The sequence below is a fragment of the Dermacentor variabilis genome, chromosome 7 (assembly GCF_050947875.1).
Source record: "Dermacentor variabilis isolate Ectoservices chromosome 7, ASM5094787v1, whole genome shotgun sequence".
Classification (NCBI taxonomy): Eukaryota; Metazoa; Arthropoda; class Arachnida; order Ixodida; family Ixodidae; genus Dermacentor; species Dermacentor variabilis.
In genome coordinates, this window is record NC_134574.1 from 87,202,956 (window position 1) to 87,275,044 (window position 72,089).

At 49.1% G+C, this 72,089-nt stretch overlaps 1 protein-coding gene across 1 annotated transcript; it reads left to right on the top strand.

Annotated features, from left to right (window-relative positions):
- The first annotated feature begins 9,719 nt into the window (after positions 1–9,719).
- On the top strand, positions 9,720–31,902 carry LOC142588730 (uncharacterized). Its single transcript, XM_075700546.1, has 5 exons — positions 9,720–10,329; positions 10,975–11,124; positions 12,111–12,371; positions 19,887–20,168; positions 31,567–31,902. Exons 1-5 carry the CDS (start codon positions 10,174–10,176, stop codon positions 31,900–31,902), a joined length of 1,185 nt encoding a protein of 394 aa, XP_075556661.1. The 5' UTR covers positions 9,720–10,173.
- The last annotated feature ends 40,187 nt before the right edge of the window (positions 31,903–72,089 follow it).

Consider the following 72,089-nt stretch of genomic DNA (forward strand, 5'->3'; position numbering starts at 1 on the left):
CAGAATTTTTAGATCTGAGCAGCCTCGAAAAAAGTAAGTCCCTCCTCCAGCAACGGTGAGAAGTGAGAGCGATGTCGATAGCCCGCCTCACAGATTGTGAAAGCCACCGATCATTCTGCTTTGACAGTAGTGAGTCAACTGCGGTCAACCACCTATATTTCGACCTTTTCGGCAACTTTCGAAAATAAAAAGCTGGTGCGATAAGTTCGCGTCGTTGTGCAGACATTTCTGACATTTGTACCGCGTTTTCCCGAAGTGCATGCCTACGTCATGGCTAGCTGGCCGCCGTCGTCGTTGTTCTGTCGATAAACGAGCCAAGCCAACTCATCGAAAACGAAGGCGAAGGCAGCGCCACTTTTCTACTCACTAGAAACGAACGCTTATCTGCACATTGTAAGTCAGGAACAACTTATCACAATAAAACGTACCTTGCATGTCAATACTAATATAAATACCGATAACCGCGTACAATAGTAGAAGGTAACCTGGTAGACCTCTTATCCAGTTTCATGTTTTTGCCGCGTGGCGCGCCAAAGATCATTTTTCGCGACTTTTAATTATGAATTAAAAATACAAATCCACGTTTATTGAGAAAAACATGGCTCGTTTTAATCACTACGACAGGGAATCATTCCATCAGTGGGGTTATCTCGATTCATGTTCTGAGCGGTTGTCTGTCCCTTTAATAAAGTAAGTAGAACGACAGTGCATTTTTACCGCAAGTTTTTGCCCCCTCATCGAGTAATTCAAATCAAGGATTAGAAGTGTGCTATGTATGTGCCACAGGCAATTCTTTGAAAAATTGATGCAGCGGAAAAAAAAAAAGACACCCTGTATACGAGCCGGCCGTAGTGACCTCGGCAAAACCGAGTAGCCTTGTTATTTGTGAAAATATCTGTGGCAGGTTATGGTTGATGCACATGCAATGTTCAAAGAGTGTGGTTCAGTTACGGCACGTAATTTAATTTTCTACTCTGTTAGAACTATAACAGCCAGCTCGATGAAATTTGTGGGGTGTGTGGGGGGGGAGGGGGGAGGGGAGGGTTCGGCCGCTTCGCATGCCAACTGTGCGGATGTGCAAATGTGCGGATGAAGCTATGACCATTGCCAGAAATTCCTTAAGCAAGTGCTTGAAATGAATATACGCGGGCAACGTTTTGAACAACCGAGTCCTATGCAAGCAAAGTTCTAAAGTGTGTGACTTCATTACAGGCAACCGACGTTCTTAGGTGCTCGAAATCTTCACTGAAAACTGAGTCATTGATGCTGCAAGGTCGCACACATCTTCTGCCCTCTTTTTCTTCCTCCATGGTGGGAATGTATATAGTAGGGATGGATGGACGATTCCCTTTAATACAGAGGGTGCCGGCGGGTGTCGCCCTGCTGCCACATAATGTGGAATGGTGATCTCTGTCGTGGCAGGTCCGGGTAAAAAGGATGACAGTGAATCGGAGGAGACCCTGAGCAGCAAGGAGCAGCTGTCGCTTGTCGTGGTGGCCGTGCTGGCCGCCTTCTTCTTCTGCTTCCTCGTCGCCCTGCTCTTCTACTACTTCTTCACCGGTCCCAACACACCAGTCGCCGTCGCCTGCGTCTCTGATGGTAGGTCCGCCCGCATTCAGAGAGAGTGCCGGCGGGACTCCAGTTCAGAGAGTGAACGCGTGGAGCGGAAAGTGCGATTTCACCTCCGAATTCTTGCGAGCCCTAAGAAGCGCACTTACCTCCTTTAGAAAAATATTGCTTTTTACTGCCGTACAATGAGCTTCCCCGACCTTCCCTTAAGTTTTCAGGGTGTACGCCACCATCAAATATCACGTGATGTGCACGGCGTCGCTGGCGCCTGGCACTACAGAAACTTAGAAAAGGTGCCCCGGATGTTATTTTGGGTTTCAAAGAGGGGTCGCCTTCTTCACTGCGAATAAGCGAGCGGCACTGGCATCGGGCGTGCTATTTTGCGAACGCGCAGGGACGCTCGTCTCCCCCTCCCCCTCAATAAATATATATATATATATATATATATATATATATATAAATTCGGTAAAGATGGTATGGCGCCCATCAAATCAATGGTTTTCGCCTTGCACTGTATGTGGCCAGGTTTCACCATTCCAATGTTTCGCCGTTCCTTGCCGTAGATATCAGAAGCTAGGCACTACAAATCAGCTCATAGTCTCTACTCATTATAGTACTTGGCATACGTGTTAACAATGAAACGCGTTTGAGCACAGCATTGCCACCATTAAGGGCGAATAAAAAAAACTGCTAGCCAGATTTTGCAGATTTTTGGTACCTAATGATATTTTCACACTGTGGTTGAATTGTGAACGTTTTATGAATTGCGCTTCATTATTTCTAACGCTAAGATGGTCCACTTTATGAAGTACGCCGTGCCTTTGTAGCAGCGAAATCCAATGCAGGCCTTAAAAGATACGTGCTATATTTTGGAACTTATTAAGACAAGAAAGCTTAATCACATTCATTGGTGACACCAACTTGAACAGGTCGTTGTTATAGCTTTCAAAAGTAGCATTTTAATGGAATTTGTTCTTTGTTTGGGAGGGCATTTTACTAATAAAGTGTGTGACGTACGTAAGAACTTGATAGGTAACGGGGAAGGGCTTTGGGGCTGCTTTTCCAAGCGCACGCGGTTATGATACAGCGGACTCCACTTGAACAGAACTCGAATCTGCAGAAAGTAAAGTTCCGTTTTCAAAAGTTTCGTTTATCCAAAGAACGCAAAAATCACGCTAAAGTCGCTTTATTTCAAAAGCGTCGAATGTTTTAATTTCACTGCGGTGGACAAACGGCGGTATCTTATATTTTGTCTGGAATATCACAGCTTCTTTCGCTGAAGCTCAAGCTGATGCGCACTACGTTTTAGAGCGCAGCTTTTAGGCGCCCGTGCCTGCGTTGAGCGTCGACGTGCCTCGGCGTCGTACCTCGGCGTAACCGAGCGAACGAGCACAGCGAAGGATGAAAGAGCGAACGCGGAGTGCAGCGGCGGATGATGGAGATGAGTGAGAATGAAGAGAATCCGAAGAGGAAAGTGGAGAAAGAGGGAGCAGCGGAAGCAGCAGGAGGAAAGCGGGGGAAGCCACCTTCAAGAACCGCCAGATGGTGCTCACGTCCGCTTATCCGCAATGTCCGCAATAGGCATTAGTAAAAGGCGATTGGAGGATTGGTGGAAGAAAAGTAGGGAAACGACAAAAGATGGAGACGTACAAAAGCACAGTTCGCAATAGGGGATCAGAAAATTTGGGCGTGGTAGTCCACAGTGTTTTTTTTTCATTCTTTAACCTAGGTAGGACATTAGGCAGTATATTGGCAAGAGTTTGCTGGCCCAACCCACCGCCCCGTTCCAAAGGGGACGCTCATAACATCCATCCATCAATCCATCCATCCATCCATACATCCATCCATCTATTTATCCGCAGCAGCGGCGGCGCGGCCGTGCGCGGAGAAGAAAAAAAAGAACCAGAAAGCTTGCTTTCGCGCATAGCGTTCGCCGCAAGCATTTCCCGGTAAAGCTTACGCTTGCATAAGCTGTAGTTGCCGGGAAGCGGCGTGTGTGTGGCCGGTCTACTTGTAGTGCCGCGCGTCGCGGCTCTGCCAGTCGGTGCGGTGATCGGAGCGATGCATCAATATACCGTGAAATGAAAACACGTATGCAGCTGCGCTCAAATTTAGCATTAGGGAGTATCGTAATCGTCGGTGAATTTTTGCATTGTCGTCATCACGATGCACAAAGGAACGCGAAAACTATAGGCAACGTAAGCGCCGCAGAGCATCCGCTAAGGCTACGACAGCGCAGCTAGCTGGTGGGTTGAATTTCCTTGAACATTTGGAATCGCCGTTTGAGGTAGGTGCACTTTCGGCCAGAGTTACGTTTAAACGGAGCTCACACACAAAAAAAGCGTTCCGGTTGGACGAAGTTTCTTAGCCTTGAATTCCTATGGGTGGTCAACCAAAGTGGGCAGCCTCGTCCCATTTATCCGGACTTGCCGTTAAAGCAAGTTTTCGTTTGTCTGGAGTCTACATATATAATAATTCACAAAGGTGAAGACGTCCTATAACCCGCTGGATGCAGGCGTATGAGGGTAAATCATTCAGCACTTGGTTCACTGATGGTTGAAAGATTCCACATAATGGTGGCCTCTCTTGCGATGACCGTCGATTTCGTGCATTATGTCCTGTTTCGTGATTAGCTCGGTGACATATTTCTGACAGAAGTTTCTGACTTATCATGAAATGGGGCCCTTCTCTGGCCTTCGAGTGGACGTTGCACTATATTTACTTCGTGCCTTATTTGGTTTGCGAAAGGAATATACACCATTTTTGTCATTTTGTTTTTACCCACTTAGTAATCTGCAATAAAATCGTGTATAAATGTCCTCTCTATTTACCAGTGACACCATGAAGCATCTAAATCGTTTTCTTTTATCTTTCTAAGGTTACTGTAATATTGTTGCATTCCCCATTTTCGCTTTCGCAAATCTCACTATGGCATTAAACTTTCGGGCACATATATTCTTTCTGTGTACTGAGCCATTGGTCATAGGCGCTGTTCAAATCCACGCCCCAGCGACGGCTCTCCTGTGTAAGAGAGTCCAATCTCGAAGGCTATGCTTTTGGTGACTACATGCGCCTGAAAGGGTTGCACAGGGGAAAATACTTCATAAATCCCGTGTTTGAGACATCACATATTGCAGGCCCTAAAATAGCACGCACGAAAGCCTTATCTTCATGCGCATTTTTCTTTTTCTTTCTTTCTCTCTCTTCCCTTTTTCGCAACTCTCAATATATACAGACGTCCGCAGTATTTTTACGCTTCAGAAGAACCTCGCTTCGAACTGGAAGGCTTTAGTCTCTCGGCTCACGCATGCGTATAATCACCGCATGAATTTGAGAGCACGTTTTATCCGCCAACCACAGGCAGCCACGTGCGGGCTTGCATTCCCTGTTCCCCGGTTGGTATAATGTTGGATGAGTAACACTAACAGTTTTCGCGGAGGAGTTAGTCTAGGGGTCTAGATTTCCTGGCCATTATTGTTGATACACGGACGAGCACTAAATTACACAAGCACCAGTGCTCGTATTTAATATTCGCCCATGCGTCAACAAGTGCGTCGAAGGGTTCAAAGTTTTTAATTAAGATTAAGTAAATTAACTTCTGCGGTTTCGAGTGCTAGAACCACGAGCTTATTGTGAGACACGCCGTAGGGAATTTCGACGGCCTGGGTTTTTTTTAACGTGCGCCTAAATATAAGCACACGAACGTCTTTGCATTTCGCTCCCACCGAAATGCTGCCGCCGCAGCCGGGATCGAAGCCACGACCATCACGTTCAGCAGCACAACTTCGTAGCCACTAAGCTACCACGGCAGGTCTAACAGCTGGTTCTCTCTTGGGGCCACAGCATGGCGAGCACCACGTGCCACATCCTTGTACCACCGCGATCTAGCTTTCGCGTTCTGCATGCTGAACGTTCTGAAGTGTTTCGGTGTCAAAACGCCAGCAGAATTTACGTCAATCCATGTATAACAGAAAAAAAAAAGAGAACGGTCGCGAGAGACAGGTTATAATGCGTCGAAAAAACAAAACAAAATGTGGATCCCTCTTTCAAAGGAATCGATCATTACGCAAAACTGAAACGTGTATACAAGTTCCTATAGGTGTACGATCTTTTACTAATAAGTTTCGCTCGAAACGCGAACCAATGACAGCAAGCGAGGCTCGTGTTGCAGCGCAGCGTAAAGAATACTATGGGGGGGCGGGGGCTATGCACCAGGCGTCATATAAGTATATCCATTGCGCGAAGTATGCGGCATCAGGGCGAGCCCCGGCGGCATATATATTGTCACGTGGTAGTGACGGTTAAGAAGCCAGCAAAACTGTGATTAACGACACGAGCGCTTTTTTGGGCGAACTTGTGCCCTCAAAAACAGGCTACACCCGAAGAACAACGGTAGCGGCGAACACACTCGGCGATCGTCGAAAATCTGATCAGCGGGTCAAGCGCGTCGGCTTTTATACAGCAGTCGTCGAACGTATTCGCGTCAGGCGATGAAATCAGATAACACAAGGTTCGGGGACAACAGACAGCCGGGTAGAAGCTTCGATAACTTACCAGAAACTTCGGATACATGCAGGCGCGTCCCGCGCTGCGCGATTACATTTGTTAGGCGGCGAAACGTGGTCGCCCGATAAAGATAAGCACACGTGTCTATATACACGCAGACCCACATGCACGCGATTGCCCAGCGACGGCGACGAGCGAGAGGTTTCACGTCGCTGAGTATACGACCGGTCGCTTGTCGCGTCGCCGGCTTTTGGCCAGCCAGAAAATTTTGTTTGCCACCCGGAAGTCTATCGCCGCGTCTTCCGCCGGGGACAGCGCGATTGCGCAGCGTGGCAGCGACCAGTCCGCCCTGGTTCGCCCGCTTCGACACGAATTCGCTCTCGCACCTTCCTGTCTACCGAGTCAGCGAAACATAAAACAGCAAATTCGGCCGTCGCTACTCAAGCTATCGGCGTTGTCTTGTCGTGATTATTGGTATCTGTTTTGATGCGGTTGGGCCTGAGACGCCACCGAGAGTGGTGTTGAGTTTTGCGCCGCGTCATTTCACGCTGGCTGCATTGAACGCATTTCCACTGGCGATGACAGCATATTAAAATTAAATCTAGTGCACCTTGGTTAAAACACTATAGCCTCGTGGCACGTTCGCGATCTTTCTTTATGGGCACAAGATTGTATTCATTCGGACAACAATCGATCTCAACAATAACGACAAGAGAGCGCCGATACTTTGTGCTCAGCTTGACATGAGAGTATAAACTATGACATAAGCTATGGCTGATTTTACTATTGATTTTTTAGCTGTCACGGCAGAGAAGCGACGCGACAGGCGGACTCTGTTGTGTCGCGGCGCAAAGCAACCGTATGGAGGGACATCGCAAAAAAAAAAAAAAAAGTCGCGACAAATTTGCGTTCTCGTTACCAGTAAACATAGAAGAGTGGTGGCACATATGCGCATACCCAGTTACCGAAGTTGGCGTCAAGCAGGCTCACTGAAGAGCGCCACATCACCAGTAGTACATACCCATAACACAAATTGTCATGAAACGGATTAACTGACGAGTGGGGGCACATACTCGGCGTAACACATGCGCGGTGGGCCAAGTAATCCGGCGGTTGCTTTTCGAACTTCGTTCTTGCAGCACAGCGGCCCCATGCTCTACTCATCAGACTACGAACAACCCCCCCCTCCCTCCAGTGGCCCAATTTGACGGGAAAACGGTTAGAGAGACAGATAGACATATAGTTAGGTAGACAGACAGCCCTTGAAAAGTGGGTCAAGTAAGCTAAGAGTGCTATAACTGCATTAAAACAAACCATTCTCATTTTGTTAGGCAGGTACAAAACGGCTGTTTCGCCCCCTTGCAAATTTCCGTGATCGTGATTGCGTGACTTACGTACATCGGACAGGTTTTCGGTGGGGCCCGGCATCAAACACTTTTCTGCTGACACCTCCCACAATCAAACACTATGGCTCAGACCACCGCGTGAAATTGCTGCGTGGCTGGTGGTGCTTGCATTTTTCGAAGCCGTGCTCTATGCCTAGGTTGTTTGACGGCGTGGAGTTATGGGAAATATTTTGCCATGATGACGGCTCGCGCAAGGCATGTGTAAATGGTTCAGAAATCAGCGAGCACGTTTTGTAGCAATGTCGAAGGATCCGCTCGGATTCAGGAGAACTGAGTATTTTAACCAACAGTAGGAGGAAAGTGATCAAAATGGGGATTGCTAACTGTTGCGTGATGACTAGAAGTATCTCGAGACGAAGGCATGCATGCATGCATGCATGCATACATACATACATACATACATACATACATACATACATACATACATACATACATACATACATACATACATACATACATACATACATACATACATACATACATACATGCATGCATGCATGCATGCATGCATATACGTTTATCTCTATCACGGAAGTGCGCGTGCAGAGTGCCAGGAGGCCATGGAATTCCTGAACGGGCACTTGAACGACGCGAAGAAGCCGTGCGTCGACTTCTACGGGCACGTGTGCGACTCCTGGCATGACAAGGACTCCAGCTTCCATGACGACGTGGCCCGCACCGCGCTGATCCTTTTCAACAGGTCGCTGTTCAGCACGCTCAAAGTGAAGCACAAGGACGACATTCGCCACGGCATCCACGTCGTGCGACCCGTTTACAGGCGAGCACCGCTGCCACTGTCAGGTGGCGCCAAGAGTAATTGCACGAAACGCCAACTGCTAGCAGTGTGACCAGGTCCGGTAGTTGTACGCTGATTTGCGCTAGTCGTATTTGCCGAGTCGCGTGTGCCGGCCGTCGCTTGTAGCGGTTCTCCTTTCATTTTCTTTTTATTCCTTATTTCACGTGAGTCTTATCGCTTGCTCAAATTTCTATGTGGCGCTTAATGGCACATGCATTAACTTCCACTCGAAACAATAAAATGTACGCCCGAAGCTGTAACATAATTTTTAGCGCAATATGATATTCTCGTCAACAACGTTGTCATTTATTTTATCAACACTTCTTAGCAATGTTCTGCGAGAAATTTGTCATCTCGTAAGTGCGTGTTTTATATATGAATACAAAATACGTATTTTGGGAACTACAACGGAATGCATTCCTGTTTCTATGAAGCTAGAGGTTAAACCAGTACTATATAATAAGAATGGGTCTCAGTGGCTTAGACGTTAAGATATAGTTGTCAAAAGAAAAGCACGAATGTAAGGCAATATATGACGTCACATATATGACGTAACCGCGTGCCATCGTGAAATGGATCGGTTTGTCTCGTAGAAAAAACGTGCGGCCTTCGGGATGGACTCCACACCTCGTTGCCTCTCCCTCCGTTTCGCCAGCACATTTCCCCAACGGTCAACAGAGGACGTTGGGTTCCGCTGTATTACGTGTTTGATGCGTGCTGGATTTGATTTTGCATGCCTATACGCTCCCTTTTTACGGCTGGTTGTCTGTGGAAGAATAAACCGAGTATCGGAAACCTATACACACCTTTTCAATTATGTACAATTGGTATACCTCTCATTGTGTCGCTGAAAAATTTTCAATTTCATACACCTAAATTTGGTGCCAGAGTGGAGAGGGGCGCCGTAAGTTCACGTTGCCACAATACATTGGCAAAGTGCACTGGCGAAGGGGCTCCACAGTTTGGCCTGGCAAATAGGTTGAAACACTGCTGACGCGATGATGATGAAGATCAAGAGTAACGCAATACTGCATTCGGAATTGCATCATGCATCTCGTGCTTGAAGGGGACACGAAAGGCAAACATTAAGTGAACGCGGACTGTTAGAATGCCGTTCCAGCAACCTCGTAGGGCCTCCTCCGAGCCTAGAAAGGACTTAGTAAAGAGAAAATCGTGTCTCAAGGGTCCGTATACCCTTAGCTCAATTCAAGTCGCCCGCCCCAAGCCAGGGGGGAGGGGGGGGGGTTGAGTGGTCACGTTGCATACGTCATCGGTGAGTCAAACGGCACCCGACAGATGGCGCTGCAGTCTCTCTCTTTTTTTTGCGCAAAATGCAAACGCGCGGCCATGGAGAAACCGAGCCAATACAGAGCGTTGGATTCGCCGCTGCAGCTCCTTTCGGTCAAGTGGAGTGTACTGCTCGGGAATCACGCGACACCACATGGATGTGGCATTCCCTGCTGCTTGCAGTTTGTGTGAGGTTCGCGAGCCAGCAAAAGCAGCGCACCACTGCGCGATAACGAAACTACTGAAACGCGAAAGCGCGGGCGGCGCAAAGTCGATCGGAAATGAAACCTTTCGACAACCTGCATCCTTGTCAAGGGTAACATCGATGAGTTCGTTTTCTAACCATCGAAGAGAACTAGGCAAGTAGCATTTTCTTTCGTCGTATAATGGAATGCAATGATCTTTTTTATTATGAGAGGTTGAGTACTAGTGATGTGAATAAAAATGAGAAGCGCCTATGTCATCGGGCCTTGACCTCAATTTCTCGATTACTGAAACTTTCTTAGCGATAATATTGACGCCTTACGCGTTCTCAAGCATTATTTTGTTACTTTAGCCTGACTTACAATATTTGGCGTTAGTGTCCCTTTGAAGAACCACGCTTTACGCATGCGACCGCGCAGGTCCTGCTATCGTTACATGTCGGTGCCGGTGAACCTGAAGGATGCGATGAAGGAAACTCACGAGCTGCTCGACCTCAGCAACCTGGTCAAGGCCCCCTCCTTCTTCGATGTGGTGCGCTACCTGATGCGGCAGTCGATGCAGGTGAGTATCGCTCGAAAGCGACTGCTGCCACGCACTTCAAAACGAGCCTGCATATTGGCCTTAACATTCCCCATATTTCCTTAAAATATAATCTTCGTGGGCGATCGAGTTATTTCTTTTTTTCAGTGAACCGCGAAAACTGGCATATAACGCCTGCGGGCGTTTCAGGTCTCACTATATAAGCTTCGCTGGGAAAAGCACATAAGGAAGGGGGGGGGGGAATGGGCGTTTTGGGCCAGTACATTTGGGGTGAAATGGCCCACTGGCTAGCGAATATTTATACCTCTTTATACCAAAGCTTCACCGAGGAGGCAATTAACCAACACTTCTAAGCTGTGACAGCGATAAACAGAGCAATATATCGAAAGCTGTGAGAAATGGGTTCATCGCTCCTATACGCTGTAAAATAATTTACACCCTAAAAAGGGAAAAAGGGTGTAAATGTGTCTATAACTTGCACCCTTGGGGTGTTATCTATATAATCGACACCCTTGAGGTGGGAGTTATAGGCACATTTACACCCATTTCACTTTTTGGGTGTAAATTATTTTACAGTGATATATATACGAGGGAGGGCTGCAGCATTCGCAATCTCTGGGACTCCGTACGTGCAGAGCTTCGAAAACATCTTTCGTCGTTGCGCAGATTGGAATGAACACCCTGTTCCGCAGCATATTCGTGTACGAGCTGGGACGCAACATGCTTTTCTGGGCACGAGGATCCTCACTGCGCAATAAGCTCAAGACGCCGTTCAATAGCGGTGAAGGACGTCACTACTTCGAGGTTACGCTCCAGGTACGTGGAATAAGAGCCACTTAGTTTATGCTTTAAGTGCTTTAGAAAAGTATATCGGTATTAGTACCGGCGCCTTTCGCAATATACGTTAAAACGTTTGCGCTACTAACAAACCAGAGAAAAAGAACAAAAAGAATGGTGTTTTATAGAATGGACGCAGCTATGTTAGAGTAGCCTAGAATACTAGATACGTGCAGGACATTCACCCTTAGCTTCAACAATGAACGGGCAGGCACTTTCATCGGTGTGAGGTAAGATCGCAATAATTGTCGTTGCATCCCTTGCAAGAGGAAGAAAGAAAAATATGTTTGTCGTACTACTGCGCTGTTACTGTGCTTTTCTTGTTTTATGTCGTATATTAAGGCTCATCTACGCGCTTAGGCGCTTAACGGTACTATATAAAGAAGTGATCAACAGTCGGTGAACATGGAAAGGAGGCTCAGGCTTGTTAAACATTATTGTTGCCCTCAAAACGAGACATATTTCGCATGTCTCGTTTTGCACTCATAATTTAGGTTTAGCAGACCCTGCCACCTTGCTCAAGAAGTCTCTTTGAACCTTAATCTGAAGCCAACGTTTCGACCCGGGTACTTCTTCGCTCACAACGAAGACAGTTCCTCTTATGGAAACTTTGGCTCTGGCGAAAACAAGTCCGCTTGTCTAAACGTTGCTTCCAGCTTAATGCCTCCGATGTAAGCCTACAAGTGTCGATCACTTCAATACTTCACCGTCCAGCGAACGCTGCAGTATTGTCTTGCACGTTATGAGGTAGAATTCGTCTTCGACCACGTAATCCGGTCTAAGCTTACAAATTCGCACGCACACACACACACACACACACACACACACACACACACACACACACACGCACACACACACACACACACACACACACACACACACGCAAAACAAGATGCCGCGACAGGTTTGATCGTTCGAGCCAATCTGAAGCGTTCTGCGAATCGCTCTGTTCCCTCACTACGAAGGCGTGGCTGGGCCTGGACAACGTGAACAGGCAGCTGAGCCTTCTGGTAAACGCGGACGCCGAGGTGCACAGACTGCTGACGGGACGCGTGCCGCCCGAAGAGCGGGTTTCGCTGCGAGATTTCGTCCTCGACCTGCTGCCCAACGTGTCCGCCGAGCAGTGGGTGCAGGCTGTGAAGGAATCTCAGCGCCAGGACGTCTTGCTCGAGGCGACGGACGACATACTCGTCCAGGGAGGCCGCAAGTTCAAGGCGGCCTTTCAGGTGAAGTGTGCCCGTGTCGTGCTTCATTCGGGGTGGCAGGCGCGGATACAGGCTTTTTTTTTTCTTTTCACGCGAAGCTTGTATTGTCTCGCTCGTGTCGGCGTCGGTGTTGCCGTACGAAAAAAAAAATAGAAATTGCCTGTCGGGCTGCGGATTCGGGTTGCCGACCTCCGGCTTGCGGGACCGCCACGCTAACCGATTCGGCCACTGTCGGTTCACCATACGCGCCTTTTAAAGTGGGGTTTCATATGCGTGACGGAGTAGACTCAGCGTAAGGCGCGAGCCAATCACAGGCGTGCTCTCCCTCAGGAGGAGGAGAGAAATGGTGTGATCGCGCAGCTCGCGCCCGCCGTCTCCCGCCAGTTCAGGCCCGGCAGACAGATGCGGATGCTGCGTTTGGTTCGCTCTGTCGAAGAGTAGACTGCGTTGAAGGAACGGCAGCGGGAATGGGCCACGCGTCGTGCGTTCGGCCGAAGGAGAGGCGGCACTTGATGAACGCCGCTGGGAACTCGTTCGAGAAAGGGCTCGTCGTCGACGTGCCCACCTCGCCGTGAGGGAGCGCGAAGCCGAGACGTTACGACAAAACAGCGGCGGATCCCGAGCTTCGCTTGCACCCCTCTTCACAGTATATAGTGGGATAATGTGTCTCATATGCACAAAAAAAAAATTGGAGGACGCTTAAGCTTCGCCTTCAAGAGTGGAACGCGACAGCGTTCCCGTCGACCCGCCAAGGGGTGTAAGACAATGGGCTACGGCGCAGCGACTACGCGCCCCGCATCGGACGCGGTGAGCGTCGAGCAACGCAGCGTTCGGCGCGACAACGAAATGTGCGCCTGAGCAAGCGACGCACGCCTGAGCCTTAGAAACAGCTCGTTTCTAAGGGAACACCGCGTTCACTAGAGGCGCTTTTGTACCGCCATCTCTATGGTACCGCTTTGAAGCATCGAACTCGTGGCTCAGTGATTCCACTTCCGGCCACCGTAGTGTACGGTCGTGTAATGTCGAGCTCCCTTGGAGCGGCGAATGCGGCCCAGCAGGGCCGCGGTAACAGGACAGATGCACAGGATTCTACGGAATATGACGTTATTTTGCCACAACTGCCATCAGGTTCGTCTGTTTTAAATACTGTTTTTCTTCACGGCAGCGTTAAAGCCAGGCCGTTTCGAGCTGAGGACTTCCGAGATACATTGGATCGTCTGGAACTGCTCCCCGTGGTAGTTGCCTTGGGGGCGTTTCAGATGAATCACGTGTGGGCGGTCACCTTCAAGACTGCGTAAGGAATGAAGAAGTTGCTCGCCGTAACTGATGTGACTGTGAAGAATCACCGCTGCCTCGTGATAGATCCGAGCACCCATACTGTCCGCCTAAGGCTCTATTGGCTGCTTTACCACATACAAGATGAAGACGTGCGCGCTGCTCTTGCACCGTACGGAAAAGTGACGGACGTTTGCAGAGAGCAATCGCGTGTACCAGGACTCGGCGATAACGGCTCCTCGACACGGACGGTTAATCTGCAGCTCAAGGGTGGTGTGACTTTGGATGACCTGCCACACCAGCTACGAGTGTGTGGCATTACGGCCCTTGTGGTGGTACCGGGGAGACCGCCGCTTTGCCTGCGGTGTCAGCGAACAGGGCACATTCGCCGAGACTGCCGCGTCCCACGGTGTAAGCTCTGTCGTCGGTTCGGACATGACGATAGCCAGTGCCCTAAAACCTACGCAAGCGTAGCAAGCCAAAGGAGCCGGGAGGACCCCACCGAGCACATCATGGACGAGGCGGACGCGGCGGAGGCTGCGGGAATCAAGGACAGACAACCTACGTCGGCAGCTGTTGAAACGTCCGAGAAGGAACTTGCGAAAAGTGCTGGAAGCGACCACAGTGACGTGGCACCCGAACGACAGGTTACCGCTACGCCAACGTGTTCCGCCAAAGACGTCTCTGACGCCACTCAAGCCTCGCCGAGTAGCGACCAAGAAGACATGGACGTCGCGAGCAGCTCGTCTGCGAAACGCCCACACACGCAAGTTTCCGAAGGCGACGAAGGGGGCAGCGGGAAGGCACAGGAGCCGCCCAGGAAAGATAGTTCGTACCGCCGTCCTTCTTTCAAGCCAAAGCCTCACATTCCGCCGGATTCCATTCCGACGGTACCGAAGGCGCCCCCGTAATAACCAGGGCGTCGCCCAGCAATGCCTGTATGCGAGGTGAGGGACGGGCTGCAGAGTACAATTGTAAAGTTCGGTCGCTTTTGCCTAGGAAAGAATTGTGCGCGTTCTGAGAAATGGCAGGATGTATGGGTTCACTTGAACTAGTATGCTTGTTTTTTCTTCTTCTAAAAAAAAAGGAAATGTCTTCAAAATCTGCAATTGCGCTACGCATTGGTACGCTCAATGTCCGAGGCCTGGGCGCGAAAAGGCGGCAGCACCAGGTCAGCCGGTTACTGCAAGAAAATGATTTAGACATAGTCGCTCAACAGGAAACAAAAATTGAAAGTGAAGAGCGCACCGACCGAATGGTTCAAACATTTAGAGCGCGGTACAGTGCGTGCGTTTCCCATGCTGTCGGCAGTTCCGGTGGGTGTGTTTTGTTGTTGCGGAAATCTTTAGAAATTGTACCGCATTCTGTATTTGTTCGTGATGAAGGTCGAATGATTGTGTGTGACTTTTCGCTCTGGGATTCGGAATGGCGGGTAATTAAATAATGAAAGAGAACGCCGTGACTTTTTTGGAAAACTTGATGTCTATTTAAAATCTGAGCGCTATATTATCTTGCTGGGAGACTTCAATTGTGTTTGTTTTTCTGACGACCGGAATAACAACTTGCTTGTACGCGATCAAAGTGCAGGTTTCTTGCTCCCAGCAACCCGAGAGCGTGAATTAGAAGATGTTGGTAGGGTGTTTTGCAGTGGAAAGCAGACTGTGTTCACGCATTTCCAACGGGGCAGTCACGCGAGATTAGATCGAGCTTATATATCAGCGAGACTGGTTCCGTTGTGTAGAAGCTATGACGTGAGGCACGTATCCTTCAGCGACCACAGTCTTGTAATGTTCTCGCTCGGCAAGAGAAAAGAAAACCGCCCCTTTAATTGGTGCTTATGGAAATTCAACGTCAAACTTCTGGACGACGCAACCTATCTCGCGTTTATAAAAGAAAGTATACGAGAGATGCTTGCTAGTGAATCCGCGGGGTTTATAGCGATCTGGGAAGAGTTTAAACAGGAATTTAAAATAACAGCCATTGAAAGAGCCTCTGTGTTATGCTACAATGAAAAAAGAAAAGAAAATGAATTGCGAAATAAGCTTAACGTATTGTTGTCGATAAAATGCCCACAGCCAGAAGAGTTGTCAACAGAGATAAGGAATATAAAAAATGAGCTTGAAATCATTGATGTCAAGAGATATAGGGGGTCAGTGATACGTGCGCGCTCAGAGCATTTGTGGCTCGGGGAAACGCCCACAAGGCGCGCTTTGGGCGAAGAGAAAAGATACGCATAGCAAAATGAAATAAAAGAAATTGAACACGGCAGCGTGCGTAGTAGCGATAGTAATACAATACAGCGTGCCTTCTTCGAACACTACAGAGAGTTGTTAAGCTGCCAAGGAGCGGTAGAAGCTGGCTTTGATAGTGAATACTTGCCTTTAATGCCGAGGCTAGATGATGACGTCAAGACAGTCCTCGAGGAACCGATTACGTTGAATGAGATCGAAACCGCAATTGATGAACTCAAACCTGGAAAGGCGCCCGGACCTGATGGCCTAGGCGCAGCTTTCTACAAGGCATTTAAGCATGAACTAGCAGTCATTTTTACACCGTATTCTAGCCGAGGCTTATAAAGGAATATACATGCCGCCTTCTTGCCGAAAAACTCATACAGTGCTGATCCCGAAATGCGATGACCCTGTAAAGCTGCTCTCAGTACGGTCGTATCGCCCCATAACTTTATCCAATGTAGATTATAAGATATTCATGAAGGTGTTAGCAAGAAGGTTGCAATCAGTGATGACATCAATAGTAGGCCCACACCAAACTTGTGGCATAAGAGGCCGCTCGATACTTAATAACATACATGTGGCAAGAAATATTCTGGAGTGTTGCGATGCCTGGGAAGGAAGAGTTGCTATGATGCAACTAGACATGGAGGAGGCCTTCGACCGTGTTGTGCACAGTGTGCTCTTTTCTATTCTAGAGCACGTGAATGTTGGAAACATCATATTAGAAGGCTTAAAAGTGTCTTACGAAGGGTGTAGCACTAACTTATTAGTGAATAAACAACTCTCTGGAAATATTAACTTATGTAGAAGCATAAAACAAGGATGCCCAGCTTCGTCACTTCTCTTCGCAATTTACTTGGAGCCTTTTTGCTTAAGTTATACACAATGAGAAAATACGCGGTTTCCGTTTAATGGGCAGTGAAGTCAAAATTCTCTCGTATGCGGATGATGTAGCCGTCTTTTGTGGGGATAAAGAAAGTGTCCGTGAAACTGTTAAACAAGCTCGAACGTATTGCAATATGTCTGGAAGCGCTGTTAACTGGGAGAAGTGCGCCGGTTTTTGGCATGGCAGCTGGGATGAGAAGCCCAATGTCTTTGAAAATTTACAGTGGACAGTCTCTCCTACAAAATATCTAGGAGCACCTTTAAACTGGTATGATGAGCCTACAGAATACTGGAGAGAAGAAGCTGAGAGAATGCGCCAGAAAACTACGAAATGGGGCGGGAAAAATTTATCCATATTTACCAGGTCAACTATTTGCAATACGTTCCTTGTTGCACGAATTTGGTATGTGTTGCAGGTGCTCGCTATGTCACGAACTAGTGCGCAGAAATTCCATAGAATTCTTGCATCGTTTGTATGGAATTAAACATGGGAACGCACAAGTCGTCTAAACTTATTTCACTCACTGAAAGCAGGAGGGCTTGCCTTAGCTCATCTTTTTCTGAGGCAGATTGTCTCAAGGTTTATTTTCTTGCGGGGCCAGCATGACCCATTTTTGCGAGCAGTGCTTCAAGTGAGACTGCAGAATGCTCTCCCCGAGTTTATTGTGTCATCGTGTGGGGTTACTGGAAGCGGCTTGTGCGGGTATCTACGCGAAGTTGTAGGTGCCTTCAAGATTCTTCGAGTACGTTTCTTTTTTGATTATCTCATTATAGTATCAAAGAAACAATTGTACAAAGACCTCCGTGACGTGATGCTTCCAGTACCTTCATATCGAGCCATTTTTTTCTGTCGGTCCGGGTAAGGATGTTTTAAAGAGAGTTAAAAAAATGCCGGTTCGGTCGTCTGTGAAAACTTTCTTTTTTGAACTCCATAGTTGCACGCTCCCAGTCAAACCCTGGCTGCAGGAAAAGGGCTTTTTTCTTTCCGGGTCAGTTGATTGCATTTTATGCCGCAAGCCAGAAACAGTAGCACATATATTCCTAGACTGTTTAGATTCAATTTTTCATTGGGACGTCCTCCAGAGAACGCTGAAAAAAAGATTTGCCCCTCACACCATATGGAATTAACTTTCTTGCGGTTAACAATGACGGGGGTGTGCCCTATGACATGTTCATGGTATTAAGCATGCATAGCATGTGGAAAACAAGAATGGCTGTCAGACATGCAGATCCTATTGTAAGATCGGTAAGAGAAAACTTCATTGAAAGCATTGCCTATATCCGAGATGTGTACCAGTCCCAGGACGAACAGCCAACATGGTATCCTGTACTTAATGACCTAGTGTCATTAAAACGTTTTTAGCAATGTCGCGTCAACAAGCTACTGGTTGGCGCTTTTAACATTTTTGTGTTGGTTTCTCTGTTTTGTGTTGTCACATTGGAAATAAAGAAAAAAAACTCGTGGCTCAGTGGTAACGTCTCCGTCTCACACTCCGGAGACCCTGGTTCGATTCCCACCCATCCCATCTTGCAAGTTGTTTTTTATTCATGAAGTGCCTGCTGGGATTTATCGCTCACGGCCAACGCCACCGACACTGACGCCGACGCCGACGACACCGGCTTTTCTGCGACACGAGCTCCTTAACGCTGTCGCGTTAAAAGACTAACCCTAAGGTTGCACAAGATTCGCGTGCACCCCTTTTCCGGGCAAGTGGGAGGGGGCTATTTTCAAAGGTGGTGGGCTCTGACTTTGACGATGATGATTGTACGGATAATAATAATATTATTATTATTATTATTATTATTATTATTAATAATAATAATAATAATAATGCCTTCCCGCGATGAACGAGTGGGCGACAATGCTTTTCGGCTGAGATTACGTTCATTCGGAGTTATGTGACGCAGCATTGCACAATGTTTTTGATAACAATTCCTCGTAGCAAACGTGACTAGCGTATTAAACTCAACTGTGGCTACTACGCTTATCGCACAAAACATGATTAGAACAGAGGTTTCCGCATGACGGCCTTCTACCTGAATACAACAAAGTGATATAATCGTGCAGCTTCAGTTAAATTTAGTCTTTGTTTCCGAATGTTTCATGGCATGCGCGTTCCTTCCTGTCACTGAGCGAGCTTGTAGCAGCGTTACTCGCGGATGGTCACAGGCATGAGTTCCGAGATCGCGCGCCGCCTGATCTCGGAGGCCATGTTTCAGGCATAAGGTTTCCTCTAAGAATGCTAGGAAAAAGCTCTGGCAGCCTTGCTGCAAGCATTGTGCTTTCATGGGAATGTACTCTTAAAGGGCCCCTCACCAGGTCTGGCCATCTTGAGATGACAGGCGCAGAGCATACAATGCGCGATAACGACCGTGCCTGTGAAGTACTACATCGCTACGCGCCGCGGAAAGATCTGAAATTTCAAACCGAACGCCGTTTTCCCTTCTCCTCGCGGCTGCCGAGCTCCAAGCCGGAGGATGACGTACACGTGCTAGTGCGCCTGCGTACGCACGTTTGTGCTGTGACGTCGCTCTTGGTGACACGTGACTTCGAGAATTATTCAAGGCAACATCTGTAATTTGTGCAATATGTTGCTTGAATAGACGAATTAAAGCTTAGAAAAATAATAAAACACACACACCGAATGTCTACGTGTTTTCGTTTTACTTTGCACCGCAGCAAGAGATGTACTTCCGTTTCGTCTGCTTGATCCCATGTCGTTCAATCGCGTGCGCAGACGCCGACACTATGTCATTTTGTACCGTGTTCCAGCGCGGGATCATGCTCTGTGATCGGCTCGTGTGTACCTCGGTGTTCGTGTAGCACTGACTTATACCGCGAGTCAGGTGTTCTCGCGCACAGCGCAGCAAAATCGCGGGCTGTGCGAAGCGAGACAACCACAACAGCTCGCGCGCGACGCCGCCAGCGGAAGTGCGTCGCGCCGCAATAAAGCAAGGAGAAAAAATTATGCAGATCCCACGCACTGTAGGAATCGATGTGAGCGAAGCTTTCTGTGCTGTTTGCTTTGATCGACGATAACTAGCGGTGATGTTGACGGCGAACGTTTAATTTACTCAACGTTTCGTCAACACGAGAGTTGTCAGTTGACGTTAAACGTCACTCTCCGTTTCTTTTGCGCAGAGGTTGGCGGCGCGCGGCCTGCAGAGCACCTCCTTCTACCTGGCCACCAACCTGGTTGCGAGCGTGGCCGGCATGCTGTCCCAGCGCGACGACATCGCCAAGAGCGAGGTGACCAAGGCGCACTTCTGCCTCCAGTTCACGCACAAGTGCCTGACGCTCACGTGGGCCTACCTGGCGTCGCGGTACGCGTCCACGCCCAGCAGCGTCAGCGTGCTCAACGCCATGCTCGCCAGCATCCAGGGGGTCGTCTCTGAGCAGCCGGACACGTTCACGTGGATGGAGGTGGCGCTGCGTTCGCTCGCTCGGTCTCTGTGGCGTTGTTAGAAGCGTAGCAATGCGCGCCATGGGTCGGCGCTCGCCGAAGTTTGCTCGACGTCACACGTATGCAATATACGCGATGCAGTGTCGAGGGACGCGGACAGAGAATCGAACAGTTGTGTTACATACGTAATAAGCGCAAATAAATACATATTTTTTATTATTTAGCAGAGGCGTTATGAAATTTCTAACGATACAAAACAAGGTGAATGTACAGGATCTTAATGTCGAAACTGCGCGGTATATAACCGGCAGAATGTAATCGCAATACATGTTTACAAGGAATGAATACATGGCAGAAATTTCCCTATAAAGATATATTAGTTTTAAATTTCAAGGACACAGTGAGTTCGTAACCGATGGATGGCACTTGGTTAACAGTACTGCTAGATAGACAATGAGTCAGTGAGGTCGGGACATTCAGCCCCCATCCGTCAAGATGTAAGTATAATAATTCGAAAACTAGCCCAGCGGCGTGAATCTGTGTTCATACCATACTCGTAGGATCGAGGCCCATGTACATGCTTTAGGTGAAGGCGTCGCGCAGGTTCGCGGCCAATTAAATACGGTGAATTTCATTTAGCATTACGCAGGAACGTGCAGCCATTCGTCTTCGCGGTTGCGGCGTCTGGCAAGCGCAATTTAAACATGGTCACATGGCCTTCACTTGTCCTGCTGTGTTGTTTTCAATTTGCCGCCGCAACCAGTATACTGTTTTTTTTTTTTCGGGCAGTTTCACTCCGGGAGAACCAATGATTAACTTTCGCCCTCTGTCTGTCGTCGAACCGGGGATCACCATAGAAGAATCGATTTGTAGTGGGAGGGAAAACGCCTGTTATAGGCGTCATTAGACAAACTGTACATTGGTAAACAAATAAAATTGGCAGACCATAGTGCAGGCATGAGCCGACGAATCTTGTATGTTTCACTGTATTTATTTACTTCGTTCATGTTTAAAAGGTAGCGCGCGAAAAACGTTGACTGATTCCACCCCTTAGTTTAAAATAGGGTGGCTCTGCTTCCTAGTTACTATACACAGGACGAAAGACACGGAACGATCGTACAAAGTGCTGTATGCCTTGAAACATGAATCAGTATCAACTTTGGTGTCCTCCTTTTAGTTGAGTTCTTGCAATTTTGTGGCATTACATGAAGTTATTATGACGTCACGTTTCCTTTGTTACCTTCCATGTGTCCTGCACATACGCTTAGGCGCATTTGTAGAATAAAACAAATTTCAACTTAAGCCAGCGTTGTTCTTGTACTCTTCAATTTGTTTTTATTTGGTTCTCGTTTTTTCTTTCTGTTTTTCGTTACCGCACAATTAGCCGCATGATGTCTCCGTACCAACCTGCCAAGTTTTGCCCTCCTCCTCAGACGCTGCGTTGACACTTGTCTGTTCTTCGCTGCTTTGGTCAATAATTTTTTATAGTTAGCGGCACGTAACTTTTTGAACAAAACTTGGGCTACGTACGTGTGTTTATCTTGCTTTCCTAAAAAAAAAAAAAAACTGTGCCAGCAGAGTTTGGAATTTCAAAATTTGTCTTTGCATTCAGTCAATGAAATGGCAGGTCCGCCCGCGACTTTGCGACGTCACCTCCTGCAGTTTGTCTATAGACCGTTTTCATGGCATCCCATGGGCACCGCCATATTGTTACGGAAGGGTGAGAGGAAGAAGATCGGAGACGCTGGCAGCGGCGTGTTATTGGTGGTCAGCCATCTTAACTATTCTGACTCATCCTGTACATATATTGTAAATATAGTTTTTTATACTCGCAACATCCCTGTAACGTATTGGTGGAGGTGCGGGTACCGCGGGTGGAAAGGGAAGTCCTCAATGGACGTCGCATCATCGTCCGCACCATGAATGACGGTGAGTAAACGGGATCAATGTCGTTGCCGCCTCCAACGTCACCTTCGCCAGCTACGTCGCTGTCACCTTCGGTTGTCTCTGTGCAACCCAAGGATCCTGGGACTTTCGGCGGGACCGATTGCGCCGACGTTGATGAGCGGGTGGCCATGTACGAACGCGTGAGTGGAATCAACAGATGGGACCCTACGCTTATGCTAGATAACCTGTTGTTCTACCTAAGAGGCACCGCAAAGGTGTGGTACGAAAACCACGAAGAGGAGCTAACCAGCTGGGTCCAATGCAAAGAGAAATTGACAGTTTGGCAAACCAGCCGGCCGTAAAATTGCCTCAAAGCAGGAACTGGCCTACCGTGCCCAATCGCCCGCGGAGTCCTATGTCTCATACATCCAGGACGTGCTGGCGCTTTGTCGTAAAGCCGATCACGACATGACAGAAGCTGAGAAGGTTGGGCACGTGCTTAAGGGCATTGCTGATGACGCGTTTAATATGCTCATGTGCAAAAGCTGCTCTACAGTTGATGCAATCATTAAAGAGTGCCGACAATTCGAGCAGGCCAAAAGCCGACGCGTCTTGCAACCATTCGCCAGACTTCCCAATACTGCCGCAACGTCGACGTGTGAAGATCAACCCGCACAGCAGCATGCGTCGCGATCAGAGGACGTGGTGCGAATCGTTAGACGTGAACTGTATGCGATGGAGCCCGCAGCTTTCTGTTCGCGTAGCCCTGATGCTACCACATTTTCAATTCCCCTCGTACAAGCCATCGTTCGCCAGGAACTTGAAAACATTGGTTTAGAGTCTGTGTGTGCTTTCGCCAATCCCAGAGCTAACGAACGCCCTTCTGCTAGTTTTGCTCCACCCCGACGCTTCTCTCCACGTTATCGCAACCCGACTGAGTGGAGAACTGCGGACAACCAGCCGATATGTTTCACCTGTTGCCGCATTGGTCATGTCACCCGATACTATCGCAACTCGTGGCCCTCAACCCCTCGCACGCCGACCAACCTGAGCCGTTTTGATGGAAATACCCGCAATGTTTCGCCCACCGCCGAATCTAACAGCGCCGCCAACTCTTCTCGGAACACGTGGTACAGCCGCTCGCCATCGCCGCGCGGACACCGGTCTCGTTCACCGCAAACACGTGGTGATTATCACGTGGTGATGTGTCCATTGCTTGCCTCAGCTGCCTCCACTGCCTCCGTGTTTACAATGAATGTGCATGACGTTCCGGTGGGGCTCAGCACAACTCTGTTTTGGCGGATGTCGTAGACGGTGATGGGTGGACGACACGAAGCTTTGACCACAGCTTCACAGGACATGTAAGCGCATTCGGAGCTCAATACGCCTTGCCCAAACGGCGCGAGCAGCGTATATGGTGCTTGTTCAACAAGCGGGGCTAGAAATACATTCCAAGCTGTCCAGGCTTCCCACTTATGAATTAAACCAGGATCAGTGTGTTTTGTTCTTCGTTTTTTATTTGGCAAACGCTTTGAAGCAGTGGCTTGTCATGTTTCTGCCTCAGTAAGGTTCCTCAGTGCGGTCAGTATCTGACCGCTTTCTGCCTATAGCGCTCGGAGGGCGTGCTCGGTTGCGACATATTTGTTCTTTCTGCGCAGAAGAGCTTGGGACGCAGATGTTCTGTACTTTGTAATATTGTGTAGCATAAATTAAATCCTGTGGTGTGACGTCCCAAAACCACGATATGATTATGAGACACGCCGTAGTGGCGGGGGAGGGGGTGCGTCCGGATTAATGTTGACCACCTGGGGTTCTTTAACGTGCCCTCAATGCACGGGACGTGGACATTTTTTTTTTTGCGTTTCACCTCCATTGAAATGCGGCCGCCGCGGCAGGGATTTGATTGCGCGACCAATTCATCAATATGCCAGTGACTGTTTTCCAACGACTTCACACGTCTCCCCTCTACCGTTCCACGTTTTGTAGCATGAATGGAGCACAGTGGGTTAGCGACCACCCAGTTGCATTGGTGAATGCGGATTGCACAGCAGCAAGGCAGAAGCGGTAATGGCTTTGTATTCGTGGGCTTTCGCTGAGGCAGCGCGCGGCGCGCCGCCGAAAGCGCCATCTCGTTCCTCTAGAACAAACTGCTCCGCGAAAAGGGTCTATACGGCAGCGATCAGGCTGCGGTCTCTGCTCGGTGCGAACAAGCGTGTTTCCCAGTGTTATTTGGGAACCACAGTTCTCCGAACGTGTTCCATACACTGACTGATGTTGATCGTATAAGATACGTTATTATATCTAAAATCAAACATGTATTTAACTTGCGCTTCCTTTCCTTTCACTTCATTGTCTGTGGCTTCCTATGCTTGTGAGTCACAAGCATAGGAACAAGCACAGCACAAGCATATATATATATATATATATATATATATATATATATATATATATATATATATATATTGACACAACTATATTTGGCACAACCATAATGCAGCGGGTATGCGCCAGCGGGGACGACGCTGAAGTAGCGCGGGTTTTTAGGTGAAGCGGGGAAACGAAGAAGGCGTTGTTGTTTTTCCCTTGGGCGAATGATAAAGTGCATTTCTTGGCGGTGCTGCTCCACATACTCGTCGATCCCACGTCGTTACACTGGTGGAGGTGCTGGGTATTCTTCATGCTTGGCACCCCTTCGCGGAACCGACGATCGAGCCCGGAATAACCATCGAGCATCGAAACACCGGCCCACCGGTTCAGCCGTCGCCTGCTAGGCTTAGCAAGCCCGAGTTCAGTCCCCTGCAAGAAACTTCGAGCTCCATCGCAAGTAACACTACAGAATCCTATGGTCCCGGAGAGCTTTCATAGTGATGCCTTTGAAGACGTCGAAGATTGGCTAGGCCAGTCCGAGTGCGTCACCCAGTACAACCATACGACCAGCTCGGCCGACAAACTCTCGTGTGTCTATTTCTATTTGAAGGACAATGCTCGTACGTGGTACGTAAACCGGGAGAGGAGCTTTGCCACGTGGGACGACTTCCGCGCGCAGCTGCTGGATACCTTTTCAAGCATCGACAGGAGAGAAAACGCTCAGCGTCTCCTTGAAATTCGTGTTCAAAAGCCCAATGAGAGTGTTACTATGTTCTCGGAAGACGTGGCCCGTCTTTTCCCTAGGGCAGACCCAGACATGCCAGAGGAAAGAAAGCTGCGATATCTCTTGCGAGGAGTTAAGGAGCAACCGTTTGCCGGCCTTGTGAGAAATCCACCGACAACAGTGGCACAGTTCACAAAAGAGGCTACAGCCATTGAACGGGCTCTGCAACAACGATGCTGCCAGCATGACATGAGCAACTCGGCGGCGAACACTTCCGTACTGGCTGCGAGTAACGACATGTCTCTGCGTGAAGTTGTCCGAGAGGTGGTGCGAGAAGAGCTTCGGCAGCTCTGCTTTGTGGTTGCGCCTACGGAACCGACGCCAGCGTTATCTTTTGTTGCTGATGTGGCCCGGGAGGAAGTCCGGCAAGCTTTTTCAGCACCAGACTGTGGGAACGTTCCGCGGCGCCTCACGTATGCGTAGGCTGTTCGCCGTCCAATCAACGCAACTTCAACGCCGTTGACACCCATAACTAGAACACCACCTACGCCACAAACAGAGCCGATATCGTCACCCTCGTCGTCTCTACCGACCCCGCCGATCATGCCAGCACAAACAATGCCATATTTTCGACATGCGCACGACACTCCTTGGCTCCATGGAGAGTTACCGCCATCAACATCCAAGCTTTCCTGCCAACTGTGCTTATTCTCCGTACGACGGTCGACGCGCTTACAACGACACTCCTGTGAACAGTCAGCCACAAAATACGACGACACCCCGACCACGTTCTCCTTCTCCATCTCCTGCGCGCTACAATTCGCCGACTCGTCGCAGTTTTGCCGACGTCACAAGGGGCAGATCCCCTAGCCCTCGACGGAGAAACTAGCCGCAGCGACCTCCGGGGGTGAGGTTGCCGATACTCTAACTTCTCCACATCCCCCGTTATCGACGAACGACGACGTGAAGACTACGATGACGAGAAAACGCCCAGTACGACGACGAATACGACGAATACGACGGATACAAGTACGAAAGACGTAACTGACATCGTCAGTGCCGAGCTCATCGTTTGCATTGACGGCCACGAAGTAGCCGCTCTGGTTGACACTGGCTCCCATTTTTCAATCATAAGCTTACAGGTCGCCGACAAACTAAGGAAGGTGAAGACACCATGGCACGGGCCCAACATGAGAACCGCCGGAGGTCAGTTGACGACACCTGTGGGGAAATGCATGGCCCGACTCTTAATCGCCGGTTCAACCTTCGTCGCCACCCTCGTCATCCTTACTGAGTGTTGTAAAGAACTTATATTGGGCATGAATTTACTACGTGAGTACGGTGCCGTGATTAACATCGGTGACAGAAGCGTCACATTTGCCACGAGCTCGGATACTGTCACCCATGAGAAGCAATAACAACCTCTCTTACGTATTGCCGCGGACGACGTCATACTTTTGCCGCGGAGTTGCTCTCTCGTACAGTTGCACTGTGACAGCCTGCAGAATGGGACTGGAGTAGCTGAACACATTAGTGCGCTAGCACTGAACTGCGGTGTCTCCATTGCCAGAGCACTTATCAATGTAATCGACGGAAGCGCCGAACTCTTGCTGACGAATTTTAGTAAGGAGCGCCGACACATCGTTAGAGGCACTGCTGTCGCCTGTTTCGACGAAGTGACACAAATACAAGACTGCCACTTAGCGCAGGAGTCGGCCTCTACAATCCACACAGCTGCGCCTATTGTAGACGTTAATCCGACGTTAACGGCCGTTGAGCGGAACCGTCTTCTTGAGCTCATCAATCAGTACCAGGGCTGTTTCTCCTCTGCGTCAAGAGTTGGTCAAACGCCACTTACCAAACACCGCATCATTACTGATGTCGACGCCAGACCCATCCGACAAAACCCTTATCGTGTGGCCCCAAAGGAACGCGAAGCAATACAAAAACAAGTGAAGACGATGCTGGAAGATGGCGTTATTCGACCATTTAATAGTCCTTGGGCGTCACCTGTAGTTTTGACAATCGGAAGCTCAATCAGGTCACAAAGAAGGACGTTTATCCACTGCCACGTATTGATGATTCCTTGGATAGGTTGCGAAACTCGTGCTACTTTTCCTCAATGGACCTGAAAAGCGGTTATTGGCAGATCGAAGTGGATGAGAGAGACCGTGAGAAAACAGCCTTGGTGACGCCTGACGGACTTTATGAATTTCAGGTACTTCCTTTCGGTTTGTGTTCGGCGCCAGCAACATTTCAGCGTCTAGTGGACACTGTGCTCTCCGGACTCAAATGGCAAACATGCCTGGTGTACTTGGATGACGTGATTGTCTTTTCCGCAACGTTCGACGAACACTTACGAAGGCTGAAAACTGTTTTTGAAGCGATACGCTTTGCCGGTTTCGCTTTGAAGCCTGAGAAGTGCCATTTCGGTTTTCACGAGCTCCAGTTCCTCGGTCACGTCGTCAGTAGCCAAGGAGTCCGACCTGATCCGGGTAAAATTACCGCCGTCGCTAATTTCCCGATTCCATCAGACAAAAAGGCCGTGCGACGTTTTCTGTGACTCTGTGCATATTATCGGCGATTTATTGCGAATTTCTCGCGCATCGCATGGCTGTTAACACAGCTCACCCGAGAAGATATGGCTTTTATTTGGGGCGAAGACCAGCAGCGGGCATTTCACGAGCTCCGGCAACGCATGCAGTCGCCTCCCGTATTAGCACACTTCGATGAGGAAGCCCCGACGATATTGCATACAGACGCTAGTAATGACGGTCTAGGGGCGGTGCTAGTACAATGGCAGGGCGACAGCGAAAAAGTTATTGCTTACGCCAGTAGGACACATCCTGAGCCGAGGCTAACTACTCCACTGCTGAAAAAGAATGCCTCGCAATGGTATGGGCAGTTCTGAAATTTCGTCCGTATTTGTATGGTCGGTCTTTCACCATCGTTAGCGATCACCATTCCCCTGCTGGCTCATTAATTTGAAAGATCCTTCGGCTCGCACGCTGGAGTCTTCGACACCAAGAGTTCGACAATGTGATTGCGTACAAGTCGGGAAAACGGCACGCAGACGCCGACTGCCTTTCTCGGTCTCCTGTTGAGCCGGCAGCACAAGACGATGATGACACGGTCTTTCTGGGACTCGAGGATACTGCCGATCTTTCACGCCAGCAACGGGATGACACTGAATTGCTGCCGCTTATTGATTACCTCGAAGGACGAACCAACAGTGTGCCGAGGCTCTTTGCAAGCGGGCTGGCATTGTACTGCTTGCGTCGCAACGTCCTCTATAAAAAGAACTCGCCTAGCGGCAGCAACTACTTACTTGTTGTTCCATCATCGCTTCGACGTGAAATCTTACACGCCTGCCACAACGAGCCGACTGCTGGGCACTTGGTCTACACTCGCACATTGGCACGGATTCGGCAGAATTACTACCGGCCGATACTTACTGCGGTCGTTAAACGTTACGTTCAGACATGTCTGGATTGCCAACGTCGCAAATCGCCATCCGTCAAACCAGCCGGCTTACTGCACCCTGTTTACGTGCCGGCCACACCATTTGCACAAGTAGGCATGCACTTCCTGGGCCCCTTCCCACCGTCTACTACTGGTAATAGGTGGATAATCGTAGCCACAGATTATCTCACTAGATATGCCGAGACAGGTGCTCTACAACGGGCAATAGCACATAAAGTGGCACGTTTTTTTTCTGGAACCCATCGTTTTTAGGCATGGTGCTCCCGCAGTAGTCGTCACGGACAGAGGTACTGCGTTCATGGCCCAGTTTTTAGATATCGTTCTACGTCTAAGTGGTACCGCACACTGGAAGACAACGGCGTATCACCCTCACATAAACGGACTGACAGAACGACTCAATAGGACACTGGCTGATATGATAAGCATGTACGTAGATGTAGAGCATAAGAACTGGGACGAGGTTTTACCTTATGTCACCTTCGCGGACAATACGACTCGTTAAGAGACCACTCGCAAGGCACCCTTCAGTCTCGCATACGGCCGTGAGGTTACAACATTAGACGCAATGAATTTGACAACGAGACGGGTGCTGAAGAGATAACACACCGAGCAGAGGCAGCTAGGCAGCTTGCGCGTCTGCGAATCCACGAACAACAGGACTGTGACGCCAGACGCTACAATCTTCGGCACAGAGCCGTAACATACAACATCGGCGACAAAGTGTGGGTCTGGACACTTATTCGACAGCGTGGGCTCTTTGAAAAGCTCTTGCGCAAGTACTTCGGGCCCTACATAGTTCTCCGACGCCTCAGTGACGTCAACTACGAAGTCATTCCAGACAGCTCTCACTGTTCAAAGCGCCGACGGTATTCACCCGAGGTCGTTCACGTGCTTCGTATGAAGCCGTACTATGAGGACTGACAAGACTGCGCAGTTCTTTACCCCTGCTTTCCAAGCCTCTATCATCGGGACGATGATCTTTTCTAAAGGGGGAGCAAATCACACAACTATATTTGGCACAACCATAATGCAGCGGGTATGCGCCAGTGGGGACGACGCTGAAGTAGCGCGGGTTTTTAGGTGAAGCGGGGAAACGAAGAAGACGTTGTTGTTTTCCCTTGGACGACTGATAAAGTGCATTTCTTGGCGGTGCTGCTCCGCATACTTGTCGATCCCACGTCGTTACAATATATATATATATATATATATATATATATATATATATATATATATATATATATATATATATATATATATATATATATATATATATATGCACGAGGTGACTCCTGTCACTTATGAGATAACTTCCATGGCATCCACTCCCCCCCATCGACGGCCACACCACGAAATGACAGCGTACATGTCTCCCGCCTCAAGCGTTGCAACTGTGATAACCAGTTTTGACCACAATCAGCACCGCGACGGTGCTTCACCGGCCGGGGATAATGCCACGAACAGTGGCGAAGACAAAGAAGTTGTAGTAGGGCTGGATCAGAGTCTCTCCTGTCGGACTTCAAAGACCTGCTAAAACCTGTGTTGCTCTATGCAGTCTTGACTAGCAAAGTGCTAGCCCTTTACTAGAGTAAATACTCCCCGTAATAATATGTATATCGTTGACAATACGTGATTGTCATGCTGCACACGAAATGCGACATTAACAGCCACCTGACTAAGCGTCCGGCACCACAGTATGCGTTCACCACACAACGGCATTGGAGAAAAAAAAAAGCAATGTAATGCAAGAAGGTTGGCAAACAACTTTTAAGAACAATTTAACGCTCTACACACTGCAGAGAAAAGCGGCCGGAACGTCAGAAAAATATCCTGCAAAAAACAATGTATGTTTTTCCCTTTTGTGTATATATATATATATATATATCACATTTCGCTATGACTGTGTGAGGGAGAATAGAGCTGTGCACGGGGGCTCGCGCCGGCCCGAAAGCCCGGGCTCGGGCCGGGCTCGGGCCATTTGGAGGTTCCCTTACTCGGGCTTGGGCCGGGCCCGGGCCAGGCTTTCTACGTCTCGGACGGTTTGGTCGGGCTCGCCGATCTCGACTGCGTACCTTATGCGAAAGTATGCTTGTCCTCTCGCATGTATAGGTACAGCAGGAAGTGCAATGTATTTATTCATCAAAAATGGAATCTACAGGGACGGGAGAAAAGTACAAACGCTAAGAAAAGGCAAACGAAAGGTAGCGGAGGCTCGGAATGCGTTTTCGGTTCTACCAAGTACCGACGCTGTGGAAAAGCCGCCGCTTGCAGGCGCCTCCCAGTAAAAAGGCTGAGAAGGGAAGCGTTTGGGAAGCGAAAATAAGTCTGTGTACGGCGCACGCGGGGTCGCCTTGCCACACATACAAATTAGCGAAGCGGTGGCGTATAGGGGGCTTTTCGAATGGGCAGTGGTATTGCTTGAAGACTGGTCGTTGACCGAAGTCGACAGGAAGCACACGTTGCTGTGAAGCAATGAAGCAGTGAGCGAAACTTCAGCGCTGCCGGATTCATAATGCAGGAGCGCCGCACTTGCCTTAACCCTTCATCAATGGACAACTTGTTGTTTTTGCGCAATAGCTTAGACTAACAATTCTGTGCGCGCGCTGCATCTGTATACACGATTTTGTCATATGGAATGCAAGAGTTCAACATTATAAAGTCATTTAAATAAACTGATTTTCCGGATAGTCTTTCTTTTTGTGTCGGCGTCGCCTTATTGCAGGTCGGCCCGGGCCCGGGCCTTAACCCGGCCTAATGCCGAGCCGGGCCGGGCCGGGCGAACTCAGGCTTCTTTCGCCTCGGGCCGGACCGGGCCGCCTGTGGTAGTGCAGGGCCCGGGCCGGGCGCGGGTTCAGAATTGCGGCCCGTGCACAGCTCTTAGGGAGAATATGAGTGTCACTGCGGTGCATGGATCATCCCGCTGTAGTGCTGAGCGTGCCTCTCGCGGCGGGGTCGTGCAGAAAGTCGCCCGAAACAAGACCGCGGACATGCTCTACCGGACGACGCTGCGCGTGGTCGCTGGCAGCGGCTTCAACGTGTCGCGCATCAAGTACCCGGAGGACCTGCCGCCGTTCGCCGCGGACGACAGCTTCCTCAAGGTGCTGGTGGGCGCCCTCCGGCTCCAGTACACCGTCATGAGCGCGAGCCCACCCACGCGTCTCGAGATGCTCATCTCGGACCTCGAGTTCGGCGCCACCGTGAAGTACGTCCCGGAGAAGCAGTACATTGTCCTGCCCACGCTGTACCAGGTATGGCCGCAAGTAGCCACGTCAAGGGGTGTAGATCGCCATCGCTAATGAACACTGGGGCCTGACGTGCCAAAAGCTGTACGATCTATGAGACACGCCGTAGTGGGACACTATACGGATTAATTTTTACCGCCTGGGATTATTCTTTAACGTGCCCCCTATGCGCGAGCGTTTTTTTTTTTTTTTGTGGTTTACACTCTGCCGTCGCCGGAATGCGGCCGTCAGAGCCGGGACCATAGCCACGACCTCGTGCTTAGCAGCGCAACACCTTAGATACTGAGCTACAGAAATAGGTATCGTCATCACTATTGTTCAGCTTGATTTGTGCCGAAGGATTTGCTCTTACCATCCTTGCTAAAATGTGGTGCCACCCTGGAAAACATGCGGTCGCGTAAGGTCGACAGCGTGTTTTCTGCTGCCTTGGTTTAAAGCAGCGCTGACACTTTCCGATTCAATTCGATTCAATTCACGTTATTTCATGTTCTAACAACATGAGGGTGTGAGAAAAAAACGTTGTCACATGGGCAGCTTGACGCACTCCGTACATAACGGGCACTTTTTCCCCTAGAGTTTCCCTATCGCAGTTACGGAAACTCTACCACCCTCCTCTCGCGCTTACGAGGGGGGCACTTAGCAAGTGAAAGAACACGCTAGCGATATTTTGATTTATTACGAGACTTCGGTTTCGACACGCCGATGTTATCATGACGTCGTGACACAGAGAAATGTTTGCTGACGTCACGTAGCGATGAGGCTACAGATGTGATGACATTGATCTCAGCTATCGCGGGAGCGGAGGAAGCCAATCCATCATGACGTCGCGTCGCAGCCACCTTCTGGGTACCGAAACCAAAACTGTTTCGCGGAAACATGTGATATATTAAATTATATTAGGGCACTTTTGCGCTTACTAGTATATTTAAAGGCGAAGCTTTGCGAACCTCGGTGGGTATCGTGACCGTGGGAGCTGCGGCCTAACTGTTCCCTTGCCAAATAGGTCAGCCAATCACAGCGAAGCACGTGCGCCGCTGGGTTCCTTGCAGCACCACTAGATGGCGCTGGCCTTCGCACAGAAAAAAAAGCAATAACAGTAAAGGAGAAGAGAAATGCAACCATAATGGAAGCACAGAGCGCTATGCGAATACAACAGGTACGAGGTGCTCCGGGATATGTGGAAAGTTGTAATGGTTCCAGGACTTAACTTTTGGAAATGCGGTTGTTTGCTTGAAATCAGGGGTACAATCGGGACTCGACGGCAACTAAAGGTCAGTGAGACGCCTTGCATTGGGCGCTCACGGGAAGACTACAAATGAAGCTGTGCAGGGTGATATAGGCTGGAAAAGTTTTGAAGTCGGGGAAGCTCAAAGTAAAAGTGATTATGAAGGACGACTGAGGAATATGGAAGAATGTAAATGGGCCAGTAGAGTGTTGAGGTATTTGTACAGGAAAAACATTGATTCACAGTGGAGGAAAAGGAACTAGGAAGCTTACCAGAAAGTATGCGGCCCGTAGGGTAAGCAACACAGCAACAAAGAACGTCAAGCGGAAAGTCAGAGCGGCTGAAATAATCTCATGCGTAGCGGCAATGGAAAAGAAACCTGCCATGAGTAACTACTTAAGTGGAAAAACGAAATCGGGAAAGGAAAAATTTATGATAATGCAAAGGGAAGCTCATTACATTTTGAAGCGAGATCAGGACGCCTTAGAACACGCACCTATAAAGCAAGATAAGACGGAAGAAGCATGTGCTTGCTGCGGTAAAGCTAGGGAAACAATGGAGGATGTTGTATTAGAATGTGAAGATATCTGCCCAGCGGTCGAAAGAAAGCGTAGTTCAGACTTCTCAAACAGATTCAGCAACAACAGAGAAGCCCGAGAGATCAAAATTTACCATAGAAATATTTTATTGCAACAAAGCAGAAGAAAAGTTCCCTAATAACACGGCAGTAGGACCCGATGAAATCCCAGTACAGGTAATAAAAAACCTCGGTCCAAAGAGCGAGGCACCGCTGACTAATGCCATAGAGCAAGTGATTAGAACGAAGAACATTCCGGGTGGGTGGCGTGAAACCAAGATGATTCTCATCTACAAATGCAAAGGGGATAACCACAAGACGAGCTCGTACAGGTCAGTTACAGTAACGTAGGTGATACGCTGGTATATAGAATAGCTTATGGTTGGTAGAATGGCAATGGTAATGACAATGACAATGGAATGGTAGAATGGCAATGCAAGCCATAAAATTGGAAATGTCGTCGTGGCTGGGGAAAAATTATGAACTGGGAGTACTACAGAATGGGTTCAGCTCAGGCAGACGCTTAGAGGACAATATGTTTGTACTCAGTTCACAGAGATTTCATTAGCTCAGAATATACCTTTATAGATACCATTTCTGGATATTAAAGGAGCCTATGACAACACAGACAGGGAATTGTGATGGGATGTTATTAAGCGCCAAGGCTTAGAGGACGATTTCGCGGAGCTGCCGAAGGACATGTATAGAGGCAAACGAGTACAAGTTGTATGGGAAGGTCGAAAAGGCAATAAATTAGTGGGAATTCACCAAGGATTGAAGCAAGGATGTCCTCTGTCCCCATTGTTTATGCTTCATATTAAGGGCATAGAAAGACGACTGGAAAACAGTGAATTAGGGTCTGATGTATCCTACATGCGTAATGAACAAGCGATGCAACAGAAGCTCTCTGGTCAGATGTATGCGGACGACGAAGTGCTACTCGCGGACAATAAAAGAGATTTACAGACAATTGCGAATACATGTGGCTACGCAGCGACAAATCTAGGCCTTAAGTGTAACACAGAGGAATGGGAAATTATGAACTTCAATGAAGCGATGAGTAATTACGTGGTGTCAACTGCAAATCATGCGCATAGTCAAGCAATATAAAAACCTCGGCATATGCCTAAACGAACGAAAGTCCTACTCAAGCACCCACCAAGAAAATCTGAAAATAAAGGGGCAGCGGATGCTGCAATAATGAAACAGAGCACTTTGGGTCCACAATAAATATGAGGTGGTGCGCGGAATCTGGAAAGGAGTAATGGCGCCAGCGCTAACGTTCACAAATGTCCACTTTGTGCTTAAAACCAAAGATCGGTAGGCCGGTTGGCCTTTTCGAGCCGACGGTGAAACCACAAATCAGGCAGTGTAGCGTGACATATGTTGGGCCTCTTTTGAAGTCAGAGAAGCACAGAGCAAAAAATTGGAGGCTTATCAAGGTTAAGCCCAGTGGATGCTTCGCATCCACTGGGCTTAACCTTAGCGTATCCTTAGCGTTTGGAGGCAACTTGACCGCATACACGCCCGGCGCAAAGACGCTGGCGTGGTTGCGGGCACAGAGACTGACGCGACGGCGGGCGCGCGCCGCTTCATCCCTGGCGTGACGTCACATATCACGTGATGCAGCGATGGTGGCGCCGCCGCCGCGTCGCGCGCGACGGCGCGAACCGAAGCGTGGAGGCCTCCGCCGGGCGACGTCCGACGGCGCGATATGAGGCCCCATCTGCAGCCGGTGTGACGTCATCACGTGACGTCACATCATGTGATCTCACTTCAGGGTCAATGGTGGCCACCGCCGGGAGGCGACCGACGGCGCGATATGAGGCCCCATCTGCAGCCGGTGTGACGTCATCACGTGACGTCATGTCACGTGACCCCACTTCAGGGTCAATGGTGGCCACCGCCGGGCGTCGCGCGAAGGCCCGAAACCTACGTTAATATGCTTCGCATAAAACTAGTTTTGAAGAAGTGCTCAAGTATCTGTACTCGAAAAGCGTGCACAGAGAATGAAGGCTGGAAGAGCTCAAGGAAGATGGCAACCAAGTATAAGGTGATTGAAACTGTAAATATACACCCAGGAGTCATCAGAAAGAAAGCGAGATAAACAAAGACAGTTAAGTGGATGCAAAGAAGGGAAACAATGGCGTACCCACTGCCTTTTGTGCCCCCGTCAAACTGGGTCGACTCTGTCCGAGAACCACTCACGAGGAGACCGGTTCGCAAGGCTGTGGCAAGAAAGAGAGAGAGAGAGAGTAAAACATCTTTATTAATAATATTTGAATGGCGAGAGCAGTGTGGGAGGAACCCTCAGTCCAGGGTCCCTAAGACGATTCTGGCGACGTTTCGAGCCCGTTGTATCACAGCTCGGAGGACCTCGGGAGGTCCGTCGCGGAGGGCATCGTCCCACAGCTCTTTGTTGCGTATGGGGTAAAGGAGAGTTGGCAAGGGAGGAAAGAGGTTTGCAGTGCGCTCAATCGTGACGTGGAAGATTGTGGGCGAGCTGCCACAGCCAGGGCAACGATCTGCGTAACAGTGTGGGTAGAATTTATTCAGAGAGACAAGATTTGGAAAAGTTGCGGTTTGTAACTGGCATAGTGCCAGAAACACGGCACGTCCTACAGGAGATGCGCTACGGGCGTGGTGTATGAAATTCCCCGTGAGTGCGGCACGTCCTACATAGGACAGGCTGGACGCTGCCTAAATGAACGAGCCAGGGAACACGAACTAAATCTAATGAAAGAAGGCGTGGCACATGTGCCAGCGCACTGCAAGCCCTGCATGTGCAAACCACGTTTTTCCGAGATTAGGATTCTTGGCAGAAGTAGAAATCAAAGAGCACGGGATTTAATGGAAGCTTACTATATAAAAAAAGAAAGGTTAAAATTGCATTAGCGATACATCTATCGTGCTCTACAAATCGGAAACAAGATTGCTTGACCGCTGGGTAACGTAGATTTGTGAACAGCCTGCGAATGCGTGTATGTGTATATATTGATTGATTTGATGATTGATGTTTAATGGCGCAAGGGCCAGGTATGGCCAAAGAGCGCCATGTCCTTTGTGATGAGTTCGCAGTGTAATTATGGGTTCTATGAAATTGGTGTGACGTGGCTGTAAAGGGGCCTTAAAAATAGGCGCGCTAAAGTGCGTAAAATCTGTATAATAAGATTATGGCGATGACGTATGACGTGTGCTATGAACATTAAGATGCATTTAAGAAAAAATAATACGATGTGTAAAAATATATCGGGTTATAAGATATGCTAGAGCACTACTGCCTCCTTAGAGCCCTTGAATGTGTGTATATATATACATGGGTCACAGCCCAAATTGAACCAATTGGAAGTACCGCCCGTGTTGTCTTTATGTGTCTTCCGTTTGTGTGTGTTTTAACTTGCGGCAAAAAACGTGTCTTTTACCTTCAAAACGTCGCACTGAAACTTGAACTTGTGCAGCTAGACAGCCCGCCACCTTGGAAGATGAGAGCGGTGCGTTGAGAATGGCAACCAATGAAAGGAAAGAAAAGAAAAACTTTATTGGGGGCTTTTATTTTTGTAAACGACACAGAAAGCCAGACCAAGCTGTCCTCTTGCAGCTAACAGATACTCGCGGAATAATATCTAAAGGTACTACTAAAACTGCCAAATTGGCCTTTTCCCATTGTGAGCTTTAGTTGGAAATGCAGGGGATCGAACCTGCTTTTCCTTGTCCACTCGAGGGCTGGTGGACCTGCTGTCCGCAGCATGGCCATAGCGTGTGTGTAAGGATCAGTGGTGTCGGCTACCATGAGACCGCCACGTGTGGTTTAGGCGACGTGAACAGTCTGCTTTTCTGCGTCCGTATTCTACGTCCGACACAGACTAGGCAAGGCATCTGAGAAGCGTCCAAATCAATTTTTCTTTCGCTTCAGGGTCGTGGCCAGACAGGACTGTCTTTCCTGTCGTTTTTCATCCGAAAAATGTTAAATGTTGCGGCCCGCGATAAGTGACACACGTAGAGGTTGCCTGTCTGAGCATCATACACGATGAAGAGGGAGCACATCATCGCCATAAGAAATGTTAGGCATACTGGATGAAATTTATATCGTGTGAAATTTTGTACTCATCAAGTGACGCGCACTGATCTTTCACATAATCTGCACCAATGTGCTCCATTTCATGGGTAAATTTAGATCTCTTCGTATTTCCCGTTTTTTTATGCTCCGGGGGAGAAGTGAGAAAGAGGCATTTCCAAAAATCCAATCTCTCTTCTTTTTGCGACCCCTCACACATGTAGCTCGACGTTCCAAAACCATGATCTGATTATGAGACACGCTTCTATGGGAGAGTCCGGATTAATTTTGACCCCCTGTGGTGCAGCCGCCGCCCAAGATTTGATCCCGCGATCTCGGCCTTAGCAGAGCAACGCCAAAGCCGCTATGCCAACACGGCGGGTGAAAAATACATGTACTGACCATCATTACAATGGTAGATAAACGATCGCAGATGTAGAGTTCTTTCTAGAAGTTTGTTGTACGAAACTCCGTGACTCCTGCGATTCCAGATGAACATTTTGTGACGAGGCCCCCTCAGCGCTTTAATCGGTTGGACTGAAATGAAGGGGCGTTTCTGAATCAACTCGACGTACAAATTACCGAGGCGACCTATTTAATCGCATTGTTCGTCTCAGTCGAACGACCCGCCATGGTTGCTTACTGGCTGTTGTGTCGGACTACTGAGCACGAGGTTGCGGGATCAAAACCCGGCCACGGCGGCCGCATTTCGATGGGGGTGAACTGCGAAAACACCCGTGTTACTTAGATTTAGGTGCACGTTAAAGAACTGCAGATGGTCCAAATGTCCGGAGTCCCCGACTACGCCATGCCTCATAGTAAGATCGTGGTTTTGGAGCGTAAAACCCCATAATTAATTTTTTTTTCCCGTCTCAGTCGAACGACGGCGCTTGGCTCCACTCAGCGGAGTCCAGGGAGAAATTCGAGTTCAGGGCCGTTTGAGGATACGGGCCTATATGCCACGCATATATTCCCAAAAATAAAAAAAAAATAAAATAGAAATAAAGCTGTTGCAAGCAAGAAGTGGACGCAACGAAGCAAAAATAGGCTCACTTATACAAAAATTTGCTTGAAACAACAGCGCGTGCACATAAGTAGGAAAGAGAATAATGGAGGCGAATACGCTATATATAGCGTGCGTCCAAGCTCCCTGTTCTTGGGCGGTGTATATCAGGCATTGATTGAAGCCTCAGAGGACCCCATCATTCCTAGCTGAAAAAAAAAAAGTTATTCCCACCTAGAAAATATATTTTCCCGCACTGTACCGTGACTCATAATCAGATCGTGGTTTCGGCACGTCAAACCCCAGAACTTATATGGTATACATCACGGCGTACTGTCGCATCTAAACAGCAAGTCCTGTATAGTGAATGCAGTGCAATTCAACAGGGAAACACGGTAACTGTTATTGCGACATTTAGGGCACTGACGCCCGCAAACAAGCGCAGGCGCGTCGCGTGCAGAGGCGGCCGTACCTGTACAGCTTCAGCGTGCCGGAGTACTTCAACTACGGCACCATGGGCGCATTGATCAGCCAGAAGCTGGTCGAGGCCGCCGGCATCAGCGTCGCGAACTCGCGTCGAGTCGCGTGGGACGAGACTACTCGGAGCCAGTACGCCGACGCGATCACCTGCCTCGTGGACCGGCGCAAGCGGATGGGCTTCGGCGACCCCGGCAAGGAGGCCACCGCCGAGCAGCAGACGCAGCTGCTGGCCCTGTCCATCGGCGTCCGACTCGCTTATTTGGGCCTCGCGAAGATCTTTCGCATACGGGTACGTTTATATCGGCCAGCAAGCCATGAAGTATTCGTGCAGAGTCCATCCACCCAAACGCGCACACGCGGGCACACAACGCGCACACAACACATCACACACAACGTGCACGCGCAAACACGACGCACGTGTATGTTTGACACAAGTCCCACCAACTGAGCGAAAAGTATATGTGTAGAAATTTTCCGTTTACTTAGTGCCGTTGCTCGTGTTCACGCTTCCCGATATTTAGGCGTGTCCTCGCTGTAGTACGTACTCGTTATTTTATCCAGATGAATTATTTCAGGAGACCCAAAACATCCCTCCCTCTTTAAGCATCCTCCCTTGCAAAAAAAAAAAAAAAAGTCGTCTTCCCATCGGTGGCTGACGCCGTAGACCGAGATGCTTTAGTATGGTAAGCTACAGGGGCGTAGGCAGGGGCTGTTACGACTTTGCACCGCTGCCACCACTGTTACGACTTTGAGGTGGTCCCGTAGCGCTCGTCACCCGTTTCGTGACAGAGCGTTGGTAGCGAAGACTCCGAGTCAGGCGTCGGTGAGAATAACAAAAGGGACTTTATACACTATATACAGGTCATTATACAGGACATGAAGGGATCGGCACTGGGGCCGAGAGCTCACAGCAAACGCGACTGTTCTCGCACGGCGACGTCCGGCGAAAACGCGTGACACATCTCACTCCAGTCGAGAGCGGCACTCTGCTCCCGGTGGGTCGGCGGATCCGGTTTTCCAGGCGGCGCGCCGCGGCTTATAAGCCCCCAGAAACCATTGTCACTCAAACGGCCCAATACAAAGTGAGCACTCGACGGTCGTCGGAAGAGGTCCAACCAGCGACCACGCTGGCCACCCCGTTCAAAGTTGGCGGGCGCGGTGACCTCCAGGGAAGGGTAGGTACGGCGCCGGGCTGTCTGGCACTTGGCGACACGTTTGAACATGTTGCCCGCCGATGCTTCTCCGGAGGACACCACTGCCTGACGGCTCAGCATCTTGACTTGTCAAGGGAGAATTAGGGCGCTGTGCCTTTCGGCGCAGCCCCGGGTTTGTCCAAAGGGCGCTCGCAGGAAAATTCTCCATCTTGCAGATTCGGAATCCGGGCTTGTGGTAATGGCACAACAGCATCCCCGCCCTCAGATAAGGCGCCGGGAAGACGAGCTGCCTCCACGTGGCTCGGATGCCAGGCGCGCACGTTCGTCAGGCTCGTCCAAGTTTACGTCCAGTGTCGGGACGCCAGGTCACTTCACGTGCCCAGGTCCCACTCGCCAGGACAGGAGCTCGGCTCACCGCGTTGTCGCCAAGGCACCTCAACCAGCTCCGCTCGGGTCGTTCCTAAGCCCTTGCTTCTCGCCACTGGTCCCGGTTAGTCGTTCTGCAGCTTGCAAAACCGACCGGCAAAAGGCAACACCCAACACGAACAAGTGCCCTCTGTCTCCCGTCAAACACCAGACAAGGCTATAATCCAAATCAGCCTAACTGAATTGCTATCCCCCTTTTGCTTCCGCCGCAACAAGAGGCAGGTGTACGATCTAGTATACAAGGCTCAAACAACCCTTTTTCAAATGAACAACACACCAAAAGATCAGGAACAATTAATAATCAGCAATAACAATGACAAATAGAATGGTCCCCTTGAAATCACTTGGACCGAAAACATACTACTGAGGAAGCAAATGAGGTCATTCATTTTTCCCGGCGATATTTTCGCGGAATCCGAAGCTGCTTATATTTGCGACCCTGCTTATCCGTGTAGCGGCGGTACAATAAGCCAGATTCCTTGCCAAATGAAACCCACCTTTTTTCCACTCCCCGTTTGACGCTCTTCCTCAGATCGGCTAGTGAACAGTCTTCCTGTTGCTCGCGAATCAGAGTTTCTCTTTCAACTGCCGCCTGCTCCTGCCAGCTGGCGGAAACCGGAGCGAGTGTGGAGCCCGCGTCGCCTAATTGCGGCGTCGCGTCTATATCGCGGCTAGCACTGCACGCGTCACTCCCACTCACTTCCAGGACCCGCTCGCCTAGGCCAGCCTCCGAGCTCTGCCTCTCCCGTGACTGCTCGCCACTCATGTTACCTTGATCAGTCCGTGTGCCGCACCGCCTTTCGCTCACCGACGCAAAGTCAAGTTCCCTCGACAGCGGGAGCGCTTTGGATCGCGTGAGCGCCATGTACGCCACGTCGGCAAAGAATGATTTGCCCTGATCCTTCAGCAGCTGTTCCGAGCTATTTGAGAAGAGGTAGGGAAAGTGCTCCGGGAGGGCGGCAGACACAGCGGCTTCTGTGTTCAGTTTCCCAAACTCTCCTTCAATGATAACCGTTGCGATCGGTAAACACTCTCCTCCTCGGCCACTTGCCGTATCCAAGCGCACTCTCCCGTAAGATCACTCGAGGAGACGAAAGACGGGTGAACAACGTCCATAGTTGCTGCAGAGTCCCGAAGTGCTCGGCACTTCTTGCCGTTTACCTTAATTTCCCGCATATATGGCTCCAAGAGTCGTATGTCTTTGTTAGTTTCCCGTATTGTTGCAAAAGCAATTTTCTCTGGGCAGCTCGCAGCGATGTGCCCTTGCTTTTTGCAATTGTAGCAAGTTAACGGCTTCCGTTTTTCAAAAGAACGCGTCGTATCGTTTCGCTGCTTGGGACCATCGTTAGCATTCTGAGACGTATTCTGTCCTTCCCTTAGAGTTTCTTTGGTAAGGGACTCGTCTTTCCGAAACTCGCGACGCGTGATTTGCTTCCGTTCGTCGGGCTTCCCGGAAAACCCATCTCTCCTATCTGCTTTTTCTACGCGCACTGCCTTGCTGTGCAAGCTGCGGCGGGTGTAATACTCTTCCGCTAACTCTGCTGCCTTGTTTAGCTTAACCTCTATTAGCCTATCTTGCAGCCAGAGCCTGACATCCTCATCAATGCAACGGTAGAACTGCTCCAACGCGATGCATTCGACGATTTTGTCGCGGTCGTCGTAAACCTCTTCGCCCTTCAGCCATTCCACCAGATCGGCTTTTAGACGAAACGCGAAGTCAACATTCGACTCCTTGCCCTTTTTTGCATACCGGAACCTCTGCCGGAAAGCTTCGGGCGACAATTTGTACTTCCGCAGTAGCGCTTCCTTCACATCACTGTAGCTCTCAAACGCCTCTTTCGATAAGCAAGTTATTACGTCTGATGCCTCCCCAGGAAGCAAGGCTAACAGATTCTGTGCCCAGAGGGATCGCTCAATGCTATTCCGTTCGCACACGTGCTCAAATTTCACGAGGTATTTGGCCATATCCTCTCCGACGACAAAGGGTGGAAGTTGATCGCGTATTCTCGGAACATTAGAAGTGAGACCAGGCGCGGGCGAGTTATTTCGGATCTCCAACTCTTTCATTTTAAGCTCGTGCTCGCGACGTTCTCTCTCTCTCCTTTCCTCCTTTTCCTCCTCGCGACGTTCCTTTTCTCTCCTCTCCTCCCTTTCCTCCTCGCGACGTTCATTGATACCCGCCAAGGCTTCTGCGGCTTCCTCAGCCGTTACGTCCCCAGTCCTCATGACCTCAAGGATCGCATTCTTTCTTTTGGTTGAGCCCAACTCAATGCCCAACTCCTCACAAATTTCGAGAAGTTCCTTCACCTTGTACTTCTCCATCGTTCACACTGTCCTCCTGCTGTTTACCCTTTTTGAATATACCTGCCGTACGCTACTATAATGCTACTAGTAAGACATATGCAAGTATTTCACACACTGCCCTGTTTACCCCCTCAGCATCCCCTGGTTTTCAAAACACTCTTACTAGGCTTGAAACACACAAGGTTATCACAATGCAACACCAAATCCTTCCCTAAGCTACTATAACCTGTGTCAGAGAAAGTCTGGTGTTTGAGGTAAACTTCAGGCACTCACCGCGCCGAGGTAGCTGATGCCGGTCAATCCCGTAGCTGCCATCCACTGTTACGACTTTGCACCGCTGCCACCACTGTTACGACTTTGAGGTGGTCCCGTAGCGCTCGTCACCCGTTTCGTGACAGAGCGTTGGTAGCGAAGACTCCGAGTCAGGCGTCGGTGAGAATAACAAAAGGGACTTTATACACTATATACAGGTCATTATACAGGACATGAAGGGATCGGCACTGGGGCCGAGAGCTCACAGCAAACGCGACTGTTCTCGCACGGCGACGTCCGGCGAAAACGCGTGACACATCTCACTCCAGTCGAGAGCGGCACTCTGCTCCCGGTGGGTTGGCGGATCCGGTTTTCCAGGCGGCGCGCCGCGGCTTATAAGCCCCCAGAAACCATTGTCACTCAAACGGCCCAATACAAAGTGAGCACTCGACGGTCGTCGGAAGAGGTCCAACCAGCGACCACGCTGGCCACCCCGTTCAAAGTTGGCGGGCGCGGTGACCTCCAGGGAAGGGGAGGTACGGCGCCGGGCTGTCTGGCACTTGGCGACACGTTTGAACATGTTGCCCGCCGATGCTTCTCCGGAGGACACCACTGCCTGACGGCTCAGCATCTTGACTTGTCAAGGGAGAATTAGGGCGCTGTGCCTTTCGGCGCAGCCCCGGGTTTGTCCAAAGGGCGCTCGCAGGAAAATTCTCCATCTTGCAGATTCGGAATCCGGGCTTGTGGTAATGGCACAACAGGGCAGAAAAAGGGGTGAGCACCCCCCCCCCCCACTGAATGACACTCCCCCTATAACCTAAAAAATTCAATGTATTAGGAATACCCGCCACAAAACCACGTGCGGCAATACCCGTCTGCCCCATCCTCCACCGCTGATCAAGTGTGTATCAAGTTTGTCCCAAATTATAGGAAAATGATAATAAGTATTAGTCTTGAGGCATTATCAAAGTTTCGTCCGAAAGGCGAAACTTTGATTGTGATAGCGAATTAGTAGACAGCTATAGGAAGTATAAGGATAGTAGTTTTATCGGCTGTATAACCTCGTCAACGTTCTCTTACAAATTAAGTTGACAAGCATGGTGTCACGCGCACACATGGGAACGTGAACACTCCTCACTTAATCGCCGCGGAAACTCGCTGTCAAAACGCTGGGTGATAATGCGCGGCAGCAGCAGCGCGCGAATTGACCTTCGTGCTGCCTCTCGCTTCAACGCGAACTAAGCGGCGAGAACATAGCGTACACTATCGGCCTTCTGTGCGCCTAGGCGCCTTGACTGTGTCCTCATCGCAGATCGATTTCAAGGTAGGGCCCGCGCAGCCGCCAGACTAAAACGCAACGTATATATGGTAGGGCCCGCGCAGCCACCAGACTTGATACGGAACATCGCGGCGATGGCGACGGAAGAAATGCGCCTGGAGTGTCCATACAGTTGATACCGCAATACAACAGACTTTCCGTACATCGAAACGACTTAAGAACGCGCTTTTTTCTTTGGTATAGCGTACTGATAAGGCACGTGACCTGATATTTCTTGGGGCCGCACGCTCGCTGCTGTTAACGCGCGCGCGAGACCGTCTACAAGTTCTGAACAAAGTCTACGGAGTAGGAAAAAATGACGCCACTGTGCTTTCGCACGCTTGCATTGTAGTGATTACAATCGTGGCTTGAAGGAAAGAAGCCCGCATATCCACCGCAAGCGAAAAAAAAAAAATATATCCGAGGACACCTAAGCACTTATGAGCTGTGAATGCGAAAGCATTAATGTCCAATAGAACACCCAAGGTAAATATACCTGGTAGCGAAGCTTCCATAGGAGCCCATACGTTCAAAACATGGCGGTTCCTCGGCGGTTCATGGTGCTTAGCGCCATCTGTATGTGGAGAGAACACTTCCGGAGGAAGAAAGAAATAATGTGGTGCCATATCCGTTAAAAACAGAAATGACGTCATTTTGCGTTTAGAGCTATATATTCAAATGCCCCGCCATTCGACTTGATGGGCGTTTCGAGCTTTCAGCGCGGAAAGCGATGCAGGAAAAAGCCAGCCGTACGGTCGTCGAAATCATACCCCTGCACAGAACATAGTTTTTTTGGAGGCTGACGAAAGCTTCAGGTGTAGAGTGTGATCCTATCGTCGGATGCCGAGCCCGTCGGCCAGCGCAGTCGCATGAAAACAACTACACAATTATCTGGCGGTCGTAACTCACTACCAAGGTCGATTCAAATAGGTCGCGAAGCTTCGGGCGAAAAGCGGTTCAGTACAGATTGCCACCGGCATCAGCAGGGGGGGGGGGGGGGTGTTATGGGAGCAGCGATTGAAGCGCGACTATGTTTGGAGGGAACAAACATTGGGAAAGAAAAACGCGTTTTTTTTATTCAAACGAGACACAGTTAGATTCATTCAACGAAAATAAAATTCGTAGTCAATTTTACATATTCGTGATGAGTTAAGAAAATACGTTTAATTTTATTATTATTAATAAATGCATTTCTTTTCAGCGCCCATCGCTACAGGGGGCGTTGACGCCACTATCACTCGCAGTGTAATGCATGCCTTGAAATGGGCAGAAAGGAGCACTCGTATCACCTGTTGAAATACGCCCCCCTCGCAATTTGTGCTTTCTTGCTTGTGTCGAAGCTTGTCTGAATTTGGTGACGCGGGTAGCTTCATTGCTTCTTAATCTGTTCAGTCAAAAGTAGTGAGTTACGACCGCCAGATAATTGTGTAGTTGTTTTCGTGCGACTGCGCTGGCCGACGGGCTTGGCATCCGACAATAGGATCAGCACTCTACACCTAAAGCTTTCGTCGGCCTCCAAAGAAAGTATGTTCTGTGCAGGGATGCGATTTCGACAACCGTACGGCTGGCCTTTTCCTGCATCGCTTTCCACGCTGAAAGCTCGAAACGCCCATCAAGTCGAATGGCGGGGCACTTGAATATATAGCTCCAAAGGAAGAACAACAAAACAAATTTAGCGCCTTCGAAAACAAAATGACGTCACTTCTGCTTTTAACGGACATGGCGTCACGTTATTTTTTCTTTCGCCGGAAGTGTTCCTACCACATACAGATGGCGCTAAGCCCCATGAACCGGCGATGGATAGCCATGTTTTGAACGCATGGGCTCCTATGGAAGCTTCGCTAACAGGTATATTTACCTTGTCACTACTTCCGATTGAACAGGTTGAGAAGCGATGAAGCTACCCGCGTCACCAAATTCAGACAAACTTCGACAAGCAAGAAAGCACAACGTGTGAGGGGGGCGTATTTCAACAAGGGAACTTTACGAGCTCCCCTTTCTGCACATTTCAAGAGATGCATTGCATTGCGAGTGATAGCGCCGTCAACGCCCCCTGTAACGATGGGCGCTGAAAAGAAATGTATTTATTAATAATAATACAATTAAATGAACTTGTATTTTCTTAACTCGTCATGAATATATAGAATTGACCAGGAATTTTATTTTCGTTGAATGAATCTGTGTCTCACATGAATTAAAATGTCTTCTAAGCATAGTCGCGCTTCAATCGCTGCTCCCATAACCACCCTTGCTGATGTCGGTGACAACTTGTACTGAGCCGCTTTTCGCCCGAAGCTTCGCGACCTATTCGGATCGACCTTGGTACGCCGCTGAGCGTTCCTTCGAGTTACGACCTCCTCGCGGGCAAGCGAGCGTAGAGACGCTAGCGCTTCTAACGCGACAGCGTTAAGGACCTCGTGTCCCAGAAAAGCCGGTGTGTCGTCGGCGTCGTTGGCCGTGAGCGATAAATCCCGGGAGGCACTTCATGAATAAAAAACAACTTGCAAGATGCGCTGGGTGGGAATCGAACCAGGGTCTCCGGAGTGTGAGACGAAGACGCTACTACTAAGCCACGAGCTCGATGCTTCAAAGTGGTACAAAAGCGCCTCTAGTGAATGCGGTGTTGCCTTAGAAACGAGTCGTAGAAAGTGATACTGCGGTGTATATCGGTTATTATGACCATGTGACTTACAGACGTCGCAGTTACACGAGTAGCGAAGGGCGTTTCCGCTACATTTCTTCTGCGCTTTCCGCACACGCAGAGCCATCTTGCGGCAAACATAGAAGACCCCCTCCTCTCAATGTATGGCGCTGCCCCGACAGTTGGCGCGCCACGCGCGCATTGGGGCTGTGCGGGGACCGGTGCGAGGCGCGTCGCGGCCCGGACACCCTCTCCCCTGACGACGCTTCGTCATGCTCCCTCACGGATTCCATAATCAAGCGTCCTTCCTTTCTTTAGATCACTATCTGTCTATCTCTCTTCCCGTGCCGATCACGACGTTTGGCTGGCGTATACCCTCCGAGACACCGAGTTCTTTGGTTCGTTCCGCTTGCTCAGGCGCACGTTTCGTTGCCGCGCCGAACGCTGCGTTGCTCGACGCTCACCGCGTGATAGGTGGGCGCAAGGCCCTACGCGGCGGCGCCTCGTAAGTGATCGCTGCGCCTTAGCGCATTGTCTTACACCCCTTGGCGGGTCGACGGGAACGCTGTCGCGTTCCACTCTTGAAGGCGAAGCTTAAGCGTCCTCCAATTTTTAACGCGACAGCGTTAAATTTTAAGGAGCTCGTGTCGCAGAAAAGCCGGTGTCGTCGGCGTTGGCGGCGTTGGCCGTGAGCGATAAATCCCAGCAGGCACTTCATGAATAAAAAACGACTTGCAAGACGGGATGGGTGGGAATCGAACCAGGGTCTCCGGAGTGTGAGACGGAGACGTTACCACTGAGCCACGAGTTCGATGCTTCACAGCGGTACAAAAGCGCCTCTAGTGAACGCGGTGTTGCCTTAGAAACGGGCTGTTTCTAAGGCTCAGGCGTGCGTCGCTTGCTCAGGCGCACATTTCGTTGTCGCGCCGAACGCTGCGTTGCTCGACGCTCACCGCGTCCGATGCGGGGCGCGTAGTCGCTGCGCCGTAGCCCATTGTCTTACACCCCTTGGCAGGTCGACGGGAACGCTGTCGCGTTCCACTCTTGAGGGCGAAGCTTAAGCGACCTCCAATTTTTGATTTGGCCTTACCGAGGCGCAGTTAGAATGCAGGCGAGAGAAGGGGGTCGGAATTTCCGGAGTCCTCCACTTTACTTTCATAGCCAGAAAGTAATTTGGGCACGTAAAACCCCGTAATTTTTAATACAGGCGAGAGCTTGCGCGGACAAGGAATGCCCGGGTAACACAGGCTTCGGAGAGTGAAGGCGAGGGTGGCGTGGCGTCGCGGCGATGCCCTCTCCCCTCACGCTGCAGCAGTTCCCTTTCGTCCGATCTGCTCCATCGAGGCCCCAGCTGGCAAGCGCGAGCTAGCGTCACCAGTGGCGTCGCAGCCAATGGAAAGTTGGGTGCCGTTCGGCTGAAGCCGCCGGCTTTTTCGCTCAATGGGCCATTTGACGCTTTCGCATGAAAAAAAAGAACGGCCACGGCATTCATCGTGCATCAGCACCGTCGTTGTGAGCTCCCCGAACCATAGAGTTTCCTACAAAAATTACTAGAGGGAACTCTGGCGCTGCGGTCGTTGTCCTACCATGGGAATGATGGGAAGTACGTGGATTTGTCTGATCTTCGTGCTTGTGGATTCAAACGTTCTTGTGGCTTTGTATATTACGCTATATAAATTTTATTATCGTATATTTCAGTACAATCTATATTCTTCGTAGTGCGGAAGACGCCGGGAACGCGTACAATTGCTATTAATTGCAACGATTGAACTTGTCCAGGTGGCCAAATCCAAACGCGCCATGCAAGCGTCTCAAGGCACTGCCATGCCCTCGATAAATTCATAAGGGCGTTTCATTCGCTTGTCGATACATGCGTCCGTAGCTTAATGGCTTCAATATCAGGCTTCTGTGCTAGAGTCCCTGTGTTCGAATCCTGCCATTGGGCAATTTTAATGATGTTTATTTAATTACTTATTTCGCAATACACTGTTGAAAATGAACAGTTTCCAAAGTCACAAAGCCGTTTGAAGCCAAAAGGACGAAGTTTAGGCAAATCCATGTACTTCCCATAATTCCCATGCTGGGACAACCGCTGCCATTGCAACTCCCGTAGACACTAGCGCCAGAGTTCCCTCTAGTAATTTTTGTAGGGAACTCTATGCCCCGAATGATAAAAGATGTGCAGGCGCTAAACATGAATGCAGAGACTTTCGTCGTCTTTCTTTTTTACGACAGGCATGTCTATAGGCATGTGGACTTCGTGCGTGGCATTACAGACGTGCAAACATGCAATTCCATAATTTTTTTTGTATTTCGCAGGCGGGCAAAAGAACCACATTAAGATAACGCTGCGGGAAAAACTTCACTGTATGTTTCTGAGCGCGCCCTACAACTTTTCAAATAAACCTTATAGTCTAAAACCAAAATTAAATATGTAACGTAACAATTTGTTGACCAACCGACTTAAAAAGAAAGATACTGCGGTCTGCACGTGCTATGGAAATCGGTTTAAGCGAAGCTTTTGTTGTATTTGTGGAGAAGGCTGTTCCTGTTTAGCGATCATCTGTAAGTACAGACCACACAGCCCAAGGAATTATGGAATTTTACGTGCCAAAACCACGATCTGATTATGCAGTGAGGGACTCCGGAAATATGGACCACCTGGGGTTCTTTATCGGGCACCTAAATCTAAGTACACGGGTGTCTTCGCCCCCATTGAAACGCGGTTGCCGTGGCCGGGATTCGATCCGGCGACCTCGTGCTTCGCAGCTCAACACTATAGTCACTAAGCAACCACGGCGTGTACCACACGACCCAGCAGGACAATTTTCACTGGAACCGCCTCGATCAAAACAAACCTGTTCCACTCGATCTTGCACATGCCACGCATGACGATGGATGAGCACGACGACCGAACGACGACAACGGTATGAAGATGACTGTATGACGACGACGATGGATTGGCAACAACAGCATGAAGACACTGGGATCACTACTACAAAATGACGGCGATGGAACGACCAGGACGCCATGACGACGATGGAATGGCCACCATGGAATAACGACGCTGGAGTGACCGCTACAACGTAATGCCGATGCTGGAATAAGGCCGATGGCATGACACGGTGTGACGAAGGGAATTGCGGAGCTGGAACGAGGACCGATTGACAACAGTAGGATGGCGAGGATAAAACGATTACGATGGCATGACGACAACGGCACGACGATGGCTGTACGACTACGACTACGTGTAGATGGCGGCATGACGACAATGGGAATCACTACGACGATATCACTACAATGAAATGACCACGACGGCATACCGATGACTGCTTGACGACGATGCCGTGATGCCTGGGGCAAAACGACTATGGAATGACGACGAAAATGTGAAGACGATGGCATGGTGACCAACAGATTACAACGATGGTATGACGAAGGCGATGTCACGACAATGGTACGACGATGCTCGAATGGCTACGACTGTATGAAGACGACGAAGTGTCACCGGCGACATAACGACAACGGGAAGACGAATGCGAAATGACGATGGCGTGACACCAGAGGCATGGCGACGACTGAGTGACAACAATGACAACGTGATGACAGTGGAATCACCACGACAAAATTATGACGGTGGATCAGCAAAGACGGCATGGCGGTGACTCTATGGGGACGACGCAATGACGACAACGGCGTGACAATGACGGCAGACTGGTTTTGGAGCTCGCGTCCTTGCTCACGTCTGCCGCCGTGGATCGCCTCGATGTGTACTATATCTGGCGTTTGTTCGCTATATGTCCGGTACCGGCCAATCCTCCTAGACTGTAGCTAGGAGCCAGGAGGGATGACAATGGTATGGCGAGGACAGCGTGATGGACATTACTTTCGATCAAGTGAAAAATGGGCGAGTTGGTATGGAAGCATGGCTAAATTCAGAGCGTGAACTGAGACACACGCTAAGGAACAAGAAAAGACAGGTCACGGAGCTACTTGCAACTGAAAGTTCATACGGAAGGTTAGAGATCATATAAAGCCGACATGTCCTATGTCACCATGCGTTATCAAACGGTATAAAAAACACAAAAAAACAAAAGCGGCTGTTCATCGATGTTAGCTCGCCGTAAAAAATTCCACGTGTTAGGTCGCATCTAGAAAATATATTTCAACGCAACGAAGCGCTATAGATGCATGACTGACACACCCTGCCCACTTTTTCTTTATCTCGTGAGCATCTAGAACTTCGCTTCTTCCATCTTCGTGCGTGTAAAGGACTAGTATTATCAAACTTGGCTGTGCATTTACCTTGGGAATTGCAGTTTCTCACGTGCAATGCAAGATGTGTGCGTGCAATTTCTTTTGTGGAATTGGAAAGTACTTTCAGCCCATGTGTCGGCCAGTTTGGCCCACAGATGTTTTTACACACGAGAAAGGCACGTGGGATCGAGATGACGTGGGATCGTTCCCCACCAGCGGCAAGTTTTTTTCATCCCCTTTCATTGCCACTAATTTATCATTTCTTTAATTAAACTAGTAAGTACAAGTAATTTCCCCATGTTTTCCTTGGCGTCTTTGTTGGCTTCTCTTTATATACGTACACAATCTATCATTCTTAATTTAGTTAGTAAGCGAATGGTTACAAATTTATACGGCTGATAAATCTACTATCCTTACTTCGCACAGCTATCTACTAATTTGCTATCGCAATCGACGCTTCGCCTTTCGGGCGGAACTGCGAATTTTGTTGGAACACGAAGAACATACAGGTAGTTACACAATATCATGCGCACGCGAGTGAAGCGCCGTCCCGTCCGCTTTTCTGCAATCTCTCGTCTGTGTAGCGGTGCGCTTCGAAATTTCTTCCGCGTGGGCTTAAACCGACAAGCCCAACTCGTCACCTTGTTGCATTATAGTATAATATTTAAGGTGCTCTGACCGTCCAAAGTATTAATTCTAGGTTTCAGAAAGCTTCGTCTTTCATTTAGCGTGAAAGAATGAAAAATCAGTGGTCTTTGGCCATGCGAGTGCGTCATTAAAGGGATACTGAAGAGGAAAATTATTTGAACTTGTGTTGGTGAATTACCCTTCCACATTACAAAAAAGAAAGAAAAAAAATCTCTTACCGCGAGAAGACGCTTGCTAAGGCCTCAGGGAGTTTGACGTGATCTGTTTGAGTCTTGTTCAATTATTATTGGTAAACAAGAATAAATTGTGTTCTTAAAGAACCAAAGGCTGAATTTAGCAAGTTTCAAGGACTCTCATTGAACTATAACGGCTGAAATGCAGACAGTATTTAAGAAATTGCATTTGTGAGTTTCAACGCGAAGTTCAACAATGAAACTTACCGATATTTTTTGTTCTAGTAATCAACCAACCACCGCGAAAACAACGGAAGTAGAGATTTTTAAAGAAAAGTGTATTAATCTCAATCGATGCTCTGTTTCTGTTTAGAGACCCTTTAGGCAAGAACGCTACGCCAAAAATCATTTAACGTGCCTAGTATTGCGGTACACGCAACGGCGTTTGCGCAATACCGGGTTACTGGTAAAGTTACTGGACTCTGGTAGCGGCATCTTGTGACGCTTCGTGTAACCACAATACCGTATAGAGATGTTTGTTTGTTCCATGAGTTATCTTGTCGAAAAAAAAATACATTGAAAGACGCAACGTGCTCATGATAACGCCGCTGCCGAAAAACACCAGCAGCGAATTATCATACACTAGATTACGTCTGTAATAAATCATCTCCACCAGGTGGCGCCACCTACCCAGCCGCTCACGTTTACGGTTCCGCCTAAACCGGTAGTACGGAAATGCCATCGCGTATACCGGAATACCGGACACGCTAAAGCTGTCTAGAGGAAGCGCTCCATTGGGTGACATGGAGTGCGACGCTCAACGGTCTTCGTCTGTCCTCGCTCGCAGTCCGGCACGTTCAGGGTGTTCAGCGACTTCTGGCCCGAGGCGCAGCGCGTGTTCTTCGCGCGCTACTGCCTGCTCTGGTGCAGCGGTCGCGCCTCGGATGGCGACCCGCTCACGCCGAGAGAAAAGTGCATGATCCCGCTGCACAACATGCAGGAGTTCGCCGACCTCTACCACTGCGACTTCAACGCCACCAGCAGCGGCGGCGGCCCGCTGTGCAAGATCTAGGCACTTTGTTCGGGAGCACAAAACACTCGCAGTGTGCTACGCGGATCGCCTACAGTGACACCGCATTTCAACGCAAATGCTCATTTGTTTTTGTGTGTGTTTCGGTGCAGCGCACTTCGATGATGGCAGGTGAAATGATAAAATGTATTGGCGACATTAGAGCAATCGAGGACCGAGAGAGCAGCACGTGCGCTCTAGAACTGTCAGTCACATTATTTAGAGTTTACAGATATCTGCCCCGTTGTTTCTTTTTATTAATAATAGGTACGTTTATGGATACCGCGCTTCAACATGCCGTTTTCCACATATTTGGCGCTTTTAGCAGCCCATGACGGTGTCTTGGATACATTATATTGGTTGGCCGCGTGAAGCGTCCTATGTGCATCGGACATTTTTAAGCATTGGCTTTCGCCCCCTGCAGTGTTATGCAAAAATAAACGCAATACTGTCTCCCTCGCGATCGATGTCGTTGGCGGCTGTGAATCTTTGCAGAAATAGAGATGTGCAAATGCTGCAAACTTTCGAATAACCAATCGAATATTTTTCTATTCGATTCCGCCCCGAATCGAATGCTGACTATTGCAAAATCTGGACATTCTTCAAATAATTTGCACCGTCGACTGTACACGATCAAACAAAAAATTGCAGCTAAAATGCGATAGCTTTCATGAAATTTGCAGTGTACGTAACAGTGGACAGCACGCTGCGTCGCTCAGGCAGCTGCAGACATTTCCGGCTAAACACGATCGCTCGCAATAAACTTGTTCAGGCACCCCATTTCATTCAAAAAGAGTTTTGGTGTTTATATTGACTCGTGACCTGCGATTAAACCCTTCTCGAGAGGACTTGTTGCAGAACCGGCTAACAGACTGCTGCAGGGTAGGGATATCAGTTCGCATACTTCGTTTCCGGTGCACATGGAGAGAATGGAGGGAGCCCCGCGCAACCTGAACGAAGTGGCGCACAGAGTAGCACGAGGATTAGTGGGCCGTGTACTCCCTGAAGGGGCTGGATCGCCCGCTCCAGAGTTCAGGGACCAACTGCAACAACGAGATTACCAATCACTATTACCTAGGGCGCAGGGCATTCCCCTGCCACATTCTAAATTAAATAGGCCACATGCGGTTACATTAAGGCTTCTGTAGACACGTACGTACCCTAACCCGGTCATCATGAATAAAATTAATCCGGACTGCGGGGTTTCACTCTATTGCAGTAAGTGGGGTTCTCGATTTAGAACACATGCTTTGGCGCTGCTTGGCGTTGGCCGGTGATGGTTCTCGAGGTGAACAGTGGTGGGAGCGGATGCTGCACAGTGAACTGCTGGCGGACCAACTCAGAGCTGTCCAGAGGGCCCGTGTGACGGCAGAGGGGCTCGGCCTCTCTGTACCGACGTGGGAGCGGCCCGCATCAGTCCCAGACTGATCCCTCAGGACCTAAATAAAGTTATTCATACCATACCATTCCATACCCTGGCCATTTGGCAGTAATGGTTTAGTACTGTCTAGATATCATAACATTTATCGTCGCGCCGGAATAAATCTGAATATGATTCAGCGCTACATATATTTTGTACGACAGTGTCACCAAACATCTGCCGCGACCATTCGATGATGATGATGATGATGATGATGATGATGATGATGAAGAAGAAGAAGCCTCATTTAATGGCACAAACCCACTGAGGGGGATAGGGCACGAGTTGGGTGGTAATATGATTCAATAAATAAAATAAATTGCTTAATAAATAAATAACACGAAAAAACAAAGGAAAAGAAATAATCCAAGATGCAAAATAAACTGAATGCATGAGATAAAGTATTGATGAATACTATAGTAAGCCTTGCGTTGATAGGAATGTTAAGAAAAAGGATATTGTTTGGATCGCACCGCTGGTACGATCTGTTGGGAACTCGGCGCTGACGCCCGTGGTTGTACCTGGGTCGCAAGCCCCAAGGGTAGCGTTGGCCTGGCGGCCTGGGGTACAACTGGAAGCATCCGAAGGTCCCGGCAAAGCATGAGTCGACTGGTAACAACGAAACAACTTGTTTATTTTAACATCGCAAAGAGTTGGCGGTCAGGTTTGACCGAAGTAGAGAGACGGGAGAGCACTTCACTCAACAGAAGAAATCGGAGCCCTCCTTTTGGCGTCCGGGGCAGCTGTTTTTATACTCTCGCAGTTGAGGGCAAGAAGGAACCCCTCAAAAGACGAGCACGTGAATGTACAATGGGCTAATGGTGACGCACACTGTCGTAGCGCTGCCGTAGCACCATGTCGAGCACAATCTCGTAGCACCCTGTCGTAGCGCTGCCGGTCGGGCACAATGACTGTAATGAGAGGATGATCCCTGCTTTCGCATCGCCTGGTTCGGGCACAATGACTGGAATGAGAGGGTGATCCTTTGCGGTCGCATCGCCGCAGTCGCGCCTGGAAACACCTGCCGATGAGCGTTGCGGCGACGACGATCGGGCCAAAATGTCTGCCGCCCCGCCGCAGTCGCGCCGGCAAAACCACGTGTCGCAGGCGAAACGCAACAGACCGCCCCGCCGGGGGAAGGAGATCCCGATGGACAGGGGACTGCATCCGCTGTCCGGAGGGATGTCGCTCGATGATGCTCATAACCGAAGTCGGGCGTCCCTCGACGTTTCTTGAGCGCAGCGCACAGAGAAGGCCTCGTTCTCTCGTTCAGGTTCGCACGGGACACTGCAAAGTGACTTCGGGAGAGTTCACATTTTTGTTCTCGTTCCCGGCAAGCGTTAGAACTACGCTGAAACTCAACCGCTCAGTCAGCAAGCACGGCACAACCCTCACTAAGCCCTGCCAGGCTCTTTCCCCTTTTTATACCACTGCCTAGTTCCTTACAGTAGTCTAGCATCACTCAGAACGCGTCCACAAATTGAAAAATTGCACTAGAAAGCATATCATCACTTTGAAACACTAAACAAAAGCAATATGTTAAAAAAAATCCTGCCTCAGGAAGAAAACCATCAGTAACAAACAATTTTGAGGCTGATTCCTACGTTAGGGGCTTCGACTTAAGCCATCGGCGTTACCGTTGAGACTCCCCTTTTTGTAACGCACCTCAAAGGAATATTGTTGTAAAGCGAGGCTCCAGCGCAGGAGGCGGCCATTTTTGGGAGAGATGGTCTGCAGCCATTGGAGAGGGCAGTGATCCGTCTCAATGATAAACCTCGAGCCGGCTAGATAGCATGACAATTTCTGAACGGCCCACACGAGACACGCACACTCTTTCTCGGTGGCGCTATACGCCTGCTCACGACTGGACAGCTTACGACTAGCATACAGGACGGGGTGTTCTACTTCTCCATTTTCCCGTTGGCACAGTACAACGCCCATGCCTCGCTCACTAGCATCGCACTGAACAACGAACCCTTTTGTATAGTCTGGCGATCGTAGCACAGGCTGGTTTGTTAGGGCACTCTTTAGGGCGCTAAAAGCTCTTTCCTTTGTCTCGTCCCAGACGACTGTTTGAGGCTCTGTTTTTCTTAGAGCATCCGTCAGGGGAGCCGCGATATCAGAGTACCTAGGGATGTACCTCTGATAGTAGCCGGCGACACCCAAGAACGACCGAATATCGGTCTTGGTGCGCGGTTGCGGAAAGTCTCGCACAGCGGCCACTTTTATTTCAGAGGGGCAGCGACGACCCTGACCAATCACGTGACCGAGGTAGACAACCTCGGCCTGTGCTAACTGGCACTTAGGAGCCTTGACTGTCAAGCCCGCTTCGCGCAGGCGGGTTAGCACTGCCCGCAAGTGTGCCATATGCTCAGACCAGGATGCGGAGAATATCGCTACGTCGTCTAGATACGGTAAAGCGAATTCTTGCTGTCCCCGCAACACTTTATCCATGAGACTTGAAAAACAGTATGGCGCGTTCTTCAAACCAAAACTCAACACTTTAGGACGGAATGTTCCCATTGGTGAAATGAACGCCGCATACCTACTAGCCTCTTCTGTAAGTGGAACCTGCCAATAACCCCTGACAAGATCTAGGGTGGAAATAAACTGAGCGCTACTAACTTTCTCAAGGCGCTCCTCGATGTTAGGGATCGGATAAATTTGATCCTTAGTGATGGAATTAAGCCTGCGGTAGTCGACGCAAGGACGAGGTTCCTTGCCCGGTACCTCAACTAAAATCAAAGGGGAGGTATAATCACTCTCACCTGCCTCAATAACACCGAGCTGTAGCATTTTCTTTACCTCAGCCTCCATAATATCGCTCTGGCGGGGTGACACCCGATACGCCTTGGATCGTACTGGCTCTGTGGAGGTAAGTTCTATATCATGAGTAAGTACAGAAGTCCTACCAGGCCTCTCAGAGAACAGACCTTGAAACTCTTGTAATAGCTGGTGTAGTTCGGTTTTCTGCTCGGGCGACAGCGGTGCTTTACTGATAAGGTCACTAATGACTTGACCGGTGTCTTCCCTGTTCGTCACTGAGCCTAGTCCCGGAAGCTCGACCGGAAGCTCTTCAGGAACGTTTACCATCATGCACACCACTGCTTCCCTTTGTCTATAAGGTTTGAGCAGATTACAGTGGTAAACTTGCTGTGCTTTCCGCTTTCCTGGCAGACTTACCACGTAGTTAACGTCCGACAGTTTCTGAACAATTCGTGCTGGGCCCTCCCACTGCACGTCTAGTTTGTTGTTTAGCGATGTGCGCAATATCATGACCTCATCGCCAACCTCAAAACGACGGGCCCTGGCTGTCCGATCATAATAAACCTTGGCCCTCTGCTGGGCCTTTGTCATTGCTTCACCTGACAACTCCTGTGCCCTTCTTAAGCGTTCGAGGAGCTTAAGCACGTACTCCACCACGACTGGGTCGTCGCCCCTACCTTCCCACGATTCTCGAAGCATGCGAAGCGGAGATCGAAGCTAGCGACCGTACACCAGTTCAGCTGGCGAAAACCCCGTAGCCGCATGCGGCGCGGTCCTTAAAGCAAACATCACCGCAGGCAGACACAGCTCCCAGTCAGTTCGATGTTCAAAACACAACGCTCTCAACACGCGCTTCATGACGGAGTGGAGCTTCTCAACGGAATTCGACTGTGGGTGGTACACTGAGCTGTGTAACAGCTTTACCCCACACCTTTCGAGAAAAGTTGTCGTCAAAGCGCTAGTAAACACTGTGCCCTGATCTGATTGGATTTCCGCAGGGAAACCAACTCGCGCAAATATGGACAGTAGTGCATTAACTATCTCAACTGAGCTGAGTTCTTTAAGCGGCACTGCTTCAGGGAACTTTGTCGCTGGGCAGATCACAGTCAAAATGTGTCTGTACCCCGTGGCTGTTACCGGCAGAGGTCCCACAGTATCAATAACGAGCCGTCTAAAAGGCTCCGTAATGATAGGTACCAATTTCAACGGCGCCCTCGATTTGTCCCCTGGTTTGCCCACCCGCTGACAAGTGTCACATGTCCTCACGAAATGGTCTGCGTCCCGAAAACACCCTGGCCAATAGTACTCTTGCAAGAGACGGTCCTTAGTTTTCTTAACTCCAAGGTGTCCGGACCACGAACCCCCGTGTGACAAGCGCAACAGATCCTGACGATAGCATTGAGGCACGATCAGCTGATCGAACTCCACTCCTCTGCGGTCTAGATACTTCCGGTACAGGACTCCACCTCTTTCCACAAAACGCGCAGTTTTCCTGGCGATACCTTCTTTGACATTGCAGCGCACGTTTTCCAGGCTGCCATCCTTTTTTTGCTCGGCTATCAAAGCCGTCCGGCTGACTTTTAGCAACCTATCAAGTCCGTCTGACGTAGGCGCGATGAGCAAATCAGTAGATAGCTCTTCTAACTTTCCCGCGTCGGGCGTTTCCTCTCCAGTATCTGGCGCCTTTAACGTTACAGACTCAAGTTTATTCAGTTCGGGCGTGCTCGGAATATCAGCTTGCTGCGCCTCTGACCCTTTTTCGTTGTTTGATAACGTCGGCCCCGCAACTACCGCCTTTGCAGCGAGCTCCCGAACCTTCGATCTGGTTAAGGCCTGAACACTAGCTTCACCAAACAAAAGCCCCTTCTCGCGCAGGAGGTGATCGGACCTGTTTGAAAATAGGTACGGGTACTGGGGGGGCAGCATAGATGACACTGCCGCCTCCGTCTCAAGCGCTCCGAAAGGTCCTTCAATAAGCACTTTTGCTACCGGCAGACACACGCTATGAGCTTCCACGGCTTGCTTGATCCATGCGCACTCGCGCGTGAACATATGGGGTTCTACGTAAGACGGGTGAACTACATCCATCGTAGCTGCGGAATCGCGAAGCACTCGGCACTCTTTCCCGTTCACGAGGAGGTCTCGCATGTAAGGCTCGAGAAGCTTCATGTTCTCGTCAGTGCTGCCTATTGAAAAAAACACAACTTTTGGTGTTGTTTCCGGACACTGCGCCGAAAAGTGACCCGGCTTCTGGCACGTATAACAAACGCCCGCTCGCCTCATCTCGAACCGCTTTCTGCGTTTGGCGGCCGCCGTCTCTTTACGTCTGGTCGGACTGCTTTCACTCGCATCCTCACTACGCGTGTCCCCCTTTAATCTCATGGGCGTGAATTTCGGCCTCCCAAGCTTCGAGCCAAATTCACCCTTTTGACCGTCCTTAGCTCCGCGAGCCCGACGCGTCACAAACTCCTCGGCTAGCTCAGCGGCTTTAGCCACCGTACAAACGTCTGGCCTATCCAAGACCCAGTATCGCACGTTCTCCGGTAACCGACTATAAAACTGTTCTAGCCCGAAACACTGCAGAACTTTATCGTGGTCACCAAACGCTTTCTCTTCTTTGAGCCACTCCTGCATGTTCGACATAAGCCTATACGCAAACTCTGTATATGACTCACTCCTGCCTTTCTCATTTTCCCGAAACTTCCGACGGAACGCCTCCGCAGACAGCCGGTACTTTTTTAGCAGACTCGATTTTACTTTGTCGAAATCCTCTGCTTCCTCTCTATCCAAGCGAGCGACTACGTCGGCCGCCTCGCCGGGTAACAAAGTGAGCAAGCGCTGTGGCCACGTTTCCCGAGAGAACCCCTGCTTCTCGCACGTTCGCTCAAAGTTAACCAGGAACAAACCAATGTCCTCTCCAAGCTTAAACGGCCGCATCAGGTCAGTCATTTTGAACAATACTCGTTCTCCTGCACCGTGTGCCTGACTTCCATTACGAGCGCGTTCCATCTCTACCTCGAGACGCTTCATTTCCAAAGCGTGTTCGCGCTCTTCTTTTTTCTCTTGTTGCTCTCGCTCTTTCTGTTCTTTACGTTCACGCTCTTCTTTTTCTTTCTGTTCTTTAAGTTCACGCTCTTCTTTTTCTTTCTGTTCTTTAAGTTCGCGCTCCTGTCTCTCTTTTTGCTCTTTAAGTTCGCGCTCCTGTTTCTCTTTTTGCTCTTTAAGTTCGCGCTCCTGTCTTTTTGACCTCTCCTCAATAGTCTCAAGGCATTCCGACAGCTCGTCATCCTCAGCCTCTAACTCAAGAATAGCCTTTAGCAGTTCAGGTTTTCTTAGTTTGTCTGAGACATTCAGACCCAACTCTCTTGCAAGCTCCAACAATTTCGGTTTGCGCAACGACTTCAAATCCATGGCTGCTCTGAATGCTGCTTTCTCTACTGCTTACTATTGTCTTGCCGCAAACTAACCCGGCAGCAACGACAACCACAATTACCAGCTCTGTTTCTGACACTAACAAAAAGCCTGGCAAAGCTCAGAAGAAGAAAGTCCCGCACTCACCAAACCTCGCAGCCAAGAGTCCAGCGCAGTCGTTCCGCTGCAGGCAACCAGTCATCACACAGGGCTCGTTGCACTGCTCCCGGATCGTCGATGAGCTGCTCAGCATACAGTCAACTGCATCTCTTCGCTGCTGGCCTCCGTTGTCGCGATCTCACCGCTGGCAGACAGTTGTTTGAAGTCGGAGGCGATCTCACCGCTGCCAGCCAGATGTTTGGATCGCACCGCTGGTACGATCTGTTGGGAACTCGGCGCTGACGCCCGTGGTTGTACCTGGGTCGCAAGCCCCAAGGGTAGCGTTGGCCTGGCGGCCTGGGGTACAACTGGAAGCATCCGAAGGTCCCGGCAAAGCATGAGTCGACTGGTAACAACGAAACAACTTGTTTATTTTAACATCGCAAAGAGTTGGCGGTCAGGTTTGACCGAAGTAGAGAGACGGGAGAGCACTTCACTCAACAGAAGAAATCGGAGCCCTCCTTTTGGCGTCCGGGGCAGCTGTTTTTATACTCTCGCAGTTGAGGGCAAGAAGGAACCCCTCAAAAGACGAGCACGTGAATGTACAATGGGCTAATGGTGACGCACACTGTCGTAGCGCTGCCGTAGCACCATGTCGAGCACAATCTCGTAGCACCCTGTCGTAGCGCTGCCGGTCGGGCACAATGACTGTAATGAGAGGATGATCCCTGCTTTCGCATCGCCTGGTTCGGGCACAATGACTGGAATGAGAGGGTGATCCTTTGCGGTCGCATCGCCGCAGTCGCGCCTGGAAACACCTGCCGATGAGCGTTGCGGCGACGACGATCGGGCCAAAATGTCTGCCGCCCCGCCGCAGTCGCGCCGGCAAAACCACGTGTCGCAGGCGAAACGCAACAATATACTTAAACTTGAGTAAGGTAAATTATGAATAATAATAGTAAGATTTAAACTGTTAATTTGTGCTTTTACTTTTTGAATTTTCTAAATTGCAGTAGAAATAAAAGAATTCTTGAAACTAAAAAAAATTACCGACGATTACGTTACTTCCTAATGCGAAATTTGAGCGCAGCAAATAAGCTGTTTCACCTTTTCGATAGATTGAGGCAAAGAAATCGAGCAACACATGTATGCGCTATCACAGAATTTTTTTTTTATTTTTCACACGTATTCCTTTAACAAAGACTCCACTAACAGTTCTTGACAGTCATGAAGGAAGCTTTGTGGTCGGAGAAATAGACTGATATATGTTCGACTTGGTACACCAATGCTTGATTCTCAAATACGAGATCTATACAAGTGCCTCGCGAGGTTGTCACAGCCGTGGGACGCGTTACGAGCGAGAGGAACGGGATGTTCTCCCGCATAAGTGTTAGGAAATTGCTGTTTGTCTTTATGTCAAGCCGCCACCGATCTGGCTCTCTGATTGCCACCGCACAGGGCGAACGGCAGCGGCAATTTCGGCTCGGGCGGTGCACATATACAGATCCGCCGCCACCGATCTGGCTCTCTGATTGCCACCGCACAGGGGTTGCATTGGAGGAGGAGCGAAGAAAGGAATTAAGTTCGAGCCGGCGCTTTGACAACCGGAGACTCGCAGGAAGAGGGGGGAGGGGGGCGGCGTGTACACCCAGCGGCAAACGATGGGGGCAGAAGCGCGCGCAGCAAGCGGACAACACGATAAAGGGAGGAGGGAAGAGATAGCAGCGACTGACTGATGCAACTGAAGAGCACCCTATCCGCCACACAAGAACAGGGGGGGGGGGGACCCTTTCCTCCTCTTTCTGCATGGCGGCGACGGTGTTCTATGCAGTCACGTTATCTTGACTCTCTAGCGGCGACAGCGGCATCCAGCGGTATCAGTCGGTCGCTGCTAGCGCTGGGGGGATGAAAGGGGGGCGGAGCTGGTTACGAGGCCGACGACAACGCCGACGACGACGCGAAACCCAGGAACGGACGCCAAAGAGCTGCGCTCTAAAACTATTAACAAGGCATTCTTCTTGTGCCACATAGAAAATTATAAATGGCTAGGCAAAAGTTCCTGTGTCTATATCCCAAAACTGTTGCTCCAAGGGAGAGTATAACAGTGCTGCTTAAAGGTAATGCTAAATTTTGAAGTGGAATTTCTAGATATAGTTTTCGATGAGTAGAAAACCGCCGGCATGATAATAAAAAATGATCTGTAGTTTCTGGTTCATTGCAGAGGTAGCATAGAGGGGATACCGCCAGACCACAGCTGTGCAAGTAAAAATTAAGTGTTGGAATACGGCAACGCAGCCTAGTAAATGTAACTTCGAATTTCCTGTTAGGACACCATTGCCGGTTCCAAGAATAATTCAAGTGTAAAAAATCTGAAGATTTTGCTAATGACAGAGCTCTTTTGTCCTCGCTCAAAGAAAATTGCCGATATCTGGCTGCAGTAATGTGCGCAGTTGCCGGCAGCACAAATAGCACAGGACCTGCTAAAGAAGCTCTTGCTAAGGAATCGGCTTTTTCATTAATGTGAATGTCTCGGTGGCCAGGGACCCATGCTATATGCACTAAACTTAAGTGAGGTTGAGCTAATGAATAAAACGTGTTTCCGGTTGTCGACTTTGTAGACGCAGTAAGTGCGCTGCATACAGATAGAGAATCTGTGACGATAATAACTCTTGTAATATGAATGGGTAATTTCCGCAAGGCGAGAACAATTGCCAGAAGTTCGGCATGAAAAACTGATGTGTAATCTGGTAGGCGAAGTGAAAAAGACCAATTGAGGGATGGTGAGTAGATGCCCACGCCTGCCTTCTCTTCACACGAAGAAGCATCGGTCGCTATTACGTTTATTTTAAAATGGGCCAAATAATCTTGTAAACGGTCATTCAGATATGTTGTGGGCAGAAATTTTGCATTGTGTGGAAAAATGTCTGCAATTCGAACTGGAGGAAAACCACACTTCTTTGTCCTTTGCATCGCCACAGACAACACATTTTTTTAATTGGTCGCGAAGATACATACAGAGATATTAACTGACCAAGAAGGATACCTTCCCAAACTTTACATATATAATAACGCCCGACAACGTATGCTTTGAGGAGCCCTCAGGGTGCAAGCAAGGTGCTTGTCTTTTGTTACTAGTACTCCCTTTGTGTTTTAACTAAGCCCTCTTTATAGCGTGCAGTATAGCGACAGAACCTTTATAATGTTGTGAGTACAAGGATGTAAAAATTGTTTGACATTAAAATAGTGAAAAGGGCTTACGATATTCGCGAAATTGAAAATAAAATATACAATATTCGATTCGGCTTGCACTATTCCGTTCGTATTTCATTCGGTCTCAAAAAAAACGACCATACGCACATCCCGATTTGCACACCTAACTCTTGCAGTGCCAGAGTTCCCTCTCGTAATTATTGTAGTAAACTCTAGCGACGAACAAGTGCTTTATAAATTTCCTTAGCAGAAGTTTTCCATGAGTGCAGCAGTGCTGTACCGGCACTATAAGATTCTGCGCGACCCTCGGCGACATTATGGCTGTGTCACTAGGCTTATTTCTCATGACGGCTACTATTTCCTGTGCTACCAATGAAATACTTGCAATAATGGCCATAAGATTGTGTTAGAGTGGCTACTTCTTATCTTAACAGTTTGCTTTGTTCAGGTGCACTGCCAAGATTACAATACGGAAAAAGGCATCGCCAATCTTTTTTTTTTTTTTGAGTTCCTACTCCACTGAGAAGGGAATCGCGCAGAAACGCAATTGTTACCTGTGCTTTCATGTGTCACTGCAGTGACCTCGATGCCGATATGAGTAACCCCTTTTTGTCAAATTGTTTTTTACCGTCACCACCGCTTGTAAGAGTCCTCGGGAGAAAGAGAGCTTGAGAAACTCTTAGCGGAAGTCACTGGCTGTCACACAGCTACTTCTTTCACAGACCAGAAAACGGCTTCAAAATTCCCTGTTAGTTTTGACATTTTGGCGCCAGTGTTAGCTTTATATGTAGAAATTAGAGTTTTAAATAAGAAATTGCTCATATTTTCACATTTTCGTCAATAGCTTCGAGGTGGATGAAAGTGCAGAATGTGCGAACAAGAAAGGATAATCTTAAACTGCGCATTGTGTGCACTTTTGGATCAACTAGAAATTTGTCGTTATTGATTGCTCCACTTACAAATATATGACGCCATACGGATGAAGGCGCTACAATGTGTTTTTCCTTTTGACATGAGTCGTCTTCCAGTGTTTTATTACGAAGAAAATTAATTTGGCATACAAAAGCAGGAACACGAAAGTTAAAAAAAATTCATCGACGATTGCGATACTTTCTAATGCGAAATTTGAGCGCAGTCCTATACGTGTGATTTCGCGATACATTCAGGTAAAGAACTTGAGAGTGAACTGTAGCAGAGTCGGGCTGTCCTCAAAAACTGGATCTGCGGGTCAACAATTGTAATCCAGTTCCAATGTAATCGCTCTTGCCGCGTGGCTTCTAGAAAGTACTACTCCCTTCGCGCATCACAGAAAATCAGATTACAAAACAATGGCAAAGCATAACTATTGAAACGAGCGAGAACGAGACCAACTCAATCAAATCAAACAAGCGCGAGCGAGAGCCTGCGCAAGGGGGTGATACTACGAAACGATCGGTCCGGCTGAGACCGGAGTAGAGTACGCATCTAGTGCAAGTTCGATCCAAATAGGGGGCGCTATTCTCGACACGCGTGGCGGCTGCACGGCCGCCATTATCCGCCATGTTTACACTCTGATTGGCTGCGGAGAGCTCACGTGCCTTGAAATTTGTGCCGGGAAACGGAAGTTTTGCGAAATGTCATTTTGCGTTTTCATCAAGATGACGAAACGTGACGTGGAGCTGCAAATTTTATGGACTAATACATTTTTTTGGTCCTTGGCAGATATATAGCGATGTTAGCGCTTCAAAAAGAACGTGAGCGGTAACGTGCAGAAGCCAGTGCAATGCATCTGCAAATGCGCGAATATGTGGTGGCGATCCAAGGTATGCGCCATGCCAGCTTGCTGATTGGCTGAAGGAATATCTCGTGAGGAGCGTCATAGGAAGGGCTGTTTCGTAAACGTCATTTTGACGATGCGTGACGTTGCGCTGGGCCGCCATTTCTGAGAATTTCTGCCATAATTTTTGCTGCGACAAGCCGCGCGAATTATGCTAATGAGCAGCCATATGCAATGGCAGCCGAGAGGAATCCGTATCGCCACATTTTCCCCGTCGTTTGGCGCCACGAAAATATTTTGTTCATAACGCGTGCTCATAGTATTTGCATCGCTCTCGGGTGGTGTTGGCATTTGTATTTGGGGCCATCATTTTTTGAAAGAACACATTTATACGAAACAATATTGGTTGAACATAGCAAACTTTTGGCAATGTTGTCCACTTTTCACTGCTGCATTTGTATTGTAATCAAGATATATGCCTTTTCGCACAATCAGAAGTTATGACAACGGCCTCTTTCTAATTTATAAAAAGAACTGTACGCAAGGCGGCCCCTTGAAGTTTCCTCCCGCGGCGCGAGTAACCAGCTAAACGAACAAGAGATGGCAACGCCGGCGCTTACGTCGCGCTAGTGGATATCTCTGGCGCGCGCAACGCTATCGGTGATATGCAGCCGTTTCTCAGCTAGCCGAGTCGGGCTGAGTCACTTGCGTTTCACGAGATAGCGATAACGTTGCCTAGAACGTGCGCGCATCACCACTGGTAGGTCGCGTATCTTGTCTCAAGCAAGAAAACAAGCGCGTTGGCGCCAACATGCGATGACTCATTCCATTTTCCGGGGACACGCATCCTAGCTATTGAAGCAGACGACGGAAGCGAGAAGCGTTTTCGAGGGAATAATCATACGCTTTGAGATAGCTGCTTTATTTTTACTGCGGAGGAAAACTGTTTTGCTTTACCGATAACGCTACATTCAGTGCCTTCATTTCAGTTTCTTAGGCGAAACGTCAAGTTGGCGTACGTTACGTAAGCAAAACGGGGCCACCAGCGCCATTTTGTTTGCGTCGCGCTACGTCACGCATCGAAGAAAATGGCGGAATGTCCAGAATAGCGCCCAGCATAGAGTTTCTCACTACATTACCTAAAGGGAAATCTGGCGCTGCTGCGCTGTGGTATGCATGGGAATGCCGGTATCTTGTGACTTCGGATTGGCATCGTTCTCGTAGAGACAGGACACCTTGAAGACGCGCTTGGCAAATACCGTTCCGTCTGTCACAATGATTCACTTTCTACTAAAACAGCACGTGAAAAGCTGTTTTAGCTTTATTATTACGCGAAACTATGTTTTGTTTAACTATGAGAACTTGTTATTGTGTGTACGACTACATGTTACGTAAAAAGTATCAGCGTGCCGCTAAAGTTGGAGGACAGACGACAAGGTTCGCGCTCGCTTTGAAACAGTTGGCCGTCTGTTCTTGCTTTTCTTCGCTTGGTCATGCATTGTGGGTGAGTAAAGATGTAATATGTGTGAATGGAAGCATTTTATGAAGATTTTACTGTGAGAGCGCGTTATTTGCGTAGCCATAGCCACGTTTTAGACGAAGCCTCTTACAACACCAGCCAACACGAGCCTCGCAGACACATATACCGTCATTCCTATGACGGCACGGCGCCCCCTTAAGAAACTCCCATAGACGGTGGCGCCAGATTACCCTCTAGTTGTTATAGTGAGAAACTCTATGGCGCCCAGGGGCTCTATTCTGGACATTCCGGAATAGCGCTTTCCTATTCTGGAAAGGAACGGCACGAGAGGCAAGGTCATTTGTATGCGTGCAAGAAATTTTGATATTATTATATCTGGGGTTTTACGTGCCAAATCCACGATCTGATTATGGGACTAATTTTCACCTCGTGGTCTTCTTTAAATTTTTACTTTTCAGCAATCACGTGTGGCTTCATTTTTTACAGTCTCCTCTCAAAACAACACCAGGGAACCTTATTTGCAGGAATTTCAAGCTGGAAAGCGCTAAAGAAAAGAACGAGAGAAAATTCCAAAGAAACGTGGGGTTACAGCAAGTAAACCTGTCTCCCCTGCTTCAGCGACTTTCTACCATACCCCGCTTTTCTTCTCTTTCTTTCATTCCCTTTCGCTGATTACTACCTAGAATTGCACATGGTGAAACCAAAGTTGAGAGGGCGATTTGACTTTGAAAATAGAAAAAGGGCTTGTACACTCTTTTGAAAGCACTCACACAGTCACATGGATAAGTGGTGTAACAAATATGAGGGAGACCTCACATGAAGGTGCGCCAGCCCCTTTCCCACAGGCCCCGCCTTTTGGAACACCCTTCCTCCTCGGCCTTTGTTCAGTTCCTCCCCTCCACAGGTGTTATACTGGCTTGCAAGTCTATTGGCAGCAAATTTCCTCCTCGACGCGGCAGCCCTGCCCCGTTCTGTAATAAAAAGGGGTCACTTGGGAACCAAATTACAGATCGGTCGTGAATCTTGGTGCAGGAAAACACACCAAACTCGCGCCCAACTGACTGGGCTGCGGTCAGCTACTCGGCCCTACCGTCAGTCCGCACCACCTGCTCACAGCCATGCGTTTGCCACGATCGCTAGTGTCCCCCGGAACGCCAGAGCCGATGGCACAGCGCATTACTCCGTCGACGAGTCCCGGCCATTGGGCAACAATTTTAGTACATCGAGAAAGCTCGTACCCACTGGTCTGGTAAGTCGACCGACGCACATTGCTTCGGTATCGTTATTTGTTTCAATGCACTTTGCGGACGGGCTAAGCTATAGCAGGTACGACATGGACCATCTGTTGACGATAAAACAAGCCTGCGTTATCCCTACTTGCATAAATGTCATAAATGTCATAAAAAGGATTTCCGCCTTCTTAGCAAACCGGACGCAGTCTGTTTATGTTAATGGTCGCCACTGGCGTCGTTTGCCAGTTACTTCCGAGGTACCACAAGGTAGCGTACTGGCACCACTGTTATTCTTGATTTCTAATAATGATATTGTTGGTGCTATTAGTGAACCAGTACCAAAACGTTTGTTCGCAGACGACTGCATTTTGTTTCGTGAAATCGCTTGCCAAGAGGATCAGGATCTTTTGAATACTGTTTCATAACATTTATTCATGGTGTAAAGAATGGGACATGAAGTTGAATGAAAAAAGAACAGTATACATGCAGATAAAAAAAAGACGTAAATGGGCGTTTCCCGATAGTCCTCCTACTCATCCTCTCGACGAAGTAAACGAATATAAATATCTGGGTGTGTCAATAACTAACCACCCAAGTTGGAATACTCATGTCTCAAATTTATGTGCTGCATCATTTCGCAAACTCTGTATTCTGTGACATACACTAAAACAAGCGCTCCAAGACACTAAGCTTCATGGATTCAAATCGCTCATTAGTTCGCACATGGAATTCGCGTGCACCGTCTGGAATCCACATAACACAATAATAATGCGCTGGTAATGATTCAGCAGAAAGCATGGATGGTTTATTTTTTCCATGTACCGTATAACTCACTGTATACCATGTATACCGTGTATACCATGCACGGTCATGATATACAGATATTAAAATTGCGGCGGAACATTCTAAGGATGAAATTTCTTTGTCTAATCATAAATATTAAACTCTCGATCCATATTGCTGAATATGCCCGACCAGTAACCACAATACAAACCAGACATCACCATTCTAAATCCTTAACTCCCTAACAAACAAGAACAAATGCCTTCAAATTTTCCTTTTCCCCTTCTACTATTGAAGAATGGAACACACTAGCATTAACATTCTTAAACAGCACTGACGCAACTGATCTGCTAATTTCGCACCAGAGGTTTCAGTGTTTTATTTTCTTCTCGGTGCATTTATGATATATTTCAATTTTACCACTTCTGTTCAGGCCCGCATGCGCTTGCAGTATTTTCTCAATTGTTCTGCTAATTATTGTTTTCCTTGCTTTCACCTCGCAGGTACGACGAAAGGTCCGCCACGTACCGAATGATCGCTCACATCCCCGGCACAACAGTGGAGACAGTGGTAATCGACCCGAACTTTATAACAGCGTCTGCGCCATGGGTCTCCTGGCATTTCTGCTTTTCTGTGTTTCGGGCTCCTGACTTCCCGTACTGGTATTTCGGGTGGTCCCCATCAATGATGGCAGAAGCGTTCTCGGGGCTTGATTTCGAATTTACAGACCCGCCGAGGCTTTTTGACGGGCCACCAGGAAGCACGACTGGTTGCCACTGTGCAAGTGGTTATTATGTCAGAGCACGTCCGCGTTGCCCGCCTTCACCGGTGTCCTCCACCTGCTCTACTCTATCGGATAACAACGACGACTGTGAAGACGGATTTTAGCAGTGTGAACTATCTGAGCCTTTCCGACCTTGGCGGCTGAGACTACAAATATCCTCTCTGGCCACCTACCATGAAATATTGTTCAGCAGACAGCAGGCTGGCGCGGAAGGCTACGCTGTGTGTTAGCCCGCGTAAATAACTGTATGCATCTAGTCGTGTTTAAATAAATATCGGTTTCACTGAACATTGCGTTGGTTTTCTTTGCACTCTAGGGGCCCATTTTCATAACTACCGAAATTGGTTTCCCTGCAGTGTCATTTCTAAGAGGAAGCTATCCCCATGCATTAGCATGGTAAATTTCGTTAGGCAAGCGTGTTGGTTGGGATAACGCGAATAGGAAGACAATGAGAGAACACCACACTAGCGTTCCGTGCGCTGTCTGCTCGTCAAAGTTAGGTCGCGGTGTTCTCTTAAGAAGCAATTTTTGACACGAGGCGGTAGCAACTGATCATTGCAGAACCAACATGGACGAAGGCGTGCTGTAAAATTTGACATTACCCCAATACTACCATTACTTTAAAGCAATACCGCACTGAATATGCCCCTTAAATCATGCATACTGGTGGTTTGCAAAAACTTTGCTGGACATCCACTTTTGCAGGGCCAGGGTGGCGAATCAATTTTTTTTAAAGCAATTCTTTCTTTGCCTCTTCTCTCGACTTTCTGACTGCTTCTGCTGCTGCTGACGCTACCCACCGCCTCAGGGGGTGGTTCAGGGCGTGGGTATAGATGACAAGCACGGGTAAGAGAGGAAAGCGACAGGAGACACTCGTTTTCACCCCACCGCGTCGAATGTGCACAATCCCATCTGGAGATCCCCGGCCGTCGCCACTTTAGTCGCTTGACAACTGTAATTATCCGTGACTCCCTTCAGAAGCATTGCAGAAACTGCAGCGCTTCCTTTTCTACTAACATGCGAAGCCAGAGGGGACGCAGATAGAACTGTAGAGAGAAAAGGAGAGCGAGGAAAAGAGGCAGCTCCCATATAAGAGAGAGGAGGGAGTTGACGGCGGAAAGCAAGGAAACCCCACTACTATACGACATCGATTGCGGGGAAACAAGATAAACTTAAGTTCAAGGTACGGTATACAGTACGTTGCTGCTATTCCTGAAAAATGGATGGATGGATGGAGTAACTTTATAGAAAGGTCCTGCGAGCTACGGGGCGCAAGGTCCCATAGAGCGGGCTACTCCCACGTTGGGACCGGGAGTTGTAACTCCCTGGCCGCATCGTGGGCTCGCTGGACGGCCCAGAGCTGCTCCGCCAGGTCCGTGCTGCGTAATGCGTCTTGTAGCCTGGCGGAGTCTTGATCCTTGTTTGCGTGGGTCCGACCACACGGCCAGAGCAAGTGATGTACGTCTAGTGTTCTATGGCAATTTTCGCAATATGATGTTTTGTATAGGTCAGGCATGTAGTGGTGGAGTCTGTTCTGCGTGGGGTACGTGTTTGTTTGAAGCATTCTGAACGTCAGGGCTTGAGGCCTGGTGAGCTTATTGTGAGGTGTGCTGTATATTCTGCGGTCTAGATAAAAGTGCTTTATGATCTCGTTATATGTGGAGGGAGGGTCCCAATTCTCGCTGGGATGGTCACGACCAGAATAGGGGGCGTCGCGGA

What these genes read in the sequence shown, in the direction of transcription:
- LOC142588730 (XM_075700546.1), top strand. Translation starts at nt 10,174, where the DNA reads ATGCGACCGCGCAGGTCCTGCTATCGTTACATGTCGGTGCCGGTGAAC. An exon ending in TGATGCGGCAGTCGATGCAG is followed by an intron (nt 10,330 to 10,974) that starts GTGAGTATCGCT and finishes GTCGTTGCGCAG; the next exon opens with ATTGGAATGAACACCCTGTT. An exon ending in ACACGTTCACGTGGATGGAG is followed by an intron (nt 20,169 to 31,566) that starts GTGGCGCTGCGT and finishes GGGGTCGTGCAG; the next exon opens with AAAGTCGCCCGAAACAAGAC.